At 46.9% G+C, this 71,791-nt stretch overlaps 1 protein-coding gene, 2 non-coding genes and 2 pseudogenes across 6 annotated transcripts; all 5 read left to right on the forward strand.

The window, feature by feature from the left end:
• Window positions 1-30,015: 30,015 nt before the first annotated feature.
• LOC123146657 (uncharacterized) lies at window positions 30,016-30,134 on the forward strand (annotated as a pseudogene).
• A 301-nt stretch (window positions 30,135-30,435) lies between these two features.
• Window positions 30,436-30,554, forward strand: LOC123146545 (5S ribosomal RNA). The gene has a single exon (XR_006472797.1). It is a non-coding gene; the product is annotated as a 5S ribosomal RNA (ribosomal RNA).
• Window positions 30,555-30,855: 301 nt separating this feature from the next.
• On the forward strand, window positions 30,856-30,974 carry LOC123146450 (5S ribosomal RNA). Its single transcript, XR_006472723.1, has one exon. It is a non-coding gene; the product is annotated as a 5S ribosomal RNA (ribosomal RNA).
• Window positions 30,975-51,745: 20,771 nt separating this feature from the next.
• Window positions 51,746-55,850, forward strand: LOC123143537 (dnaJ homolog subfamily B member 1). Of its 3 annotated transcripts, none has more exons than XM_044562481.1 (5): window positions 51,746-51,904; window positions 52,040-52,215; window positions 52,345-52,514; window positions 53,979-54,394; window positions 55,127-55,850. In XM_044562481.1, the coding sequence occupies exons 3-5, from the start codon at window positions 52,356-52,358 to the stop codon at window positions 55,563-55,565; spliced, it is 1,014 nt and encodes a 337-aa protein (XP_044418416.1). In that variant the 5' UTR covers window positions 51,746-51,904; window positions 52,040-52,215; window positions 52,345-52,355; the 3' UTR covers window positions 55,566-55,850. The 3 variants fall into 3 exon arrangements, with proteins under 3 accessions (XP_044418416.1, XP_044418418.1, XP_044418417.1); XM_044562483.1 differs by having other exon boundaries at window positions 51,758-51,904; window positions 52,044-52,215; XM_044562482.1 differs by having other exon boundaries at window positions 51,767-51,936.
• Window positions 55,851-60,393: 4,543 nt separating this feature from the next.
• LOC123143539 (polyubiquitin 11-like) lies at window positions 60,394-61,310 on the forward strand (annotated as a pseudogene). The gene has a single exon (XR_006470938.1). The product of XR_006470938.1 is annotated as a polyubiquitin 11-like (transcript).
• Window positions 61,311-71,791: the final 10,481 nt, after the last annotated feature.

A 71,791-nucleotide genomic window follows, 5' to 3' on the forward strand; every position in this document is an offset into this window, starting at 1 on the left:
TTAGTGGGTACTGGAATTATTCTAAGACCCACAGAAATATTTTCGGATTTAATGGATGCGAAAAATTGTCTTCATGAATAGTGAAAACGCATTCTTGTTTGCTTTTCGCAGATGAAAATCACGAAACCGGAATTGTTTCGAAACGCGTTGAAAATTATTTTAGTGGGTACTGGAAATGTTCTGAGCCCACATAAATATTTTCAGTTCGACCGGACGCTGAAAAATGTCGTCATGAATAGTGAAAGTGCTTTTTTGCTTGGCTTCTTGGAGAAGCCACCTTGAGGGCCTTTTGGTATTATCCCCTTGGCTTCTTGGAGAAGCCACCCTTGGGCTTGGCCTATAAATAGGGGTTGAGGGGGCTGCCTAAAGACACACTCTTTCTCACATACAAGTGCCATGCATGATCTGGCTTCTCTCTCCCTCCCAGCGAAATAGTTTCGTAGAGCCGAAAGGCTGTGTGGGTTCCGGTGGGAACTAGTTCTGGACGGCGAAGCCCTGCCGGATAGATGACACCGTATGTGTGCAACTCTGTAGAGAGATCGTAGTTTAGTTCTTAGTTCGTGAGTGCCTCCGGAAGGGCTGTCCATGTGACCGTCTGAGTTTCGAAGGTCCTCCCGAAGGGCTGTCCGAATGACAGTTCGAGTTTCGAAGGTCCTCCCGGAGGGCTGTCCGCGACACCGTCCGGGGGCTGTTCGACCGCCTGCCGGAGGGCTGTCTAGGGAGCAGATGAGGGTATACATCCTCGCGGTTGGGAGGTTGTAAATCCTAGCTGCGCGGATCTGCATCGCCGATCGTCATCGACTCTACTTCCCGCTGCGCTACGAGTCGATAACGAAAAAGGTCAAACCATGTAAGCAGTCTCCATAGTGGTCCTGGGCTGGTGCGTAGGTTGGAAAAATTTTGTTTTATGTCGTGTTCCCCTATAGTGGCATCATGAGCCGTGCTATGCATAGATGCAGGTTGCGATCTAGAATACATAGAGATGTATGGGTATTGCATAATATAATTAGGTAGTAGATGAGATCTATTGCTGAAAATTATTTATGCGGGTGACAGATGAAATCTTTTACCCGATGTTCTTGTTGCTTCCCTAGAATTTGCGTTTGCTCAATCTCGAGACAGCATGGTGGAATTTGACAAAGTTCTGGCAATCCGTGAACCTGATTGATCATGGAAGTGCTATTAGTTCTTTGGGTTCTGCCGTAGTCAAAAGAAAGATGAAGTTCGCAGATGAAAGGGCATTGCAGATATGATCTGCATGGGGGTCATGCGTATGACGAAGTTTAGTACGGGGCTCGAGATTTAATTATCTCGTGTTTCATACACCCCGAGATGTTAATCTAGCAACTTGAATAATCATACTTGATGATAAAACGTTGGTAGCTGCGGTTTAAGTCAAAACCTTAGAAGCCACGAAAAATAAAATTTTGCATAAACCGATTAGAGGCGTCTAACTTGGTTTTGCAGGATATGCATGTGATGTGGTATAGCAATGCTCATATTCAATTTGATTATGTATGAGATGACTATATGATGTAATTAACATGACCTGCATGTCATGATTTGGCATGATGGCTGGAGCCATATGATTGTCACTTTAATGACCTATGTGTCAACCTTAAGTAATGCACTTATTTTATTAGCTATAGAGATAGCAATATTATCTGGTGCATCAACAGGGTGGTGGCAATCTTCGTGAAGGTGAACACCGACACGAATGCCGAAGACGAAGAAATGAAATACTTCTCCGTCAGAAAGGGCTATACCATATCATGCTATTATGAATTGCCTGAGATGTTTATCCCTTATGATGCACCCTTCTTGATTGCGCGGTAGTCGCTTTTTATTAGGGTGATCTCTCACTTAAAATATCAAAGTAGTTAGTGTTCACCCAAGTGTGGCACCGTCTAAAATTCGTATCTTTTCGGGGTGCGCCATGTACACATGAGCACGAACGAATCGAGAGGAATGAGGCGGGTGAGGTCAGACCTCGCAGCATGATCACTTGGTTGTCTTTGACGTTCAGGCAGGAGAGTCCTGAGCTCGGAACACGCCCATCGAAAGATGAACAAGAATCACATAGAGATGTGATCGGCAAGTTGGCCTACCGATTGAAATTCGTGTCATCAGTGATGAACCCGTCAATGGCATCGAATAGAAATATGGATCTTGAATCACTCTAAATCAATTATGAGAGATATTGATTTGAGTGGGAGCGCACTGTTGAATTAACATGTTTAATTCTCAGTGCAATTAATTATCAACACTGTCTAAGTGTTTCTTGCAAAATAGTTGTAGAATAGTGGCTCGCGATTCCACTTTCCCTGTTAAAATTGAATAGCTGTTAAATATCTGGTTAAAACTTTACAATTGGTAACGTAATGTGAGGATTGTCCTCAAAAGTGCCGAGAAGGACTTTGTCCTATTGCATGCTTTCTGTATCCTCCCGCTAATGCTATGGATCATGTGACTCTCGTCCTTCGATCCAAAATCTAGAATTCTGTTATGGTCAAGTGGAATATGTTTGCTTCCATGAAACCCAAACTTCGAAAGTTGGGATAGTTATATGATATTCATGGAACTGAAAATTATTTTCAGATACAAACAAAGCAATGTTTGTTTGCAAGTATTAGTAAAAGTGTTTACTATGCATTTGACCGTTGGGAAATGGATCCAGAAGAACGCCTGTCATATAATGAAAGGTGAATAAAACAACAACTTAAAGAGAAAGGAAGTGTCCAAAGGGTGTTAGTATGACTTACACGCCTAGGAAGTCCGGGGCTAACGCCACTCTTAAGTTGGGTACTTCTTTTGCGAGTAGGAGAAATACTAAAAGTTAAACTGTTAGAAGTATAAAGGCGGAAAGAAAGATGACTGGAATATCCAGCTCATGTATGAATGTCATACAAGTTTTTTATGTATAGTAGGCTGGTCAAAGATATAGTTCTTGGGAATTATGGTTAAACATGTTAATCACTAATTCTTGGGTATTGTGAGTTAATCACAAAGATACCCGCTCGATTGCATTCTGTTACGAATCAATGTAAGAGCTACTATGGCCTAAAAAGACTGGCCAGAAATGAGGTTAAGGTATACACAGGGAACATAGTAAATGTTACTATACCTTCCATCGGTGTATTGCCGTCTGTATTTATTTTCATAATTCATTTAGAGTTTTACAAACTCTATCCCATTGCATAAGGTATCTTGCAAGAAGGTTGTTCATAAGAGAACTTTTTATGTTCGATGTTATGAATAACACAAGGGCCATACTTTCATTATGAATGAGATGTATGTTATGAATATTGATAATAATACAATACCTCTGGGTTTACTTTCATAATTCATTTTAGAGTTTCATACACTCTAGCCCATTGCACAATGTTTGCTGCAAAAGAGTTGTTCATAAAAACAACAATTGTTGTTAAGTATTATGAATAAGATGAAGGGCCATGCTTCCATCCAAGATGGGATGTATGTTATGAATATTGATGGTAATATGATACATCAATAACACTGACGCTAAATGTCGCAAGACTAAAAGAATACCACACAAGTGTGGCACTACATTTGGTCACATTGGAGAAACCTGCATGGAAAATTCCATTATGATGGATTTTGAAGTCTTTTTGATTTTGAATCATCTGACACTTGCAACTTTCCTCCAAAAAGTGAAGCGACTAAAATACCGTTCACAGGCCATAAGGAACGAACAACAAACTTCTTAGTGATCATACATTTGATGTGTGTAGTCCGATAAGTGTTGTTAGTGGTGGATTTATTTATCTTCAGAAATGACTCAAGTAGATATATGGATATTTACTTGATGAGACGTAAGTCTGGATCTTTTGAAATCATCCGAAAGGTTTTCAAAAATGAAGTAGAAGTTATTGTAACAAGAAAATTATGTTTCTGCAATTTAATTACACAAAGGAATATTTGAGTTACATGTTTAGCGAATGTCTGATGAGTTGTGAAAGGGGTTTCATAACTTGCACCTCCCGGAACACCATTGCAAGTGGAAAGTCAGTGGAGATGTAATAAAACCATTTATGACATGGTAAGATCAAAGATGACATAAATAAATTTGCCATTATCACTTTTGAAGAGTAATGCTTTAGAGACTGTGGCTTTTACACTGAAAAGAGCTCCATCTGGTCTGTTGAAATGACGGCATGGTATGGTACGCCCAACCATGTTATATCTTTTCTTAACATTTGGAATATGGGGCTTGTGTAAAAGGTTACAAACCTATTCCAAATCAGACAAGTGCTACTTTGTAGGTTATACCAAAATGTTGGGTATTCCTCCCTCACTATACCGAGGCAAATAGTTTTGCCGCGAACGGTGTGCTTTTAAAGAGAATGGTTCTTTCAAAAAGGTGAGTGGGAGAATAGTGCAACGAGATAAACAGTATCTTCGTCATCAGATCAAAGGAAAGAGACCTTGGAAGTAATTCCAGAGTTTCTTACTGTGACTAATACGGAAGTCTCTACAATAAAATGTATGAACTTCGGTCGAACTTGTAGCTGAACCACGTAGGCAAGGCTCGTGCAAACCTCTCAGGTGCGCAAACGAGATATTGTTGTCAGACAACATTATACCTACGATACACAAGGAAGCGTTGATGGGCCCTGACTCCGGAATTGGCTAAATGCCAATACAACCCGAGTTAGTTTCCATATAAGTGATTCAAGATTAAAACCTTGATACACCTTTCGGAAGACTTAGAGTCTAACGAATATTTATGAAACTTAAAACTGATATGGATAAAAATGTTTTATCCATAAAGCTCGACTTGTTGAAATAACAAGTTCAAAGAGTTGACTACGATGAGGTTGTTTTCATCGTAGCAATGCTTAAAGTCGGTTCGGGTTGAATTAGCAATTAATACATATTTCAATCATGAGATATGAAAAATGGATGACAATAGGATTTCCATCTGATGGAAATGAAACCAAGGACTTGCATGTGTTACAGTCCAAGGCATTTTGTCTATCCAGAGGATGCTAGTAAGGGTGCAAACTTCAGAGTTCCAGCGATGGACAGAAGAGAGCAAAATGGAGTTTGAATCTTCGTGCTTTGATGAAATGGTCAAAGGGTTCTGACTTCATCAATGGGTAACGAAGATGCTTGTAATTCAAGAAAGTAAGTGGGAGCATAAGAATATTTCTAAAAACCTTGTGTGCTTGACACATTGTTAATTGGAAATAAATTTCTTGACACGAATTAGGGCTTCATTTGAAAATAGTTTTTTGATGAAGTGCTTAGGCTAAATAGCCTCAATATTAGGCATAATGATCTATGGAGATAGATTTACCTATTAGGGCTAAGCAATGAATACATATTGACAAGGTGCTAAAACCTTTTAGCATTTAAAACCGCCAAGGATGATTCTTGCCGGAGTCACATGGAAGAGTTTTTTTTGCAAGACTCGGTGTCCCAATACACTAATGAGAAAAATACATGATGCAGATTCCACACACTTTTGTGTTTGAATTAATCATGTATTCCATGGTATGTAAAACAACCAGATATGTCTGATACTCCCAAGGTGTTGCGAGTATGGATACTAAAGTGATGAAAGTACTGATCGTGGGACAACAGTGAAAGATTTCATTGAGTACTAGAGTAAGTACTGATGATATGTTTTCTCGCAAGCGGAGATCATGAGGAGTTCGTTGTAAAATGTTACATCGATACAGTCTTCATCTTTTCTCCATGCGATTTTGGATTTAAGTTAAGGGTTTTGTGTAATACACAATATGGTGGCACGGTAGTTGGAAATTGTTCCCAACAGGATACTGTGGCGAATTCTATAACAGAGGCAGAGTATGTTGCCGCTTTAGAAGCGACAAAGACAAAGATGTTGAATCATATAGTTCATTCATGAACTTAGTATGGTTCCAAGAAGGCTTTGGTCAATGGGACACTATTGCAGATAGTTGCTCCATAACTCAGTCTGAGGAATCAGGTTTTGACCAATGATTCACATATATACAAAGCCAAGTCCACACAAAATATGAATTTTGTGAAAGCGTGAAAATGCGAGGATATGCAGAGATACACATGGAGCTGAAGCTGTCAGATCCGATGGACATCAGGCCATACCACATGCGAAGCATTTTTTACACCAGTATGCCATAGGTGTAAAGTGCATTAGCATTAACTAGATTATTGACTCTAGTGCAAGTGGGAGTCTGTAGGAGATATGCCATAGAGGCAATAATAAATGATATTATTTATCTCCGAGTTCATAATTATGTTTATGTTCCATGCTATAACTGCAATGATTCTCGAGTCTGCAATATCCACGATGCTCGGAGGAAGACTCATATGCACGTGTGGAATAATAAACGGTAAGAAGTATTCCTAGTCTGGCCTCTAAGACTAGCTCAAGTGTTGCATGATGGTTCTGTTTTCCTGATCATGGGCATGTCTATGCCAGCAACTTTGAGGGCACAATGTTAAGAGAACATTTGTGTTGAATCGACCCGGATTGATGTTATGCTATGAGATTCATTCGTCACAAGTTAATGGTACATAACACAGAGATGGTTAACGTTTGCATGATTCCTTAGACCATGAGAGTATCGAGTTTCTTCATGCTTTCTTCATGAACTTTGGGGTTTGTTAAACGTCATCCGTAAATGGGTGGCTATTACGGTGGCTTACGGGTTCATGGAAAAGTATGTCAAGTAACTTAATAGCTCAAGATTGGGATTTGCTCCTCCGACAACGGAGAGATATTCTCGGGCCCTCTTGGTGTTATGGTATCCATAATCGTCTGGCCAGACACCTTGTGATTTGATCACTGGGATGCGGGAACACGGAAACGAGAAAAGAGAACAAAACCGGTAACGAGGTAACTTGCATGGTGGACAAATTGTTCGTCCATGGGGATGCAATAAATCTCACCTCGGGTGTTTGTGACATATCGTGAAGCAACAGGAATAGCTCACTGCAACTGGAGGTTCACTCAAATATTTATTCGTGTGGGTATAGGGGTCAATATGGGTGTCCACGGCTCTGATGTTGATCATTGATCGGAAGGGGTTCCGGGTCATGTCTATACTTCACCGAACCTATAGGGTCACACGCTTAAGGGTCATCTATCTGTTGAATACTAGACAGGGAGTCTGAGAGAAATTTGCCGAAAACGTTTCGGAGACAATGGAAGAGTTCCGGAGAGAGAATAGCGAAATAGTTTCGTAACACCGAAAAGTTGTTTCGGGATATACCATTAAGTCAAATTGGTTTCGGGACACGCCTGATAATTCTTGGAGGGTGCCAGAATTATTTTGGAAACTTCTGGAAATTTTTGGGGATAAAAACCGAAAATGTTTCGGAGCTGCCGGTACCGCTTTGGTTGTTTTTCGCAGATGAAATTCACTAATCTGAAATTGTTTCAGAACGAATCCAAAATCATTTTAGTGGGTACAGGAATTATTCTAAGACCCACAGAAATATTTTCGGATTTAATGGACGTGAAAAATTGTCTTCATGAATAGTGAAAACGCATTCTTGTTTGCTTTTCGCAGATGAAAATCACTAAACCGGAATTGTTTCGGAACGCGTTGAAAATTATTTTAGTGGGTACTGGAAATGTTCTGAGCCCACATAAATATTTTCAGTTCGAACGGACGCTGAAAAATGTCGTCATGAATAGTGAAAGTGCTTTTTGCTTGGCTTCTTGGAGAAGCCACCTTGAGGGCCTTTTGGTATTATCCCCTTGGCTTCTTGGAGAAGCCACCCTTGGGCTTGGCCTATAAATAGGGGTGGAGGGGGCTGCCTAAAGACATACTCTTTCTCACAGACAAGTGCCATGCATGATCTGGCTTCTCTCTCCCTCCGAGCGAAATAGTTTCGTAGAGCCGAAAGGCTGTCTGGGTTCCGGTGGGAACTAGTTCTGGACGGCGAAGCCCTGCCGGATAGATGACACCGTATGTGTGCAACTCTGTAGAGAGATCGTAGTTTCGGTCTTAGTTCGTGAGTGCCTCCCGAAGGGCTGTCCGTGTGACCGTCCGAGTTTCGAAGGTCCTCCCGAAGGGCTGTCCGAGTGACAGTTCGAGTTTCGAAGGTCCTCCCGAAGGGCTGTCCGCGACACCGTCCGGGGGCTGTTCGACCGCCTCCCGGAGGGCTGTCTGAGGAGCAGATGAGGGTATACATTCTCGCGGTTGGGAGGTTGTAAATCCTAGCTGCGGGGATCTGCACCGCCGATCGTCATCGACTCTACTTCCCGCTGCGCTACGAGTCGGTAACGAAAAAGGTCAAACCATGTATGCAGTCTCCCTAGTGGTCCTGGGCTGGTGCGTAGGTTGGAAAAAATTTGTTTTCTATCGCGTTCCCCTATACGTATCTACTTTTCCAAACACTTTTGCCCTTGTTTTGGACTCTAACTTGCATGATTTGAATCGAACTAACCCGGTCTGACGCTGTTTTCAGCAGACTTCCATGGTGTTATCTATGTGCAGAAACAAAAGTTCTCGGAATGACGTGAAACTCCACGGAACGAATATTTGGAAATAATAAAAAATCCTTGCAAAAGATGAAGACCAGGGGGCCCACACCCTGTCCACGAGGGTGGGGGCGCCCCCCCTAGGGCGCGCCCCCTACCTCGTGGGCCCCCTGGAGCTCCTCCGACCTCAACTCCAACTCTATATATTTGCTTTCGGGGAGTAAAAAATCAGAGAGAAGAATTCATCGCGTTTTACGATACGGAGCCGCCGCCAAGCCCTAAAACCTCTCGGGAGGGCTGATCTGGAGTCCGTTCGGGGCTCCGGAGAGGGGGATTCGACGCCATCGTCATCATCAACCATCCTCCATCACCAATTTCTCACCGCCGTGCGTGAGTAATTCCATCGTAGGCTTGCTGGACGGTGATGGGTTGGATGAGATCTATCATGTAATCGAGTTAGTTTTGTTAGGGTTTGATCCCTAGTATCCACTACATTCTGAGATTGATGTTGCTATGACTTTGCTGTGCTTAATGCTTGTCACTAGGGCCCGAGTGCCATGATTTCAGATCTGAACCTATTATGTTTTCATGAATATATGTGAGTTCTTGATCCTATCTTGCAAGTCTATAGTCACCTACTATGTGTTATGATCCGGCAACCCCGAAGTGACAATAATCGGGACCACTCCTGGTGATGACCATAGTTTGAGGAGTTCATGTATTCACTATGTGTTAATGCTTTGTTCCGGTTCTCTATTAAAAGGAGGCCTTAATATCCCTTAGTTTCCACTAGGACCCCGCTGCCACGGAAGGGTAGGACAAAAGATGTCATGCAAATTCTTTTCCATAAGCACGTATGACTATATTCAGAATACATGCCTACATTACATTGATGAATTGGAGCTAGTTCTGTGTCACCCTATGTTATGACTGTTACATGATGGACCGCATTCGGCATAATTCTCCATCACCGATCCATTGCCTACGAGCTTTTCACATATTGTTATTTGCTTATTTACTTTTCCGTTGCTACTGTTATAATCACTACAAAACACCAAAAATATTACTTTTGCTACCGTTACTTTTGTTACCGTTACCACTACTATCATATTACTTTGCTACTAAATACTTTGCTGCAGATCTAAGTTATCCAGGTGTGGTTGAATTGACAACTCAACTACTAATACTTGAGAATATTCTTTGGCTCCCCTTGTGTCGAATCAATAAATTTGGGTTGAATACTCTACCCTCGAAAACTGTTGCGATCCCCTATACTTGTGGGTTATCAAGACTATTTTCTGGCGCCGTTGCCGGGGAGCATAGCTCTATTCTTTGAGTCACTTGGGATTTATATCTGCTGGTCACTATGAAAGACGCTAAGACAACAATTTATCCCTCAACTACGAGGGGAGGTAAGGAACTGCCATCTAGCTCTGCACTTGATTCACCTTCTGTTTTGAGTAAGCTTGCGACACCTAAACCTGCTTCTGCTATTCGTTCTGATATGTCGCATGTTATTGATGATGCCACTTCTGCTATGCATGATACTTAGGATGAAACTACTTCTATGCTTGATACTACTGTGCCCCTTGATGAACAAATTGCTAGGGCTAGAGAGAAAGAAATTATTGAAACTGATTATATTGATGAAAGTGATGATGAAGACTTGCCTGTTATTCCTGAGGGTTATGTTTTTGATAAAGAAGCTTCTTTAGTTATTTTAGCTTGCAAAGATAGATATGAGCTCAAGAGGTTATTAGCTAAATGGAATCAGCAATATCTTAATGCTAGAATGAAACCTGACCCTGCTTTTGCTACTTCACCTATCTGTGTTACCGATAAGGATTATGAATTCTCTGTTGATCCTGATATAATTACTTTGGTTGAATCTGATCCTTTTCATGGCTATGAATCTGAAACTGTTGTGGCACATCTTACTAAATTAAATGATATAGCCACCCTGTTCACTAATGATGAGAAATCTCGCTACCTTTATATCCTTAAAATATTTCCGTTCTCATTAAAGGGTGATGCTAAGATATGGTTTAATTCTCTTGATCCTGGTTGTGTGCGTAGTCCCCAGGATATGATCTATTACTTCTCTGCTAAATATTTCCCTGCTCATAAGAAACAAACTACTTTAAGGGAAATATACAACTTTGTGCAAATTGAAGAAGAGAGTCTCCCACAAGCTTGGGGGAGGCTTCTCAAGTTACTTAATGCTTTGCCTGATCACCCTCTCAAGAAAAATGAAATACTTGATATCTTTTATAATGGACTAACCGATGCTTCCAGAGATTACCTGGATAGTTGTGCTGGTTCTGTTTTCAGGGAAAGAACACCGGATGAAGCTGAAATTCTATTGAATAATATGTTGAAAAATGAAAATAATTGGACACTTCCGGATCCAGCTACTGAGCCAACTCCTGACCCTATTCCTAAACCAACTCCGAAGAAGAGGGATGTTCTATTTCTCAGTCCTGAAGATATGCAAGAGGCAAAGAAATCTATGAAAGAAAAACGTATTAAAGCTGAAGACGTTAAGAATTTACCCCCTATTGAAGAAATACATGGTCTTAATTTACCGCCTGTTGAAGAAGCATATGATCTTAATCCTTTACCTATTGAAGAAACTCATGGTCTTGATAACCCAACACAGGTAGTAAAGGTAAATTCTCTCTATAGATATGATAAAGCTGAAATCCCTCCTACTAAAATTGCTAGCCAATGCTTGGATGAGTTTGATAACTTTATGGTTAAGCAAGAAGATTTCAATGCTTATTTTGGTAGACAATTAAAACAAAATGCTTATATGATTGAACACTTGGGTGATTACATGGCTAATGTTAAAGGTGAACTTAAACTCACTGGTAAACATGCTTCTATGGTTACCACTCAAGTAGAACAAGTACTTAAGGCTCAAAATGATCTGCTAAATGAAATGAATAGTAAGAAGAATGATTATGCTGTTAGAGTGGCTACTAGAACTGGTAAAATGACTCAGGAACCTTTGTATCCTGAAGGCCACCCTAAGAGAATTGAGCAAGATTCTCAGAGAAATAATATTGATGCACCTAGTCCTTCTAAAAAGAAGAAAAAGAAAAATGATAGGACTTTGCATGCTTCTAGTGAACCTATTGCTGAACCGCCTGAGAATCCGAATGATATTTCTATTTCTGATGCTGAAACACAATCTGGTAATGAGCATGAACCTAATGAAAATGTTAATGATGATGTTCATGATGATGCTCAACCTAGTAATGACAATGATGTAGAAATTGAACTTGCTGTTGATCTCGATAACCCACAATCAAAGAATCAACGGTATGATAAGAGAGACTTTGTTGCTAGGAAACATGGTAAAGAAAGAGAACCTTGGGTTCAAAAACCCATGCCTTTTCCTCCCAAACCATCCAAGAAAAAGGATGATGAGGATTTTGAGCGCTTTGCTGAAATGATTAGACCTATCTTTTTGCGTATGCGATTAACTGATATGCTCAAAATGAATCCTTATGCTAAGTATATGAAGGATATTGTTACAAATAAGAGAAAGATACCGGAAGCTGAGATTTCCACCATGCTTGCTAATTATACTTTTAAGGGTGGAATACCAAAGAAACTTGGAGATCCAGGAGTACCCACTATACCATGCTCCATTAAAAGAAACTATGTTAAAACTGCTTTATGTGATCTTCGAGCCGGTGTTAGTGTTATGCCTCTCTCTTTATACCGTAGACTTGATTTGAATAAGTTGACACCTACTGAAATATCTTTGCAAATGGCCGATAAATCAACTGATATACCTGTCGGTATTTGTGAAGATGTGCCTGTTGTGGTTGCAAATATTACTATTTTAACGGACTTTGTTATTCTTGATATTCCCGACGACGATAGTATGTCTATTATTCTTGGAAGACCTTTTTTGAATACTGCAGGGGCTTTTATTGATTGCAACAAAGGCAATGTCACTTTTCATGTTAATGGTAATGAGCATACGGTACACTTTCCGAGGAAACAACCTCAAGTTCATAGTATAAATTCTATTGGAAAAGTTCCATCGATTATATTTGGAGGTTTTGAATTTCCTCTTCCTACTGTCAAGAAGAAATATGATATTCTTATTATTGGGGATGTGCATATCCCCATTGAGGTAACATAGTGTTATTCGAAATTTCTCCGGTTCCATGTTATTCGGAATGAGTTTGTTAACAAGACTTGATCAACCTTGTTAGTGGATTCCTTTTGATGAGCATGAGATGGATGAAACTAGAAGGCACAACCTTCTGTACCCTCCTTCTACTTTCTGTTATTTAGTTGAAATAAAGTAAAAAATAGTATTTTTCTGTGTGTTTTCTAATTTATCTGTGCAATATAAAAATATCCCGAAAATAAAAGTTCTCCAAATGCCCTGAAAATGGAATATGATTTTTTCTAGAATATTTGAGAATATCTGGCACTGAGAACACAGCAGGAGGGGCAAGCACCTGGCCACGAGGGTGGAGGGCGCGCCCTCCTGCCTCGTGGGCCCACGGTGACCCTCCTCCAATTATTCCTGCACCCATACACTTCTTCTTCCTCCCACAAACACCAATATCCAGCTCAAGCACGAGTTCTAGCTCATTTTGCTGCGATTTTCGATCTCCTTGCTCAAAGCACCTCTCACAAAACTGCTTGGGGAGATTGTTCCTTGGTATGTGACTCCTCCATTGGTCCAATTAGTTTTTGTTCTAGTGCTCTATTCATTGCAACTTTGTGCTGCCTAGGTGACCATGTTCTTGAGCTTGCATGTCAAATTTATATGGTTCCAAGTAGTTCTAATGCTTGATATAGGCTCTAGGCACTTGTAGGAGTAGTTGCTATCAATTTTGTTGAGCTTGGTTCACTTTTGTTTGAAGTTACTAAAAATTTCAGAATTTTTTAGAAATAATGAAGAGATTTTTTAGGGGCTCATTGAGCCGAAGCTCGAAGGAAAAGCGAAGTGAGGAAGCACAGAGGCCCAAATATAATTTGCCTCGCACCGCGGAGGTCCAGCCGTGTGAATGGCCTTCCGATGATTTCTTGAGAGAAGCCGGGATTTATGATGATTTATATTCATTGGCTGAGAATGCTGGCCTCACCGACTTCCTCCGCGACCAACGTCATCAGTATCTCTTACTCACCAATACTTTGGTGCAAAACTTCTACTATTTTACTAAAGAAACACCTCCTTCAGTAGAGTTTCATTTATATTATGTTGTTAAGAAGATGCCACTAGATGAATTTTGCAAGGTTTGCAAAATACCCTTCGAGGGTACCTTAGATGAACCACATCGTAAAGATGTGGACGGTTTAATTGACACCATCACTGTGGGGGAAACTAGGAAGGTTTCCGATGCAAGAATCACTAGCATACATTTTCCTGTTTTACGCTACTTTGCCATATTTGCTAGTCGTTGCTTAATTGGTCGCGGAAACTGTGGAAACCTTAGTGTTCCTGATATTATCATTTTGTTCCATGGTTTATTTTTCGATAACACTGTTAGTATGGGCGGTATTATTGCTAAACGGTTAAGTCTGAACCGTACAAAGGGTCCCATCTTTGGAGGTATTTATGCTTCACGCCTTGCTGCACATTATAACATCCCTATTAGGCTCTATGAGAAAGAAGAAAAATTGTTGCCCAATGCTTATTTAGATTATAAGAGTATGTTAGCGCATGATTTTATTGTTAAGAATAAGGAAGGGGAGCTTAAATACAAATTGTTCTTTGATAAACATCACCCTGAGACTATTACCTTGCCTGCTCCTTCCTTGTTTAATTTATCTGAAGGTCCGTATCTCGTTCCGTGGGCGGCCATTCAAGCCTACCGGAACCCTACACCAGCCCCGGAGCCGGAACCACAATTTGAGCCTCCACGACAGTCTGATTACTTTTGGGATCCGAAGATGACTGCCAGCCAGTGGCAGTCAGAGTCCTCTTAGTCTCAGTACGACCCCAGCTACAACTACGGGTATCCGCCAGGCCATCCGTGGCAATGAACCAACTTAGGCCAAAAGCCTAAGCTTGGGGGAGTATGTATTTCCCACCGACATTACATTTATGTTCACACACTCATTGCTAGATGTCGGTGCTCATACTCTTTCACTGTAATATCCATGCTAGTTTATTTTCTTTTTTCTGCTTTCTTCTTGTGTGTTTGTTAAACCTTAATAAAAACAAAAAAACAAAAAAATTAGTGTAACTTTTAGTTAGTTTACTGTTCGCTGTAGTAGTAATAATTAAAAAGAAAACCCAAAAAGATTTCCCGTTCTTCTTTTGCTTGTTGGGAGCTTTCCCGTGTAAATAGCTTTTATTTCTTTTCTTTGGGGGTCGATAGGAGAAGACCATGATTAAATTGTTGAAGTGGCTCTTATATGCATTATTGTTGATTTAACCAAGAGCCCATATTGCCTTGTCTTCTCCTATTTATTGAATGCTCGCAGATTCCAGCTTAGTCCAATGCACGTGCACTCACATTATTATTCACATCGTTCGGTCGTGCAAGTGAAAGGCAATTATGACGATATATGATGGACTGTCTGAGATGAGAAAAGCTGGTATGAACTCGACCTCTCTTGTTTTTGTAAATATGATGAGTTCATCGTTCCTGATTCAGCTTATTATGAATAAACATGTTTGCAATGACAATTAGAGATCATAGTTGCTCGTGCCATGCTTGATTAGCTATGAGTTATAATGGTTTACCTTGCGTGCCAACATGCTATTAAAATGGTTGTGATGTGGTATAGTGGGGTGGTATCCTCCTTTGAATGATTTAAGTGACTCGACTTGGCACATGTTCACACATGTAGTTGAAACAAAATCAACATAGCCTTCACGATATTTATGTTCATGGTGGATTATATCCTACTCATGCTTGCATCCAATGTTTATTAATTTTAATGCATGTTTATGACTGGTGTCGCTCTCTAGTTGGTCGCTTCCCAGTCTTTTGCTAGCCTTCACTTGTACTAAGCGGGACTACTGCTTGTGCATCCAATCCCTTAAATCCCAAAGTTATTCCATATGAGTCCACTATACCTTCCTATATGCAGTATCTACCTGCCGTTCCAAGTAAATTTGTATGTGCCAAACTCTAAACCTTCAAATAAACATTCTGTTTTGTATGCTCGAATAGCTCATGTATCAACTAGGGCTGCCCTTATCTTCCATGTTAGGCAGGTTATTCTCAAGAGGAGTGGACTCCGCTCCTCACTCACGAGAAAATGGCTAGTCACCGGGATGCCCAGTCCCATGCTTTATGCAAACTAAATCAAAATAATTGCAAACAAAACTCCCCCTGGGACTGTTGCTAGTTGGAGACACTCGTTGTTTCGAGCAAGTCATGGATTGATGCTTGTTGGTGGAGGGGGAGTATAAATTTTACCATTCTGTTTGGGAACCGCCTATAATGTGTGTAGCATGGAAGATATCGCCATCTCTTGGTTGTTATGTTGACAATGAAAGTATGCCGCTCAAAATATTATTTATCTCTATTTCAAAACCGAGCTCTGGCACCTCTACAAATCCATGCTTCCCTCTGCGAAGGGCCTATCTATTTACTTTTATGTTGAGTCATCACCTTCTTATTAAAAAGCACTAGCTGGAGAGTGCAGCTGTCATTTGCATTCATTACTATTAATTTATATTGGGTATGACTATGACTGGATCTCTCTTACCATGAATTACAATGTCTAGTCAGTCCTTGATCTTTATGCTTCCCTCTGCGAAGGGCATTTATGTTTTGCGGTCTCAGAAAGGGCTAGCGAGATACCATCTTGTTATATCATATTATGATTGTTTTGAGAAAGTGTTGTCATCCAAGATTTATTATTATTGCTCGCTAGCTGATTATGCCATTGATATGAGTAAACATGAGACCTAAGAGTTATTGTGAATGTGGTTAGTCATAATCTTTGCTGAAAACTTGAATGTTGGCTTTACATATTTACAACAACAAGAGCAAACCGAGTTTGTAAAAGTTTTTCTTTATCACTTTCAGTTTATCAACTGAATTGCTTGAGGACAAGCAAAGATTTAAGCTTGGGGGAGTTGATACGTCTCCGTCGTATCTACTTTTCCAAACACTGTTGCCCTTGTTTTGGACTCTAACTTGCATGATTTGAATGGAACTAACCCAGACTGACGCTGTTTTCAGCAGACTTTCCATGGTGTTATCTATGTGCAGAAACAAAAGTTCTCGGAATGACGTGAAACTCCACGGAACGTCTATTTGGAAATAATAAAAAATCCTTGCAAAAGATGAAGACCAGGGGGCCCACACCCTATCCACGAGGATGGGGGGCGCCCCCCCTAGGGCGCGCCCCTACCTCATGGGCCCCCTGGAGCTCCTCCGACCTCAATTCCAACTCTATATATTTGCTTTCGGGGAGTAAAAAATCAGAGAGAAGAATTCATCGCGTTTTACGATACGGAGCCGCCGCCAAGCCCTAAAACCTCTCGGGAGGGCTGATCTGGAGTCCGTTCGGGGCTCCGGAGAGGGGGATTCGACGCCATCGTCATCATCAACCATCCTCCATCACCAATTTCATGATGCTCACCGCCGTGCGTGAGTAATTCCATCGTAGGCTTGTTGGACGGTGATGGGTTGGATGAGATCTATCATGTAATCGAGTTAGTTTTGTTAGGGTTTGATCCCTAGTATCCACTATGTTCTGAGATTGATGTTGCTATTACTTTGCTATGCTTAATGCTTGTCACTAGGGCCCGAGTGCCATGATTTCAGATCTGAACCTATTATGTTTTCATGAATATATGTGAGTTCTTGATCCTATCTTGCAAGTCTATAGTCACCTACTATGTGTTATGATCCGGCAACCCCGAAGTAACAATAATCGGGACCACTCCCGGTGATGACCATAGTTTGAGGAGTTCATGTATTCACTATGTGTTAATGCTTTGTTCCGGTTCTCTATTAAAAGGAGGCCTTAATATCCCTTAGTTTCCGCTAGGACCATGCTGCCACGGGAGGGTAGGACAAAACATGGCATGCAAGTTCTTTTCCATAAGCACGTATGACTATATTCGGAATGCATGCCTACATTACATTGATGAATTGGAGCTAGTTCTGTGTCACCCTATGTTATTACTGTTACATGACGGACCGCATCCGGCATAATTCTCCATCACCGATCCAATGCCTACGAGCTTTTCACATATTGTTATTTGCTTATTTACTTTTCCGTTGCTACTGTTACAATCACTACAAAACACCAAAAATATTACTTTTGCTACCATTACTTTTGTTACCGTTACCACTACTATCATATTACTTTGCTACTAAATACTTTGCTGTAGATACTAAGTTATCCAGGTGTGGTTGAATTGACAACTCAACTGCTAATACTTGAGAATATTCTTTGGCTCCCCTTGTGTCGAATCAATAAATTTGGGTTGAATACTCTACCCTCGAAAACTGTTGCGATCCCCTATACTTGTGGGTTATCACTTCACAAAGATCTGCATGCCACCACAGAGGTGCCTTCCCGAGCCCTGGCCCCACGTTGATGATGGCGCTGGGGGCCGTGGGCTCAAGGGTGGCTTGCTCTGTTGGTGTGGGGCGAGCTGTCCCGGCAAGGGTCTTGCCGGGGCCGCTGAGGCCGCCCGGCAAGGGTCTTGGCGGGGGAACCTGCTTTGCCCCTCTGCTCTTTGTGGTCTTGGCCTTGGCGTTGCTTTGATTGGCTTGGGCTTCGGTCTTACCTTGGCTCACCTCCCCTGTTCTGCTTGGTGTGGTCGTGGGCGCGGCTCCGACTACCCGTGCACAGGTAAAGGGGTACAAAAGTGTGCCCCTCCTTTTGTACACCGACAGGAGCCCCCGGGCCTAGGCCACACATAAGCGCGACACGTTGTTGGGCCAGGCCCAAAACGGTGCGCGGGCAGGTGGGGCGGTTTTTACCGTGGTAAGACTCTTCGCGCGCTCCGCTTCCCACGACCCGCGCGCGCGGCGTGGCGTGGATCGGCGTGCGTGACGTGGGCGGCATGCATGGGGCGGTTTCTACACGCATGCGTCATATCGCAGTAAAGAGGCGGCTCGCGCCCTCCCCGTAAAAAGAGGGAGGCGTGGAGGCGCGGCTCATTTACTGAGCGGGGGCGGGGTGCGGTCTTCAAGGCGTCCACTCCCCACGATCACGGGGTGGGGAAAGGTCACTTCACCCGTCCCCTCAGTTCTGCACGTCTGCCACGCGTCTTTCATGCGCCTGGGGTGGCAAACGGTGGAGGCGGGAAACCGGGCCGTCGCTGGTTGGGGCAGCCGGTCGGTCCTGATTCCCTACGCCTCCGGTGTCTCGATTGGCCGAGCGGGGCGGCCGAGCCCCAACCCCGTTCCTTTATAAAGAGGGGGAAGGGGGGTGGTATCCCGCATTCTTCCATCTTCTATCTCCTCCTGCTTCTGCTTCTTCCTCTCACCCGCCATGGAGAAGGGGAATCCTGGTCCCTCGACGGTGGCGGCGAGGGTCGCCGCTCGACAGCGCGTCCCTCCTCCTCCTGAGCCCGCGGTGGTGGAACCGGTCGCGAGGAGAAGGGGGAGGGGGCGAGGCCGTCGGCGAGGCCGGGGCAGAGGCTGTAGCGCTCGGGGAAGAGGAGGACGGGGCGGCACGCCGGCCTTGCCCCTGCCAATGATGCCCTTCCCGATGGAGGGCCACATTAAAGACCAGCCTTGCGCGTTCTTCATCAGGCTGCGCCGGCCTCCGCGTCGTCGTCTTCGTCTTCCCGCCCTGTTTTCTCGGGTGATGGAGCGTGACCCGCCCCAGACCCTCAGATTGTACATGAGGGGCTGTGGGAACGGGGGCACGCGGGTTGACGTCGACTTCCCGGCTCCTCGGGTTATGTACCTCCGCCGTGGATGGAAGATGTTCGCCCGCATCCACAGCCTGACGGCGGGGCTCGTCCTCTATTTCAAATTAATGGAGGACGGCCTGCTCTCCGTCAAGGTCTTCGGAGAGTTTGGAACTCGCCTGAAATGCTGCGTGGAGAGCTCCTCTGATGGAGATTCCGATGATGGAAGCTCTTCCTCGAGCGAAAGTGACGAGGAGGACAGTGGGGACGAGTCCGACTAGGCGTCGGACGCCCCGCGCCTGGGCGGGTGCGGCAGCAGCAGCATCTGCACCTGGCCGCTCCTCCGACAGGGTTTTGCCGGGGGCGGGGCCAGCTCCTTGAACTTCTCAGGGTCGTCTCCTTGGGTGGCTGGCGTCGGGAGGTTGCGGAAGAGGAAGAGGGCGGGCGGTAAGGCCGTCAACTCGGAGTACGCGGGCACCGACGCCTTCATCGCGTATTGCCGGTCCTGCCACCTCGTCTTCCAGCTCCTTCCCGGCACCGTCATCACCGGCCCACCCGTGGGCGGCCACCGAGGTGTTCTCTTGGTGCTTTCTGCTGCTCGTAGCTCGCCTAGGCGCCCTTTTTGCCCTCTCGCCTCCTTGACCTGCCTCCTGAGGAGAGGGACAAGAAAGGGATCATGGGCACCTTATCTCTTTTTTTTAATCTGTAAGCCTGCGGGCCTTGTTAAATTTAAAGCTTGTAATCCCCTTTGTCCATGTTTTTCATTTCATACGAACTGTACCTGTATGGGATGTTTTTAATGAAAAAGTGATGCTTGGCGGGCTTTTCGTTCGTGGGTAAATCCCGCGACAAGGAGCGAATCCTCGTTATTGTTTAGGATAAACGTTTTTCGCCCGGCAATAGGCCTTGCCGTTCCCCCCACTCCATTCGACCGTTCTCGCGCTCTTGGCGGGGACAGGGATGAAGTGGGCTTCAGGCTCCTCGTCCCACCTCCTTGCCGCCGCGGCTACAACCAAATCCGGACCCAGGAAATAATCCTTAGGTATGGGAAAAAGGGGAGCACGGCATCCTAGAGATAGAAACGAGGCTTCACATGCCCTAGTCCTATTTCGAAATGTATGACAGGGAATAAAAAGACTTATCTGGATCTGCAGCCCCCGGCAGTCTTATCTTGCCGCGGTTGGATCCTCGTGCTTGTAGCCCCCGGCAACTCTAGTTTGCCGGGGTCAGGACGCCGGTCCGTTTCCTTTCTTCCAAGTAGCTCGGCAGAAGTGCTCATGTGCCCTGCGAACCAAAAGAGGACAGAAGAGGAACAGATAGACGTGCACTCGACCTCTAAGCTAGGGGTTAGTCGCTGCTGAGCACTATCAACCCTAACCGAGGAAGAGACTCGACCTAGCATGCATGCTATGACTTAGGGCGCCAGCGCTTCATTTATTTATGCTCAGGGTCTGCGCCTGGCTTTGTACAAAGGGTCACATGCCTTGCCGGCAAAGCTTGTACAAAAGGTGGCTTGCCGGGAGGCCCGGCAAGCCACGCCTTACGGGTAAAACTTGCGAAGATGCTCGATGTTCCAGGAGTTGCTCACTGGGACGGCATCCTCGGTCTCCAGGCGGACTGCGCCAGGCCTGGTGACTCGCATTACCCGATAAGGGCCTTCCCACTTCGGCGTCATCTTGTTGGAATTCTTGGCCGACTGAACGCGCCGAAGAACAAGGTCGCCTTCCTCAAAGCTTCAGGCATGAACCTTGTGGCTATGGTAGCGGCGCAAGGCTTGCTGGTAGCGTGCCACTCTCACAGCCGCCCGAAGACGATCTTCCTCAAGGAGCGTCGCGTCATCTTGGCACAACGGCTCTTGCTCAAGCTCATCATAAGCGAGCACTCGAGGTGACCCGTATATGAGTTCCGTGGGGAGAACTGCTTCTGCCCCGTATACCAGGGCAAAAGGTGTCTGGCCGGTGGCTTGATTTGGCGTCGTCTTGATCGACCAAAGAACCGCCGGCAACTCATCAATCCAGCGCCTTCCACTCTTGTGCAGCTTGTCAAAGGTCTTCGTTCTCAAGCCTCGCAATACTTCAGCATTTGCCCTCTCCGCTTGGCCGTTGCTCCGTGGATGTGCCACGGAAGCAAAACAGACCTTGCTGCTGAGGTCTTGGATGTACTGCATGAAGGTGTGGCTTGTGAACTGCGTGCCGTTGTCGGTGATGACTCTGTTTTGCACACCAAAACGGCAGACCAGTCCTTTGAAGAACTTGACGGCTGACTGAGCAGTCACCTTCCTCACTGCTTCCACCTCCGGCCACTTTGTGAACTTGTCGATTGCAACGTCCAAGTACTCAAAGCCCCCGACAGCGCGGGGGAAAGGGCCCAGTATATCGAGCCCCCGGACCGAGAATGGCCAGGAGAGAGGGATTGTTTGAAGGGCTTGGGCTGGTTGATGAAGCTTCTTTGAATGGAACTGGCACGCTTCACACTTGGTTACTAGTGTCGTCGCATCCTGGAGGGCAGTGGGCCAGAAGAAACCTTGCCGGAACGCCTTCCCGGCAAGGGCCCTCGACCCTATGTGGGAGCCACATATGCCTCCATGTATCTCCGCCAACAGCTCCAGTCCTTCCTCCCGGGGGATGCACTTGAGTTTCACACCGTTCGGCCTTCTCCGGTACAGGACGTCATCGACGAACTGGTATAGGGCGGACCGACGAGCTACTTTCTCTGCTTCTTCCTGCTCCTTAGGAAGCTCCCCTGTTTGGAGGAATTGGACGGTATGCTGCGCCCATGCCGGAGCCTGGGGCTCAACGGCAAGGACCAAAGGCATCTCTTCCGCCATGGGAGCGGCTGTCTCTACGGCCAGGGCTTGACGCCCTGCCAGAGCCAGTTGCTCTTGGGCAGGCTCAGCGTCCGCGGCAGCACCCTTGCCGGCAGCCCCAGGGGGCTCGGTAGGAAAGTACTTGCCGGGACCTGATTTCCTCCGCTTGTTCTACCCCGCTGATGGTTCGACGGATGGTTGAGTTAACCGGAGCAAAAAGGTACCTGGTTCCACAGGTAGCTTGAATGCGGCACGCTTTGACAGGTAATCGGCGATGTCATTCTCCGCTCGGGGCACGTGCTCCGCCTGGATACCGTCAAAGCGTTCCTCCAGCTTCCTCACCTAATCTACGTAAGCTTCCATCAATGGGCTCTGATAATCCTTGTTGACCTGCCTGACAATGAGCTGCGAGTCACCCCTGACGATGAGCTTCTTAACCCCGACGTCTGCCGCGATCCTGAGACCGGCAAGCAATCCCTCGTACTCAGCAGTGTTGTTGGTGGACATCTCCCTGGGGAAGTGCATCTGGATCACGTACTTGAGGTGTTCTCCGGTGGGTGCGACGAGCAGCACACCGGCACCGGCGCCTTGCAGCGAGAAAGCCCCATCAAAGTACATGATCCAGTCGCGGTCTGCTTCCTCGCCGGGGAGAGTGGTCTCCTGGATTTCTTCGTCAGGCGTCGAGGTCCATTCTGCGATGAACTCCGCCAAGACTCTGCTCTGAATTGTCGAGGTACTTTCAAACTTTAAACCGAAGCTTGACAGCTCCAAGGCCCATTCCACAATCCTTCCGGTTGCGTCTAGGTTGTGCAGTATCCGTTGCAATGGGAGGCGGGTGACAACAGTGATCTCGTGGGCTTGGAAGTAGTGATGCAGCTTCCTCGAGGCCATAAGGAGGCCGAAGAGCAATTTTTGCACGCCGGAATACCTCGACCTAGCCCCCTGCAAGAGGGAGCTGACAAAGTAAACCGGGTGCTGCATCATCTTCTTCTTCGGCACCACCTCACTCGACTGCGCGGGCACTGCCTTGGTGGCACCAGACTCTGCCGGGGGTTGCGCCTTGTCGGCACCAAGCCCTGCCGAGGGAATCTTTGGCTTGCTATCCGCTGGTTCTGCCGCCATTGCTGCCTCTTCGTTGACCCCCCTCTGTGCCACCAGTGCGGCGCTGACCACTTGATTCGTCGCCGCCAGATACAGCAGCAACGGCTCTTGTGGTTTAGGCGCAACCAGTATTGGCGTGGAGGAGAGGTATTTCTTCAGATCCTGCAGTGATGCCTCGGCTTCTGGGGTCCACTCTATTGGGCCTGCCTTCTTCAAGATTTTGAAGAAGGTAAGGGCGCGCTCGGCGGACTTGGAGATGAATCGGCTCATGGCGGCAACGCAGCCGGTTAGCCGATGCACATCCTTGATCCGCTTGGGCGCCTCGATCTGCTCAATAGCCTTGATCATGTCTGGGTTTACCTCGATCCCGCGCTGTGACACAAAGAACCCGAGAAGCTTGCCGGACGGAACGCCGAAGACACACTTCTCAGGGTTTAGCTTGAGGTTGATCTTGCGCAGGTTAGCAAATGTCTCTTCCATATCTTGCACAAGAGTTGGCCCGTCCTTGGTTTTGACCACTATGTCATCCATGTAGGCCTCCATATTTCTATGGAGCTGAGGTTCAAAACCAATTTGGACTGCTCTTGTGAATGTTGAGCCAGCACTCTTCAACCCGAAAGGCATCCGTAAAAAGCAATACGTACCACATGGGGTGATGAATGCTGTCTTCTCTTCATCCTCTTTTGTCATGAAGATCTGGTGGTAGCCTGGGTAGGCGTCGAGGAATGATAGCACATCGCACCCGGCCGTGGAGTCAACAATCTGGTCGATGCGTGGCAACGGGAAGGGGTCCTTAGGGCAAGCCTTGTTGATATCTGTGTAATCAATACACAGTCTGCACTTCCCATTCGCTTTGCGCACCACTACCGGATTGGCCAACAACGTCGGGTGGAGCACTCCTCTCACCAAACCCGCCGCTTCCAACTTCCTGATCTCCTCTGTGATGAACTCATGCCTCTCCAGAGCCTGCTTTCTGACCTTCTGCTTGACGGGCCGCGCGCGGGGGCAGACAGCTAGGTGGTGCTCAATCACCTCCCTGGGAACACCGGGGATGTCGGATACTTGCCATGCAAACACGTCGACATTCGCCCGCAGGAAGGTGATGAGCGCGCCTTCCTATTTGCTGTCGAGGGTGGAGCCTATGGTGAAGGCCCCTCCCGTGCCATCCTCCTTGACGGGCACCTTCTTGGTCTGCGGTGGCTCGGCCCTGGGTCTCTTGCTCTTGTTGGTAGAGCTCTCTGGCACATCCTCGACGGTAGCACAACACTCCGAGGAGGTGCGCTTGCCGGAGTGGGTGCGAGAGGTCTTACCGGGCTTCTTCTTCCCTCCCGGGGCTTCAGCGGCAGGAACAGGTGCCTTGGTGGCAGCCGCTACAACTGCTTCCCGATAGAGCTAGTCGGCGCAGATCAGCGCGTCCTTCTTGTCGGAGGGGACGGAGATGATGGTCAACGACCCGGGGATCTTTAGCATGTTGTAGGCGTAGTGTGACGCCGCCATGAACTTGGCTAGTGCCGGGCAGCCGAGGATCCCGTTGTAGGGCAAGGGGATCTCGGCTACGTCAAAGATGATCCTCTCCGTCCTATAGTTCAACTCTCCTCTGAACGTCACGGGCAGTGTGACCTTTCCCTTCGGCGGGCTCCTCCCCGGATTGACCCCTTGAAACGTGCCCATTTCCTCGAGGTCTCCATCAGGGATTTGCAACTTTTTGATCACAACAGGCGAGATCAGGTTCAGGCCGGCCCCGCCGTCAACCAACATCTTGTTCACTCTGAGGTTGCGTATCGTTGGTGAGACCAACAATGGCAAACACCCGACCGCGGTAGTGCGGTCAGGGTGGTCCTCGGCGTCAAAGATGAGGGGCGTGCTGGACCACTTCAGCGGCTTCTGAGCGTCGAAGGACGGCTCTGCTGCCGTAATCTCACGCCCACTGCTTGAGCCGGCGATGAGAGGTATGCAGCGAGGCGCCGCCATCGATGCACATGGCCTCCGTAGCCTTCTGGAACCCTTGCTCACCAGACTCGTCGTCCTCGTCGTGATCATCGTCTTCCTGTTTCTTGTCGCGGCCCCGGGCGGGCCTCTCTTGCTGGTTGTCCTTGCCGGGGCGGCCTCCTTGGCCGCCACGCTTCTTGCCGAACCCCTCCGCACCGCCCTGGTCCTTCTCCTTGTCCCGTCTCTCGTACTCAGCCTTTTGCTTCTCAGCAAGCAGCTCGACTTGCCGGCAGTTCTGGAGGTCATGGCCCTTGGTGCGGTGGATCTTGCAGTATTGCTTGCCGGAGCTTCCTGGCTTGTCGGTAGCCGCCAAGGCTCGGCAGGCGGCGCACCCGGCAATCTCCTTGTCGGGGGCGTCTGCTTTGACCTTCTTGCCGGCACCGGTGTCGTCAGATCCCTCAACGGCAAGCACGGTCTTGCCTTTGCATTTCCTGTTGCGACGCCGGCCCTTCCTCCTCGGGGTAGCGGCGTCTTCATCGGTAGACTCGGTTTCCGCGCCGGCGTCTTCGCCGGGGTACTTCCTTCCCTCTTCAGCCCGGGCGCACCTATCGGCCAGGACGTAGAGCTCGGCCACGTCCTTAACTTTGGTCATCGCCACCTCTTCGCGCATCTTGCGATTGCGCACGTTCTGGTGGAACGCGCTAATCACAGCGGTGGGATGAACGTCGGGGATGTTGTACTGCACCCGGCTGAATCTCTGGATGTACTTGCGCAGGGTCTCCCCTTCCTTCTGGGGAATGATGTGCAGATCACTGGCCTGGACATGAGCTTGGTGGCCTCCTGTGAAGGTGCCAACGAACTCATGGCATAGATTCGACCAAGAAGAAATGGAATCCACCGGCAAGTGCATCAACCAAGACATCACATTGGGCTTGAGCGCCAGCGGGAAATAGTTGGCAAGCACCTTGTCGTCGCGAGCCCCAGCAGCCTGCATCGCGATGGTGTAGATGCTGAGGAACTCGGACGGTTGGGTTTTGCCAGTGTACTTCTCGCCGACGTCGGGCTTGAACATGCGGTGGGACGGCCACTGGAACTGCCGCAGCTCACGTGTAAAGGCCGGGTAGCCCACCTCGTAAGGTAGGCCGCCGAGCCCCCGGTGCCGGGTGGTCCATAGCGGGTCCTGCCCGCTTGTCCGACTGGCGGCGCGTTTCGTGCCGATGCTCGACGGTGGTTCGAGCGTCTTCGTGAGCTCGTTCCCGAAGGAACTGGCGCTGGTCGCGGAGGGTCCGCGGGTCGGACGACGCTATGGAGATGTTATCACAAGCGTCGTCACGAGGGGCCGACGCCCGCGGCGGCTGGCGAGGAGGAGGGAGTGCACCGTGGCCGCAGCTTCCTCGGTCCTCCCAGCGCCAGCATGTGGTGGCTTGGTGGGGCGCCGACCCGAGGGCCCCGCTGGTCACGAATCATCTTTGTTGGCGACGGCGACGAGGCTCCGGATGGTGGCCCTCCACTCGTCGAGCTTCTCAGCAGCAGGAGGGAAATCGAGGAGCAGCTGCGCGCGCGCCAAAGCTTCCGCTGGTGTGGCGGCGGCGACAGCTGCGTGGATCACGGCGCGCTTCGACTTCTAACTATGTTAGAAGGAGCTCCGTCACGACCCAGCGGCTGCGTGCCATTTTCACCAGCGCTTCGGCGAGCGTGCTGAACCCCTTCATCTTGCCGATGACGCACAGGGCTCTTCCCACGGCGGTGCCCAGGGTCACCAACGTGGTGACGCTGCTCGGCGCGCACACCATGGGAAGAACGCGCGGTGGTCGCCGGTGTAGGCGTCCTGGAGGTCGCCGCGCCGCCCGGAGTCGGCACAACGACGCCCCTGGAGGGCCCCGCACCGCCTGCAGGGGGCCCAGCTCCATCTTTGGATCCGGCGATGTGTAGCCGGTCGTCTGGCGCGCGAACGATGCCGCTCGCCAAGCTCCGATTGCCTGGCGATGCTGGTGCTCGCGGGCCGCGGCCCGGGTCCTGTCTGCGACCGGTCCGCTGCTTGTCCGCACCAGCACGGGCCGTTCGGCTCCCAACAAGCCGACCGCCGTGGCCGTCTTCTTCTTAGGGGCCATGGCGGCGAAGAACTGCTAGGCTAACTACCAGACCAGATTCTCACAATTGCGCCCCCTACCTGGCGCGCCAAAGATGTCGGTGTGGAACGACACCTATGGGATCACAAGAATCCCTACTACGGTTGCCGGGGCACAGGGTTGCGAGGAGAGTAGAGCTAGTAGAGAGCACAGGGATCGTTTACCCAGGTTCGGGCCGCGAGGATGCGTAAAACCCTAGTCCTGCTTTGGTGGGTGTATTTCTGAGAGTTCTTGAGCTCTCGAACTAGCTGTGGTTAGTGCGTGGTTCGAAAGAGCCGAATCCTTCTCCAGTATGCCATGGGCCTCCTTTTATAGTTGAAAGGGGCTGCCACAGTGACACACAGGAGGTGGAAAGGCGTACAGTGCCCTGAGCTTATTGCTCGTATTACAGGACAAGACGCATTTAATGCATAGCTTAGGTGTCCCCTTGCTTTATTGGGGACGGGGGTGAGGCCCGTCCCGTCCGTCGCCGCTGCTCCTCGCCTTGACACGCGCCCTGGCCAGTGAGGTGCATGGTGCCATGTAGGCAGTCAGGCAGCTGAGGTGGCGCGGTGGCGGAGCCTTCACGAAGATCTGCATGCCGCCACGCAGGCGCTCGATGAGTTGGCCTGGGAGCTGCATGTTGCCACGCAGGTGCCTGCCTAGCTGGTTGGGCTGGCAGCTGCATGTGAACGGTGGTGCAAGCTTGTTCGGCACGGGTTTGGCGGTGGCCCCGCTGGCGTCCTTGGCGAGGGTCTTGCCGGGTGGCCCGGCAAGGGTCTTGTTGTGGCGTGCTGTCGTCCCCCGGCAAGGACCTTGCCGGGGGTCTGGTGGCCTTCCTCGGCAGGGATCTTGCCGAGAATTGTCGTCTTCTGATCCTCATCTGATCTTGAATATGTCTTCACAAAGATCTGCATGCCACCATAGAGGTGCCTTCCCGAGCCCTGGCCCCACGTTGATGATGGCGCTGGGGGCCGTGGGCTCAAGGGTGGCTCGCTCTGTTGGTGTGGGGCGAGCTGTCCCGGCAAGGGTCTTGCCGGGGCTGTTGGAAATATGCCCTAGAGGCAATAATAAATAGGTTATTATTATATTTCCTTGTTCATGATAATCGTTTATTATCCATGCTAGAATTGTATTGATAGGAAACTCAGATACATGTGTGGATACATAGACAACACCATGTCCCTAGTAAGCCTCTAGTTGACTAGCTCGTTGATCAATAGATGGTTACGGTTTCCTGACCATGGACATTGGATGTCGTTGATAACGGGATCACATCATTAGGAGAATGATGTGATGGACAAGACCCAATCCTAAGCCTAGCACAAGATCGTGTAGTTCGTTTGCTCAGAGCTTTTCTAATGTCAAGTATCACTTCCTTAGACCATGAGATTGTGCAACTCCCGGATACCGTAGGAATGCTTTGGGTGTGCCAAACGTCACAACGTAACTGGGTGGCTATAAAGGTGCACTACGGGTATCTCCGAAAGTGTCTGTTGGGTTGGCACGAATCGAGACTGGGATTTGTCACTCCGTGTAAACGGAGAGGTATCTCTGGGCCCACTCAGTAGGACATCATCATTATGTGCACAATGTGACCAAGGAGTTGATCACGGGATGATGTGAGTTACGGAACGAGTAAAGAGACTTGCCGGTAACGAGATTGAACAAGGTATAGGGATACCGACGATCGAATCTCGGGCAAGTAACATACCGTTAGACAAAGGGAATTGAATACGGGATTGATTGAATCCCCGACATCGTGGTTCATCCGATGAGATCATCGTGGAACATGTGGGAGCCAACATGGGTATCCAGATCCCGCTGTTGGTTATTGACCGGAGAACGTCTCGGTCATGTCTGCATGGTTCCCGAACCCGTAGGGTCTACACGCTTAAGGTTCGATGACGCTAGGGTTATAGGGAAAGCATGTACGTGGTTACCAAATGTTGTTCGGAGTCCCGGATGAGATCCCGGACGTCACGAGGAGTTCCGGAATGGTCCGGAGGTAAAGATTTATATATGGGAAGTCCTGTTTTGGTCACCGGAAAAGTTTCGGGTGAAATCGGTAATGTACCGGGACCACCGGGAGGGTCCCGGGGGTCCACCAAGTGGGGCCACCAGCCCCAGAAGGCTGCGTGGGCCAAGTGTGGGAGGGGACCAGCCCCAGGTGGGCTGGTGCGCCCCCCCACCAAGGCCCAGGCGCATGGGAGAGTGGGAGGGGGCAAACCCTAGGTCCAGATGGGCCTTAGGGCCCATCTAGTGGGGCGCCTCCCACTCTCCTCCCCTTGGCCGCCCCCCTTGATGGGATCTAGGGCTGGCCGCCTCCTCTTGGGGGTGGAAACCCTAAAGGGGGCGCAGCCCCCTTCCCCCCTATATATACTTGAGGTTTGGGCTGCCATACGGACATGAGAACGTCTCCTTTTGGTGCAGCCCTACCCCTCTCCCTCCTCCTCCTCTCCCGCGGTGCTTGGCGAAGCCCTGCGGGATTGCCACGCTCATCCACCACCACCATGCCGTCGTGTTGCTGCTGGATGGAGTCTTCCCAACCTCTCCCTCTCTCCTTGCTGGATCAAGGCGTGGGAGACGTCACCGGGCTGCACGTGTGTTGAACGCGGAGGCACCGTACTTTCGGTGCTTAGATCGGAATCAACCGCGATCTGAATCGCTACGAGTACGACTCCCTCATCCGCGTTCTTGCAACGCTTCCGCATCGCGATCTACAAGGGTATGTAGATGCACTCCCCTTCCCTTCGTTGCTAGTAAACTCCATAGATTGATCTTGGTGATGCGTAGAAAATTTTGAATTTCTGCTACGTTCTCCAACACGGATCCCATCAGAACTCCGAAGTTAAGCGTGCTTGGGCGAGAGTAGTACTAGGATGGGTGACCTCCTGGGAAGTCCTCGTGTTGCATTCCCTTTTTAATTTTTTTGCACCGCGTGCAAAACAAAACGCACGAGCGCGACGTATGTTTAGCACGTTTTATTATTTTGCACGTTTACGGTAAGTTTTAGCTTGCTGCTCATTATTCACGCGTCTAGCGGCGGCAAGCGTGTTCTGAAAGGGGTCGAAACCATGGTAAATAGGCACTGGTGCAGTTGAACCGTGGTAAAACTCGTCTCCGTAGTTGAGCGGGAGCGGCCAAAGGAATGTGCAATCGTGTGTGTAGTGGAGCTGGGAGGGGCAAGCATAAGGGACGAAGACGGGGGTAACATGTCGGATGCGATCATACCAGCACTAAAGCACCGGATCCCATCAGAACTCCGAAGTTAAGCGTGCTTGGGCGATAGTAGTAGTAGGATGGGTGACCTCCTGGGAAGTCCTCGTGTTGTATTCCCTTTTTAATTTTTTTGCACCGCGTGCAAAACAAAACGCACGAGCGCGACGTATGTTTAGCACGTTTTATTATTTTGCACGTTTACGGTAAGTTTTAGCTCGCTGCTCATTATTCACGCGTCTAGCGGCGGCAAGCGTGTTCTGAAAGGGGTCGAAACCATGGTAAATAGGCACTGGTGCAGTTGAACCGTGGTAAAACTCGTCTCCGTAGTTGAGCGGGAGCGGCCAAAGGAATGTGCAATCGTGTGTGTAGTGGAGCTGGGAGGGGCAAGCATAAGGGACGAAGACGGGGGTAACATGTCGGATGCGATCATACCAGCACTAAAGCACCGGATCCCATCAGAACTCCGAAGTTAAGCGTGCTTGGGCGAGAGTAGTACTAGGAAGGGTGACCTCCTGGGAAGTCCTCGTGTTGCATTCCCTTTTTAATTTTTTTGTACCGCGTGCAAAACAAAACGCACGAGCGCGACGTATGTTTAGCACGTTTTATTATTTTGCACGTTTACGGTAAGTTTTAGCTCGCTGCTCATTATTCACGCGTCTAGCGGCGGCAAGCGTGTTCTGAAAGGGGTCGAAACCATGGTAAATAGGCACTGGTGCAGTTGAACCGTGGTAAAACTCGTCTCCGTAGTTGAGCGGGAGCGGCCAAAGGAATGTGCAATCGTGTGTGTAGTGGAGCTGGGAGGGGCAAGCATAAGGGACGAAGACGGGGGTAACATGTCGGATGCGATCATACCAGCACTAAAGCACCGGATTGTTGGAAATATGCCCTAGAGGCAATAATAAATAGGTTATTATTATATTTCCTTGTTCATGATAATCGTTTATTATCCATGCTAGAATTGTATTGATAGGAAACTCAGATACATGTGTGGATACATAGACAACACCATGTCCCTAGTAAGCCTCTAGTTGACTAGCTCGTTGATCAATAGATGGTTACGGTTTCCTGACCATGGACATTGGATGTCGTTGATAACGGGATCACATCATTAGGAGAATGATGTGATGGACAAGACCCAATCCTAAGCCTAGCACAAGATCGTGTAGTTCGTTTGCTCAGAGCTTTTCTAATGTCAAGTATCACTTCCTTAGACCATGAGATTGTGCAACTCCCGGATACCGTAGGAATGCTTTGGGTGTGCCAAACGTCACAACGTAACTGGGTGGCTATAAAGGTGCACTACGGGTATCTCCGAAAGTGTCTGTTGGGTTGGCACGAATCGAGACTGGGATTTGTCACTCCGTGTAAACGGAGAGGTATCTCTGGGCCCACTCGGTAGGACATCATCATAATGTGCACAGTGTGATCAAGGAGTTGATCACGGGATGATGTGAGTTACGGAACGAGTAAAGAGACTTGCCGGTAACGAGATTGAACAAGGTATAGGGATACCGACGATCGAATCTCGGGCAAGTAACATACCGATGGACAAAGGGAATTGCATACGGGATTGATTGAATCCCCGACATCGTGGTTCATCCGATGAGATCATCGTGGAACATGTGGGAGCCAACATGGGTATCCAGATCCCGCTGTTGGTTATTGACCGGAGAACGTCTCGGTCATGTCTGCATGGTTCCCGAACCCGTAGGGTCTACACACTTAAGGTTCGATGACGCTAGGGTTATAGGGAAAGCATGTACGTGGTTACCGAATGTTGTTCGGAGTCCCGGATGAGATCCCGGACGTCACGAGGAGTTCCGGAATGGTCCGGAGGTAAAGATTTATATATGGGAAGTCCTGTTTTGGTCACCGGAAAAGTTTCGGGTGAAATCGGTAATGTACCGGGACCACCGGGAGGGTCCCGGGGGTCCACCAAGTGGGGCCACCAGCCCCAGAAGGCTGCGTGGGCCAAGTGTGGGAGGGGACCAGCCCCAGGTGGGCTGGTGCGCCCCCCCACCAAGGCCCAAGGCGCATGGGAGAGTGGGAGGGGGCAAACCCTAGGTCCAGATGGGCCTTAGGGCCCATCTAGTGGGGCGCCTCCCCCTCTCCTCCCCTTGGCCGCCCCCTTGATGGGATCTAGGGCTGGCTGCCTCCTCTTGGGGGTGGAAACCCTAAGGGGGGCGCAGCCCCCTTCCCCCCTATATATACTTGAGGTTTGGGCTGCCATACACACACGAGAAAGTCTCCTTTTGGTGCTGCCCTACCCCTCTCCCTCCTCCTCCTCTCCCACGGTGCTTGGCGAAGCCCTGCGGGATTGCCACGCTCCTCCACCACCACCATGCCGTCGTGTTGCTGCTGGATGGAGTCTTCCCCAACCTCTCCCTCTCTCCTTGCTGGATCAAGGCGTGGGAGACGTCACCGGGCTGCACGTGTGTTGAACGCGGAGGCACCGTTCTTTCGGTGCTTAGATCGGAATCAACCGCGATCTGAATCGCTACGAGTACGACTCCCTCATCCGCGTTCTTGCAACGCTTCCGCATCGCGATCTACAAGGGTATGTAGATTCACTCCCCTTCCCCTCGTTGCTAGATTACTCCATAGATTGATCTTGGTGATGCGTAGAAAATTTTGAATTTCTGCTACGTTCCCCAACAGTGGCATCATGAGCTAGGTCTATGCGTAGTTTCTATGCACGAGTAGAACACAAAGTAGTTGTGGGCGTCGATGTTGTCAATTCTTCTTGCCGCTACTAGTCTTATCTTGTTTCGGCGGCATTGTGGGATGAAGCGGCCCGGACCGACCTTACACGTACGCTTACGTGAGACAGGTTCCACCGACTGACATGCACTAGATGCATAAGGTGGCTAGCGGGTGTCTGTCTCTCCTACTTTAGTCGGAACGGATTCGATGAAAAGGGTCCTTATGAAGGGTAAATAGAAATTGGCAAATCACGTTGTGGTCATACGTAGGTAAGAAACGTTCTTGCTAGAAACCTACAAACCACGTAAAAACTTGCAACAACAATTAGAGGACGTCTAACTTGTTTTTGCAGCAAGTGCTATGTGATGTGATATGGCCAGAAGATGTGATGAATGATATATGTGATGTATGAGATTGATCATATTCTTGTAATAGGAATCACGACTTGCATGTCGATGAGTATGACAACCGGCAGGAGCCATAGGAGTTGTCTTTATTATTTTGTATGACCTGCGTGTCATTGAATAACGCCATGTAAGTTACTTTACTTTATTGCTAAGCGCGTTAGCCATAGAAGTAGAAGTAACCGTTGGCGTGACAACTTCATGAAGACACAATGATGGAGATCATGATGATGGAGATCATGGTGTCATGCCGGTGACAAAGATGATCATGGTGCCCCGAAGATGGAGATCAAAGGAGCATAATGATATTGGCCATATCATGTCACTATTTGATTGCATGTGATGTTTATCATGTTTTTGCATCTTATTTGCTTAGAACGACGGTAGCAAGTAGGATGATCCCTTATAATAATTTCAAGAAAGTGTTCACCCTAACTGTGCACCGTTGCGAAGGTTCGTCGTTTCGAAGCACCACGTGATGATCGGGTGTGATAGATTCTTACGTTCGAATACAACGGGTGTTGACGAGCCTAGCATGTACAGACATGGCCTCGGCACACACGCAATACACTTAGGTTGACTTGACGAGCCTAGCATGTACAGACATGGCCTCGGAACACAAGAGACCGAAAGGTCGAACATGAGTCGTATAGCAGATACGATCAACATGGAGATGTTCACCGATGATGACTAGTCCGTCTCACGTGATGATCGGACACGGCCTAGTTTGACTCGGATCATGTATCACTTAGATGACTAGAGGGATGTCTATCTGAGTGGGAGTTCATTAATCAGACGAACTTCATTATCATGAACATAGTCAAAAGGTCTTTGCGAATTATGTCTTGCGCTTTAAGTTCTACTGGTTTAGATATGTTCCTAGAGAAAATTTAGTTGAAAGTTGGTAGTAGCAATTATGCGGACTGGGTCCGTAAACTGAGGATTGTCCTCATTACTACACAGAAGGCTTATGTCCTTAATGCACCGCTCGGTGTGCTGAACCTCAGCGTCGTCTGTAGATGTTACGAAACATCTGACATACACGTTTTGATAACTACGTGATAGTTCAGTGCGTGCTACGGTTTAGAATTGTGGCACCAAAGACGTTTTTGAAACGTCGCAGAACATGTGAGATGTTCCGAAGACTGAAATTGGGATTTCAGACTAGTGCCCACGTCAAGAGGTATGAGACCTCTGACAAGTTTCCTAAGCCTGCAAACTAAGGGAGAAAAGCTCAATCGTTGAGCGTGTGCTCAGATTGTCTGAGTGCCACAATCGCTTGAATCGAGTGGGAGTTATCTCCCAGATGAGATAGTGATAGTTCTCCATAGTCACTGCCACCAAGCTAGTAGAGCTTCGTGATGAACTATAACATATCAAGGATAGTTATGATGATCCTTGAGCTATTCGCGATGTTTGACACCGCGAGAGTAGAAATCAAGAAGGAGCATCAATTGTTGATGGTTAGTAAAACCACTAGTTTAAGAAGGGCAAGGGCAAAAGGGATACTTCATGAAACAACAAGTCGTTTGCTGCTCTAGTGAAGAATCCCAAGGTTGAACCCAAACCCGAGACTAAGTGCTTCTGTAATAAGAGGAACGGTCACTGAAGCAGTACTACCCTAGATACTTGGTAGATGAGAAGGCAGGCAAGGTCGACAGAAGTATATTGGATATACGTTATATGAATGTGTACTTTACTAGTACTCCTAGCAGCACCAGGGTATTAGATACTGGTTCGGTTGCTAAGTGTTAGTAACTCGAAATAAAAGCTGTGGAATAAATGGAGACTAGCTAAAGGTGAGATGACGATATGTGTTGGAAGTGTTTCCAAGGTTGATGTGATCAAGCATCGCATGCTCCCTCTACCATCGAGATTTGGTGGTTGCGTTGAGCATGATTGGATTATGTTTATCGCAATACGGTTATTCATTTAAGGAGAATAATGGTTACTCTGTTTATTTGAATAATACCTTCAATGGTCTTGCACCTAAAATGAATCTCGATCGTAGTGATACACATGTTCATGCCAAAAAGGATATATGATAGTAATGATAGTACCACATACTTGTGGCACTGCCACTTGAGTCATATTGGTATAGAACGCATGAGGAAGCTCCATGTGGATGGATCTTTGGACTCACTCATTTTTGAAAAGATTGAGACATGCGAACCATGTCTATTGGTATATATGCATGAAGAAACTCCATGCAGATGGATCATTTAGACTCACTTGATTATGAATCACTTGAGACATGCAAATCATACCACATGGGCAAGATGACTGAAAGTCCTCGTTTTCAGTAAGATGGAACAAGAGAGCAACTTATTGGAAGTAATACATTTTGATGTATGCAGTCCAATGAGTGCTGAGGCATGCAGTGGATATCATTATGTTCTTACTTCACAGATGATTTGAGTAGATGCTGAGAATATTTACTTGATGAAACACAAGTCTGAATTATTGAAAGGTTCAAGTAATTTCAGAGTGAAGTTGAAGATCGTCGTGACAAGAGGATAAAATGTCTGTGATATGATCATAGAGATGAGTATCTGAGTTACGAGTTTGGCACACAACTAAGACATTGTGGAAAGTGTTTCACAATTAATACCGCCTGGAACACCATAGTGTGATGATGTGTCCGGACATCATAGCTGCACCCTATTGGATATGGTGCATACCATGATGTCTCTTATCGAATTACCACTATCGTTTATGGGTTAGGCATTAGAGACAACCGCATTCACTTTAAAAGGGGCACCACGCAATTCCGTTGAGACGACACCGTTTAGAGAAACCTAAGTTGTCGTTTCTTAAAAGTTTGGGGCTGCGATGCTTATGTGAAAAAGTTTCAGGCTGATAAGCTCGAACCCAAAGCGGATAAATGCATCTTCATAGAATACCCAAGAATAGTTGGGTATACCTCCTATTTCAGATCTGGAAGCAAAGGTAATTGCTTCTAGAAACAGTTCCTTTCTCGAGGAAAAGTTTCTCTCGAAAGAATTGAGTGGGAGGATGGTGGAGACTTGATAAGGTTATTGAACCGTCACTTCAACTAGTGTGTAGCTGGGCACAGGAAGTTGTTCCTGTGGCACCTACACTAATTGAAGTGGAAGCTTATGATAGTGATCATGAAACTTCGGATCAAGTCACTACCAAACCTCGTAGGATGACGAGGATGCGTAATACTTCAGAGTAGTGCGTGATCCTGTCTTGGAAGTCATGTTGTTGGACAACGATGAACCTATGAGCTATGGAGAAGCGATGGTGGGCCCATATTCCGACAAATGGTTAGAAGCCATGAAATCCGAGATAAATGGAACTTTGAGAAGAAGACGGACTTGGACGGTAATGTTACCGTCTATGAAGCTCGACTTGTGGCAAAGAGTATTTCCACAAGTTCAAGGAGTTGACTACGATGAGATTTTCTCATCCGTAGCGATGCTTAAGTCTGTCGGAATCATGTTAGCATTAGCTACATTTATGAAATCTGGCAGATAGATGTCAAAACAAGTTTCCTTACCAGTTTTTCGTAAGGAAAGGTTGTATGTGATACAATCAGAAAGGTTTTGTCGATCCTAAGGATGCTAAAAGGTATGCTAGCTCCAGCGATCCTTCCAAGGACTGGAGTAAGCATCTCGGAGTTGGAATGTACACTTTGATGAGATGATCAAAGATTTTGGATTTATACAAAGTTTATTAGAAACTTGTATTTACAATAAAGTGAGTGGGAGCGCTACAACATTTCTGATAAGTATATGTGAATGACATATTGTTGATCCGAAATGATGTAAAATTTCTGGAAAGCATAAAGGGTTGTTTGAAAGGAGTTTTTCAAAGGAAGACCTGGATAAAGCTGCTTACACATTGGGCATCAAGATCTATAGAGATAGATCAAGACGCTTGATGATACTTTCAAAGAACGCACACCTTGACATGATTTTGAAAGAGTTCAAATAGATCAGCAAAGAAGGAGTTCTTGGCTGTGTTACAAGGTGTGAGTATTGAGTAAGACTCAAGACCTGACCACAGCAGAAGAAAGAGAAAGGACGAAGGTCGTCCCCTATGCTTCAGACGTAGGCTCTACAGTATGCTATGCTGTGTACCGCACATGAAGTGTGCCTTGCCATGAGTTGGTCAAGGGGTACAATAGTGATCCGGGAATGGATCACATGACAGCGGTCGAACTTATCCTTAGTATCTACTGGACTAAGGAATTTTCTCGATTATGGAGGTGAAAGGGAGTTCGTCGTAAAGGGTTACGTCGATGCGAACTTTGACACTAATCCGGATGGCTCTGAGTAGTAAACCGGATTCGTATAGTAGAACAATTATTTGAAATGGCTCCAAATAGCGCGTGGTAGCATCCACAAGATGATATAGATATTCATAAAGCACACACGGATCTGAAAGGTTCAGACCCGTTGACTAATAACCTCTCTCACAAGCATAACATGATCAAACCAGAACTCATTGAGTGTTAATCACATAGAGATGTGAACTAGATTGTTGACTCTAGTAAACTCTTGGGTGTTTGGTCACATGGTGATGTGACCTGTCAGTGTTAATCACATGGTGATGTGAACTAGATTATTGACTCTAGTGCAAGTGGGAGACTGTTGGAAATATGCCCTAGAGGCAATAATAAATAGGTTATTATTATATTTCCTTGTTCATGATAATCGTTTATTATCCATGCTAGAATTGTATTGATAGGAAACTCAGATACATGTGTGGATACATAGACAACACCATGTCCCTAGTAAGCCTCTAGTTGACTAGCTCGTTGATCAATAGATGGTTACGGTTTCCTGACCATGGACATTGGATGTCGTTGATAACGGGATCACATCATTAGGAGAATGATGTGATGGACAAGACCCAATCCTAATCCTAGCACAAGATCGTGTAGTTCGTTTGCTCAGAGCTTTTCTAATGTCAAGTATCACTTCCTTAGACCATGAGATTGTGCAACTCCCGGATACCGTAGGAATGCTTTGGGTGTGCCAAACGTCACAACGTAACTGGGTGGCTATAAAGGTGCACTACGGGTATCTCCGAAAGTGTCTGTTGGGTTGGCACGAATCGAGACTGGGATTTGTCACTCCGTGTAAACGGAGAGGTATCTCTGGGCCCACTCGGTAGGACATCATCATTATGTGCACAATGTGACCAAGGAGTTGATCACGGGATGATGTGAGTTACGGAACGAGTAAAGAGACTTGCCGGTAACGAGATTGAACAAGGTATAGGGATACCGACGATCGAATCTCGGGCAAGTAACATACCGTTAGACAAAGGGAATTGAATACGGGATTGATTGAATCCCCGACATCGTGGTTCATCCGATGAGATCATCGTGGAACATGTGGGAGCCAACATGGGTATCCAGATCCCGCTGTTGGTTATTGACCGGAGAACGTCTCGGTCATGTCTGCATGGTTCCCGAACCCGTAGGGTCTACACACTTAAGGTTCGATGACGCTAGGGTTATAGGGAAAGCATGTACGTGGTTACCGAATGTTGTTCGGAGTCCCGGATGAGATCCCGGACGTCACGAGGACTTCCGGAATGGTCCGGAGGTAAAGATTTATATATGGGAAGTCCTGTTTTGGTCACCGGAAAAGTTTCGGGTGAAATCGGTAATGTACCGGGACCACCGGGAGGGTCCCGGGGGTCCACCAAGTGGGGCCACCAGCCCCAGAAGGCTGCGTGGGCCAAGTGTGGGAGGGGACCAGCCCCAGGTGGGCTGGTGCGCCCCCCCACCAAGGCCCAAGGCGCATGGGAGAGTGGGAGGGGGCAAACCCTAGGTCCAGATGGGCCTTAGGGCCCATCTAGTGGGGCGCCTCCCCCTCTCCTCCCCTTGGCCGCCCCCTTGATGGGATCTAGGGCTGGCTGCCTCCTCTTGGGGGTGGAAACCCTAAGGGGGGCGCAGCCCCCTTCCCCCCTATATATACTTGAGGTTTGGGCTGCCATACACACACGAGAAAGTCTCCTTTTGGTGCTGCCCTACCCCTCTCCCTCCTCCTCCTCTCCCACGGTGCTTGGCGAAGCCCTGCGGGATTGCCACGCTCCTCCACCACCACCATGCCGTCGTGTTGCTGCTGGATGGAGTCTTCCCCAACCTCTCCCTCTCTCCTTGCTGGATCAAGGCGTGGGAGACGTCACCGGGCTGCACGTGTGTTGAACGCGGAGGCACCGTTCTTTCGGTGCTTAGATCGGAATCAACCGCGATCTGAATCGCTACGAGTACGACTCCCTCATCCGCGTTCTTGCAACGCTTCCACATCGCGATCTACAAGGGTATGTAGATTCACTCCCCTTCCCCTCGTTGCTAGATTACTCCATAGATTGATCTTGGTGATGCGTAGAAAATTTTGAATTTCTGCTACGTTCCCCAACAGGGGCCGCTGAGGCCGCCCGGCAAGGGTCTTGCCGGGGGAACCTGCTTCGCCCCTCTGCTCTTTATGGTCTTGGCCTTGGCGTTGCTTTGATTGTCTTGGGCTTCGGTCTTACCTTGGCTCACCTCCCTTGTTCTGCTTGGTGTGGTCGTGGGCGCGGCTCCGACTGCCCGTGCACAGGTAAAGGGGTACAAAAGTGTGCCCCTCTTTTTGTACACCGACACTTGCAGTATTGCTTGTCGGAGCCCCCTGGCTTGTCGGGAGCCGCCAAGGCCTGGCAAGCGGCACACCCGGCAATCTCCTTGCCAGGGTCATCTTCCTTGGCCTTCTTGGCGGCGCTGGTGCCCTCGGATCCCTCGACGGCAAGCACGGTCTTATCCTTGCGTTTCCTGTTGCGACGCCGGCCCTTCTTTGTCAGGGCGGCGGTGTCTTCGTCCGTAGAGTCGGTTTCCGCGCCGGCATCCTCGCCGGGGTACTTCCTCCCCTCTTCCGCCCGAGCGCATCTATCGGCCAGGACGTAAAGTTCGGCCACATCCTTGACCTTGTTCATCGCCAGCTCTTCGCGCATCTTGCGGTTACGCACATTCTGAACCTTCCTTCTGGGGAATGATATGCAAATCACTCGCCTGGCCATGAGCTTGGTGACCTCCAGTGAAGGCACCAACAAACTCATGACACAGGTCCGACTAGGGCTGGAATTCGAGCCGAGTCGAGCCAGCTCGGCTCGACTCGCTAGAGCTCGTTTCGTTAACGAGCTAGCTCGACTCGACTCGTTATTATAATGAGCTCAAATCCAAGATTGGCTCAACTCGTATAACTCGCGAGCTAGCTCGTTTAGCTTGTTAAGCTCATTAAAGATATGAACATAAAACTCTCAAATATTATAAAAATGATTATGTATATATAAAACATATATATCACTAAATAATAGTAACTTCCTTGTAACGCATGAGTCTCCTAGGCGATGGGCCTTCAACGGCTAGGCCTTGCGTTGTGCGCCTGGGACATAGGGTGCTGAGTGGCTGATCTTTTTTTGTATTGGGAGTGGCTGATCTTTTGTACCGAGCCTAACGAGTTACACGAGTACTCGTGAGATTGGCTCGTTTAACTTGATCTACAAACGATCTTAAACTAAAGCTCGCCTCGACTCGTTATTCTTCGAGTCCGAGTCGATTCGAGCCGAGTCACGAGCTACTTGTTTAGCTCACGAGCTTCGAGCTTTTTTTCCAGCCCTGGGTCCGACCAAGAGGAAATGGAATCCGCCGGCAAGTGCATCAACCAAGACATGACATTGGGCTTCAAGGCCAACGGGAAGTAGTTGGCGAGCACCTTGTCGTCACGAGCTCCAGCGGCCTGCATTGCGATGGTGTAGATGCCGAGGAACTCTGACGGATGGGTCTTGCCATTGTACTTCTCACCGACGTCGGGCTTGAACGTGCGGTGGGACGGCCACTGGAACTGCCGCAGCTCATGGGTAAAGGCTGGGCAACCCACCTCGTAAGGTAGGTCGCCGGAGCCTCCCGGGGCCGGGTGGTCCATAGCGGGCCCCGCCCGCCTATCTGACTGGTGGCGTGTATCGCGCCGGCGCTCGATGGTGGTTCGAGCGTCTTCATGGGCTCGCTCCCGAAGAACTTGGCACTGGTCGCGGTGGGTCCGTGGGTCGAACGATGCTATGGAAATGTTATCACAAGCGTCATCACGACGGATCGACAACCGCGGTGGCTGGCATGGAGGAGGAGAGTGCATCGTGGCCGCAGCACCTCCGGCCCCTCCACTGCTGGCACGCGGTGGTTCGACGGAGCGCCGGTCTGAGGGCCCCGCTGGCCGTGGCTCGTCTTGGTTGGCGACGCCGACAACGCTCCGGATGGTGGCCCTCCACTCATCGAGCTTTTCCGCAGCAGGAGGGAAGTCGAGGAGTAGCTGCGCGCGCCAAAGCTTCCGTTGGCGTGGGTGGCGGCGAGAGCTGCGTGGACCGTGGCGTGCTTCGTCTTCTAACCCCGTTAGAAGGAGCTCTACCACGGCCCAGCGGCTGTGTGCCATTTTCACCAGCACTTCAGTAGGCATGCTGGTCTCCTTCGTCCCGCAGATGATGCACAGGACTCTTCCCACGGCAGCGGCCGGGGTCTCCAGCGTGGTGGCGCTGCTCATCGCGCGCACCCTGGGAAGAACACGCCGTGGGCGCCGGCGTAGGCGTCCTGGAGGTTGCTGCGCCGCCCGTAGGTGGCACAGCGACACCCCTGGAGGGCCCCGCGCCGCCTGCGGGGGGGCCAGCCCCGTCTTTGGATTTGGCGATGCGCGGCCCGTCGTCTGGCGCACGAACAATGCCGCTCGCCAGGCTCTGACTGCCAGGGCGATGCTGGTGCTCACGGGCCGTGGCTCGGGTTCTGTCCGCGACCGGCCCGCTGCTTGTCCGCTCTGGCACGGGCCATTCGGCTCCCGACGAGCCGATCGCCGTGATCGTCTTCTTCTTGGGAGCCATGGCGATGAAGAACTGCTAGGCTAACTGCTAGATCAGATTCTCACGACTACGCCCTGTACCTGGCGCGCCAAAGATGTCGGGGAAAAACGACACATATGGGATCACTGGAATCCCTTCTACGGTTGGCGGGCGCGGGGTTGTGAGAAGAGCAGGTCTGACAGGAAGCACGCGGATCGTTTACCCAGGTTCGGGCCGCGAAGATGCGTAATACCCTAGTCCTGCTTTGGTGGATGTATTGAGTGTTCTTGTGTTCTTGAGCTAGCTACGGGGTGTAACTTTCCCAAAAGAGCCGAATCCTTCTCCTGGTCGCCTCGGGCCTCCTTTTATAGGCAAAAGGGGTTGCCACAGTGGCACACAGGAGGTGGAAAGGTCTACAGTGCGCGAGCTTATCGCCCGGCATTACAGGACAAAGCGCATTAAATGCGCGACTTAGGTGTCCATTAGCTTTATCGGGGACGGGAACGGGGCCCGTCCCGTCTGTTGCCGCTTCGCCTCGCTTCGACACACGCCCAGGCCAGCGATGCATGCGGTGCCATGTAGGCAGGCAGGCTGCTGAGGTGGCGCGGTGGTGGAGCCTTCACGAAGATCTGCATGCCACCACATAGGTGCTTGCTGAGTCGGTGTAGAGGCCGCCCGTCGCCACGCAGGTGCCTGCCCAGTTGGTTGAGCTAGCAGCTGCTTGGGAACGGCGGTGGAGTCTTGGCTGGTGCGGGCCTGGCTGTGGCCCTGCCGATGCCCTCGGCAAGGGTCTTGCCGGGGGCTCGGCAAGGGTCTTGCCGTGGCGCTGCGGTCGTCCCCGGCAAGGCTCTTGCCGGGGGTCTCGTGGGTTTCCTCGGCTAGAATCCCGCCGAGGATCGTTGTCTTCTGGTCCTCATCTGATCTCATGTATCTATGATCTTGACAAAGATCTGCATGCCACCACAGAGGTGCCTCCCGAGCCCTGGGTCCAATGTAGTTGTTGGTGACGTTTGGAACCCTTGGGCTCAAGGGTGGCTCGCTCTGCTGGTGTTGGGCAAGTTGCCCCGGCAAGGCTCTTGCCGGGGCCGCGGAGGCCGCCCCGGAAAGGGTCTTGCCGGGGGAGTCCACCTCGCCCCTTGCTCTTTGTGCTTCTGGCCTTGGCGTTGTCTCGGGCTTCGGCTTCTCTCCGGCTTCCCTCCTCTGCCTTGTTAAGTGTGGCTGTGGCACGTGGCTCTAACTGCATGTGCACAAGTAAAGGGGTCAAAAGGAGAGCCCCTACTTTTGTACACCGACAAAGGATATAATGAAAACTTTCATGAAGATCATTGGACAAAATAAACTTGATTCCTTGTAATAGTTTTGAGATATGATGATATGATATGTGAGTCATGTTGATGAGTAATTGTGCTTTAGTAAGAATATTGGTGTTAAGGTTTGTGATTCCCTATGCAAGCACGAAAGTCAATAGTTATGCAATGAAATTACATCCTACTTGTGGTGCATTATTCGGTGTTAATTATGCTTAATGCTCGCTTATGAGATTACTCGTTTCTTGGTTGGTCGCTTCTCAACCTTTTGCTAGCCTTCATTTTGCACTAAGTATGATCACTACTTGTGCATCCAAAATCCTTTAAACCAGTTTTGCCACATGAGTCCACTATATCTACCTATATGCGGTATTCTTTTGCCGTTCTAAGCAAATTTGTATGTGCCATCTCTAATTTTCAAAATAAATTTCTCTTTTGTGTGCTCGTACCGCTCGTGAGGCGGTGAGGGGTGGCCGATATTTTCCATGCTAGATGTGTTATTCTCACGATGAGTGTTTATTCACTTGTCATTGCACGAGAGTAAGGCAAAGGTATTAGGGATGACCAGTCCCGAAATGAAAAATGAATTTACTTTATGTTGTCAAATAATAAATTCCTTGGAAAGTGTTGGTATGGAGGGCACCCGTGGATACGGTTAGCCATGGAAAGTGAAAGTATGGTGGAAAAAGGAATAAACTTTATTTTCTGTTTGGGAACCGCCTATGATATATCTAGCATGGAAAGTGTGGGGAACTCTAAGTCGTTTTCGTTGGTGGGAAAAGTATGCCTCCCAAAATGTTTTTATCTCTATATTTTTTGCTTTGAGCTCTGGCACCTCTACAAATCCCTACTTCCCTCCGCGAAGGGCCTTTCTTTTACTTTATGAAATTTTTATTTTTAATTTGAGTCTCCATCTTCTCTTATAAAGCACCAACTAGGAGGCACTATGATCGTACTTGAGCATTGGGTGTAGCTAATATGCGACTGTGTTTCATGAATGGATCAATGACTGGGCATGATGGGCTAGGGATAACTTATTTTAGCGTTGATATTTTGAAAGACATGGTTGCTTGTTGATATGTTTGAGTATTTAAGTCTCATGTCAAAACTAGACTATTGCTTTGAACCATATAAAAGTCCAAATGTCCATGCTATAAAGAAAAGAATATGAGACGACATGTTAGGCAGCATTCCACATCAAAAATTCTGTTTTTATCATTTACCTACTCGAGGACGAGCAGGAATTAAGCTTGGGGATGTTGATACGTCTCCAACGTATCTATAATTTTTTATTGTTCCATGCTGTTATATTATCATTCTTGGATGTTTTACAATCATTTATAGTCATTTTATATCATTTTTTGGTACTAACCTATTGACATAGTGCCAAGTGCCCGTTGTTGTTTTCTGCATGTTTTTTACATCGCAGGAAATCAATACCAAACGGAGTCCAAACGCAGTGAAACTTTTTGTGGATATTTTTGGACCAGAAGATATCCAGTGGGCTGGAGAAGCGCCCTGGTGGGTTGTGCCCACCTCGGGTGCCCCCCGAACCGCCTCTTTGCTCTATAAATACCCCAATATTCCAGAAACCCTAGGGGAGTCGACAAAAATCAATTCCAGCCGCCGCAAGTTCCAGAAACACCAGATCCAATCTAGACACCATCACAGAGGGGTTCATCATGTCCATTGGTGCCTCTTTGATGATGTGTGAGTAGTTCTTTGATGATCCGTAGTTAGTAGCTAGATGGCTTCCTCTCTCTCGTTTGATTCTCAATACAATGGTCTCTTGGAGATCCATATGATGTAACTCTTTTTGCGGTGTGTTTGTTGGCATCCGATGAACTTTCAGTTTATGATCAGATCTATCTTTTTATCCATGAAAGTTATTTGAGTCTTCTTTGATCTATTATATGCATGATTACTTATAGCCTCGTATTTCTTCTCCGATATTTGGGTTTTGTTTGGCCAACTTGATCTATTTATCTTGCAATGGGAAGAGGTGCTTTGTAATGGGTTCGATCTTACGGTGCTTGATCCCAGTGACAGAAAGGGAAACGACACGTATGTATCATTGCTATTAAGGATAACAAGATGGGGTCCATTTCTACATAAATAGATCTTGTCTACATCATGTCATCATTCTTATTGCATTATTCTATTTCTCCATGAACTTACTGCACTAGATGCATGCTGGATAGCGGTCGATGTGTGGAGTAATAGTAGTAGATGCAGGCAGGAGTCGGTCTACTAATCTTGGACGTGATGCCTATATAATGATCATTGCCTGGATATCGTCATGATTATTTGAAGTTCTATTAATTGCCCAACAGTAATTTGTTCACCCACCGTTTGCTATTTTTCTCGAGAGAAGACACTAGTGAAATCTACGCCCCCGGGTCTCTTCTTTATTATATTTGCCTTTGCGATCTATTTTCATTTGCTTTTATTTTCAGATCTATTAAACCAAAAATACAAAAATACTTTGTTGCACTTTATTTTATTTGTGATCTATTTATTCAATCTATTACAACTTTCTCCCGTCTATTTGCCAATTTCTGGCGTCGTTGCCCGAAAGGGATTGACAACCCCTTTAATATGTTGGGTTGCGAGTATTTGTTATTTGTGTGCAGGTGTTGTTCATGAAGTGTTGCGTGGTTCTCCTACTGGTTCGATAACCTTGGTCTCATCACTGAGGGAAATACCTACCGTTGCTGTGTTGCATCATCCCTTCCTCTTTGGGGAAATACCGACGTAGTTCAAGCAAACATCAGTGAGAATCATGAAATTGGTGATGGAGGATGGTTGATGATGATGATGGCGACGATTTTCCCTCTCTAGAGCCCCGAGTGGACTCCAGATCTGCCCTCCCGATGAAGAATAGGAGGCGGCGGTGGCTCCGTATCGCAAAACGCGATGAATCCTTCTCTCTGATTTTTTTCTCCCCAAACATGAATATATGGAGTTGGAGTTGAGGTCGGTGGAGCTTCGTGGGACCCACAAGACCAGAGGGCGCGCCCTCCACCCTTGTGGACAGGATGTGGGTCCCCTCTGGTTAATTATTTCGCCAATATTTTTTATTTATTCCAAAAATAATCTCCGTGAAGTTTCAGGTCATTCCGAGAACTTTTATTTCTGCACAAAAATAACACCATGCAATTCTGCTGAAAATAGCGTCAGTCCGGGTTAGTTCCATTCAAATCATGCAAGTTAGAGTCCAAAACAAGGGCAAAAGAGTTTGGAAAAGTAGATACGATGGAGACGTATCAACTCCCCCAAGCTTAACCCATTGCTTGTCCTCGAGCAATTCAGTTGACAAACTGAAAGTGATAAAGAAAAACTTTTACAAACTCTGTTTGATCTTTTTGTTGCAAATATGTAAAGCTGGCATTCAAGTTTTCAGCAAAGATTATGAACTAACCATATTCACAATAACATTTAGGTGTCACGTTTACTCATATCAATGGCATAATCAACTAGCGAGCAATAATAATAAATCTCGGATGACAACACTTTCTCAAAACAATCATGATATGATATAATAAGATGGTATCTCGCTAGCCCTTTCTGAGGCCGCAAAACATAAATGCAGAGCACCCCTGAAGATCAAGGACTAACTATACATTGTAATTCATGGTAAAAGAGATCCAGTCATAGTCAATAACAATTAATAACAATGCATACAAATGACAGTGGTGCTCTCTAACTGGTGCTTTTTATAAGAGGATGATGACACAACAATAAAAGTAAATAGATAGGCCCTTCGCAGAGGGAAGCAGGGATTTGCAGAGGTGCCAGAGCTCGAGTTTTTAAAATAGAGATAAATAATATTTTGAGCGGTATGCTTTCATTGTCAACATAACAACCAAGAGATCTCGGTATCTTCCATACTAGATACATTATAGGCGTTTCCCAAACAAAATGGTAAAGTTTATACTCCCCCACCACCAACGAGCACACTCCACGGCTGGTCCGAAACAACGGGTACCGTCCAACTAACAAAAATCCTGGGGGAGTTTTGTTTGCAATTATTTTTTTGATTTGATTTGAGCATGGGACTGGGCATCCCGGTTACCAGCCATTTTCTCGTGAATGATGAGCGGGGTCCACTCATCGTGAGAATAACCCACCTAGCATGGAAGATATAGACATCCCTAGTTGCTACATGAGTGATTCGAGCATACAAAACAAATTATCATTTGAAGGTTTAGAGTTTGGCACATGCAAATTTACTTGAAACGACAGGTAAATACCGCATATAGGTAGGTATGGTGGACTCATATGGAACAACTTTGGGTTTATGGAAGTGGATGCACAAGCAGTATTCCCGCTTAGTACAAGTGAAGGCTAGAAAAAGACTGGGAAGCGACCAACTAGATAGCGACAACAGTCATAAACATGCGTTGAGATTAACCAACATTGAATGCAAGCATGAGTAGGATATAAATCACCATGAACATAAATATCGTGGAGGCTGTGTTGATTTTGTTTCAACTACATGCGTGAACATGTGCCGAGTCAAGCCACTCGAATCATTCAAAGGAGGATACCATCCTATCATACTACATCACAACCATTTTAAAAGCATGTTGGCACGCAAGGTAAACCATTATAAACTCCTAGCTAATTAAGCATGACATGAGTAACTATAATCTCTAATTGTCATTGCAAACATGTTTCATTCATAATAGGCTGAATCAGGAACGATGAACTAATCATATTTACAAAAACAAGATAGGTCGAGTTCATATCAGCTTTTCCTCATCTCAATCAGTTCATCATATATCGTCATTATTGCCTTTCACTTGCACGACCGAACGGTGTGGATAATATTAATAGTGCACGTGCATTGAACTAAGCTGGAATCTGCAAACATTTATTCAAAGGATAAGACAAGGTAATATGGGCTCTTTGTTAGATCAACAATAATGCATATGAGAGCCACTCATCTCATTTTCATCGTGGTCTTCTCCTCTCGACCCCCAAAGAAAAGAAAAAGAATTTCAAAGAAACACACTAAAATGTTTTTGGAGTTTTTGTTTTTCTGAAGGAAGTAAAACAAGAACGAGAAAAAAACTATTTACACGGGAAAGCTCCCAACAAGCAAAAGAAGAACGAGGAATCTTTTTGGGTTTTCATTTAATAGTACTTCTACTAAGTAAGCAAGGAAAGTAAACTAAAAGGAAGCTACAACTAATTTTTTTGGTTTTTCTTAAGATTTTTCAAACACACAGGAAGAAAAGCGAGAGAAAGAAATAAACTAACATGGTTAATACAATGAAAAAGTATGAACACCGATAACTGGAATGAGTGTGTGAACATGAATGTAATGTTGGTGAGAAATACGTACTTCCCCAAGCTTAGGCTTTTGGCCTAAGTTGGTCTAGGGCCACCACTGGCCTGGATGATATCCGAAATCATAGTTGGGGTTGTACTGCGCTGCTGTAGCTACTGCTTGGCGAGCTGCTTCTTGGAGGCGAACGGGCTCCGCTGCTCTCTCATACTCGTTTGCCTCCTCTCTGGTTATAAATATCTTCCATTTACCTGAAAGTTAAAGAAGGCAGGAGCAGGAAGGGTAATATGGACAGCACGTCGTCTATCAAAGATTAGTCGGTACTGGAGGGACTACACGTTCCTCCCAAGAAACTGGTAGCGTACCATAGCATTATAATCTAGAATAACGGGTGGCAACTCAATGTCATTCCCTCTTATGGATACACCAAGATAATTAGCAAAAGGAGTTGTATAAATCCCACAAAATAAATCTCCCTCTTTCGCATTAAGATGTAACCTCCTCGCAATAATAGCCCCCAAGTTATATCGCTTATCACCTAACACCGCACACTTGAGGACACTAAGATCCGGAACGCAAAGGTGGCAATGATCATGTTTACCGTTAATGCACCTACCTATAAAGAGAGCAAAGTAATGTATGGCAGAAAAGTGAATGATCCCTATGGTAGCTTATGTGATATTTCTAGTTTCTCCCACGGTGATGCTAGCAAGGAAATCGTTTTATTCAGATTTCTGAGGCTCACTATGAATGCCCCACTGTGGGATTTTGCAGGCAGTATTAAAATCTTCAAGGTCCATGGTATATGATTCATCATAAAGATCAAATAAAATAGTATGGGTATTGCGCTTAGATGAAAATTCAAACCTCCGCACAAAGAAATCGGTGAGGTAATAGTATTGTTGCCACTTATCTGATACAAAGTCCTCAAGATCAGCATTACGTACATATGCATCAAATTCATCCTTTTCTTCTATGTATGCATATACTATACTAGTTTGCTGCAATATACTATACTTGTTTGTGTGGAATCTGTAGTTCCATAAGAGAAATTGTATACTAGTTTGTATGGATGCATTGTTCTTTGCTGCAATGTGCTCGTCGCTGCAATATGCTATACTTGTTTATATGGATGTTTTGTTCCATAAGAGAAATTGTCTTCCGGTTTTGTATGGATGTATTGTTCGTCGTTGCAATGTGCTCATTGCTGCAATATGCTATACTAGTTTGTATGGATGTATTATTGTTCGATGTATTATTCCATAAGAGAAACCGCCTTCCGGTTTTTACAAATTACCGAAGAAATGTTACGAAAAATGGCATGTTGCTTGTAGAATCTGTAGCCCAAACAAGCGTACAATCCGGTTGTTGTAATGTGCAAATGGTATGTTTCTTGTAGAATGGCCCATCCACCACCATGTGAAATATGCAAGTCAAATTGCGCCCTTTGCTTTGCAACTGGCGATCTTTTCGGCATCTACTTCCAACAGTGCTATGTTCCTTCGACGGTAACAACAAACCTTCTTTATATGACATGATATGTTTCTGTTTTTTTTCTATAACCATTTTTTTTCTTGTTTCTATTTTTTGATATATAGATCATTCCAACGTGAGGTTAAAATTCAATAAGCTGACCAAAGACAGTGTGATCTTCGAGGCCCCTGGGGCCCCTACACTTTGGAGGTCGAAAAAGAACCAACGATGACCCAACCGGGAGGAGATGAATGGGATCGTTTCCTCGCCCACAACCATCTCAATAGGGGGGGATTGATCACCTTCTCCTCAAAAGGACAAAGACACAGGATGACCGTTGTCTACGATGTCGTCTTTGACCAAATAATGCAGTTGAACGACGATGAGACCAACAACCTATTGGACAAACTTCCGATCATACCCCTCATGCCTTGCGTAAGGGCCTATCCTCGCTTATTATGCTCACTGTTTGGTGCCTCTGGAATGATCGAAATGGATGGATCTTCGACAGGTTGACGTCCTCCAGCGCACACTTTGTCTGCATTGTCGAGTATGAGGCTAGGCTTTGAGATAGGGGTGGAAACCAAGGGGCTCAACCTGATTTTGCCCCATATGAAAGGCCTTTAGGGGCCGTTTGGATGGCGCCCAGGCCAGCCACGCCAAATCGCGGGCGAGCCAAAAAGTTGGCGATGAAATTCGCCGCCACGAACCTGCCCTATTGTTGGCATAGAAAACGAACTAGCGATCAAAGTATTGGTGTAGGCTAGAAATTTGGCTGCCAACCAAACAGACACCCACGCTGGTGGTCAACGTCATATTTTGGTAAGACGATCATCGGCTCTCATCCAAACTGCCCCTTAGTCTTAGGGATGAGCATCCCTTTTTTTGTTGTGCTCCTGTGCTTGCAATCACGACAGGCTTGTACATGCAGGGCTACGAGTCGCACATTGTAGTTGTTTCACCCTCTACCTTTCAATAAAATGATACACAATCTTGCGTATTCATGAAAAGAGAACGAGTGAAGATATCGGTCTAATTTAACCGAACCGTCGCCGAGAAATGTCAAGGTTGGGAAGGGGTTGCGACAAAAGTTGGGCAAAAGAAAAAAGGAAAAATCATTTGATGGTATGTTTTACACAGATGTGCAATTTCCCCCTTCCAATCACCCATTGAATAGCCGCCGCACCCATTTCAAAATCAGGCCATACCAAAAAGCCATACGGAGTATCCCACTCCTCCCCTTCCTCAAAAGCCCCGAAAACTAATATAAATAAATCCATATCCTCCCTATAGGTAAAAGATAAAAGGAAAAAATAGCAAGAGGGATAGAAAAAAAAAGGTCAGTTGCAAAAATTATTTCGCGAGATCAGGGCGGCTCCGCCCCCTTGCCGCAGATTCGCGGCGAGAGGGGAAGGCGGAGGTTTCCGAGCCGGCGGAGCCCATTCTCCGGTGAGTTTTCCGGCGGCGTTTCGAAGCCGCAGGTGGCGGTTTTGTTCCTTATCTTCCTCTCCCCCCCTCTGGCTCATCTGTATCTCAGTATCCGTCGCATTTCTGGCGTGTTGATTCGGCGCTGTTTGGTTGTAGGTAGACGCAAGGCACGATCTTGCGGCTGCCCCCCGTCGAATTCTTGCCGGGCTATATCTGAGGATTGAAGGTCGCGCGAGGCTAGGCATTTCCACCGCGTTTCTTGTGCAGATTTCGTCGATTTCTTGGCGCTGCTGCCGAGAATCCGGTGTTGAACAGGTTGCGGTGGACGAAAGGTAGGATCTGGACCACCCAAAGTTTGTCTGAATTTGGTGGGGTTCTTGCGGATTTGGGGGTCTGGAAGCATGGTGATCTAGGGTTAGGGTTTTGATTGCTCATCTGTGGTTTGCTTGTGTTTGTGAAAGGCAAAGAGGCGATGGACTACTACAACATCCTCAAGGTGAACCGGAATGCCTCATTGGAGGACCTCAAGAAGTCGTACCGGCGGCTCGCTAGGACGTGGCACCCCGACAAGAACCCGACTGGTGGCGCCGAGGCTGAGGCCAGGTTCAAGCAGATAACTGAGGCCTACGAGGCAAGTGAATTATGCGCATTTATTTTCCATGCAATGTCGGTTGCGGGGTACGTGTGTTTGATTCGGTGCCGGTTCGAAATAGAATGATAGCTATTCCTGTGGGGAGCTTCTAGTGTTAATGTTACGATTTATCTTTTCTTGTTTTACGCATATAAAAAAGGTTGCTCGGTTAGTGTGTTCAGTTGTATATCATGGTTATGAAGATTGACCATTTAGCTGTGGTACAACATACCACCAGCATCTCCATTTCGAGCTAGTCATGCTAAAGAAGCTTTTTAGCTTAAATTTGTAGTTTTACCTGGATCTCCAAGTTGTGCTAGGTGCCCCATTTGGAAATTAGAATGTTCAATCTACTTGAATTTACAAGCAGCAACATATGGTTCATGTTTTTCTTCTTTGCAGTTTAGTACTTGTTGGGCATGTACTGCTTCTGTGTAGCATTTCGTTGTGCAAAATGAGATTGTTGTTTCATTTATCCTTTCTAGCAGTTTAAAATTGGATGAAAAAAAGTCAATTTGACAATGTGAACCCCTGGTCAGGTTATATTGAGATCTGCAATTTTGTATCCTGTTCCATAAGTAGCTATACTCTTCTCCATCTCAGAAGTCAAAAGTCATGACTGTTAACTAGTAGTTTTACTTAAATTTAACCGTTAACTGGTTAAATCTCTGAAAATACATTTGCAGTATGTTGAAAAATATTTTTGCTTAGGCTACCTGCAACTTCCACATTTAGTATGGTGATGCCCAACTGCCCATATAGTAATACACTATTTTTTTTCTTGAGAAAACACAAAGCTTCCGTATTGGTGCATTGATAGAAAGAGTAAGTTACAACTGTACAAACATAAGACTAGGCCGAAACATCCACACACTCAAGACAAGACTACGACCAACAATTGCTAGACAAATTTACAACGGACACCACCAAACAAACCCCGGCCTAGATGCCATCCACACAAACACACATGACGCAGTCCAGCCACAAGAAGCGAGACTCCCAACTCTGAGAAGGGGGCAAAGTTGGGCCGCTCTGCCAGTCTCCCACCGCCACTGGTGCCGAGGCCTCGGAACCGCCAGACACTACACATGTCCTGAACGTTGCGCCAGCACTTCAGTTTTCATTGTTTAAATGCAATTGCAAACAAAAGCTACTAAACTGGGGCTGCCTTCCTTCTCTGGTAACCATCACTTGCATATGACTTCATTGCCTCACAAGACTTTCAGAGTTGTACTGCACTGCACTTGCTTAGTTTTAGTCTGGCACTCCACAACATACATGGTTGCAGGGCTTGCAGTATGTGATGTACTGTACTTTCTTCTAGGAAAGCATCAGTTATACAATGCACATTCTTCCAGAAAAGCATCAGTTATGTGATTTGTTTCCTCGTGACTTAAATATGTAGTTCAGGAGTTGTTTTACTTATTTGCTCTTCTCTCAGCAATTTTGTCTGAATTTTGCCAGGTACTAAGTGATCCAGAAAAGCGTGCAATTTATGACCAATACGGTGAAGAAGGTTTAAAGGGTATGCCTCCACCTGGTTCGCAAAGCCGGACCGCCACAGCTTCTGGCTCAAGTGGTCCAAGTAATTTCCGTTACAATCCTAGTGATCCAGATGATATCTTTAATGAGTTCATGGCGAGCAACAAGCCATACACCTTTGGTCAAGACCGAAGGCGCTTTCAACCAGCACACCGGACCTCTGCAGTGAATGGTCGAAGTGAAGCTTCTTCCAGTTCACAGAAGGAGCCTGGTACCAGTACAAGCCATCTGGAAAAGCCACCGCCTGTGAAGAAGACATTACTTTGCACTCTTGAAGAGCTGTATAATGGAACAAAAAGGAAGATGAAGATCACTAGGAATGTCGCAAAATCAGATGGGTATGTGTCTACTTTTCTCATATATACATGCATGTTTGGTCGGGCTTCTGTTTAACGTGGGAACATTAAGCTTGAATATGAGCCTCTACTGACATGATGTTTGCAATTAAAGTTTCAAAATGTTGGTCTGTATTCTCTACTGCGTTATCATTGCGTATTGCCAAGTCCATTTTTTGCAAGTTATTTTTATACTGTGGATCATCAAAAGCTTAACCTGAATTCATGTGTGTTATCTGATTGTAATATCGTTGCTCAACATCTTCTTTTGCCTATTTTAGCATGTTTTACCGGGAGTTATGAATATAGAGCACCTTTTCATATTTTACTCTTTCTTGTTGCATTTTTTTCTGAATTTATCAACCCTTACAATTTACAATCCTTTTATATCCAGTTAAATCCCCCGATAAATCCAAAGTGGAATTGTTGGAAGTTAAATAAAGGATTTTGGTAGCAAGGGCATGGCTACTGTTTGCCTGAATTCTGAATGTTGTTTACATTGATAAGCCAGGTGGTTGATAAAGGCACACGTGCTTTGCATAACTGATGTTAAAATCATTTTTGAATATGAGCACAGGTGGCTGATAACCAGTCTGTTACCTTTTATTTATCTACCCTTTTAGTCCAATTGAGTGAAATTCTTCCTCTTAGTTTTGTTGGCTTGAGATGTTCCGTTCAGTATCTTGCGTATCTGATTGTCCCTCTTCATGTCCCTCTTCATGTCATCTTCTGCAGAAAGGTAGAACTTGAGACAGAGATCTTGCAGGTTGAGGTGTTGCCAGGCTGGAAAAAGGGAACAAAGATGACATTTCCCAACAAAGGCGACACGCTACCTGGCTATTTACCGCAGGACCTGACCTTCGTCATCGACATGAAGCCCCATGACACCTACACTCTGGAAGGGAACAACCTCCTGGTAAGCCAAGAGATCCCCCTGGTGGACGCTCTTGCCGGGACGACCATTAACCTCAGGACCCTCGATGGGAGGAGCCTTCCTGTCAGGGTGGAGGAAGTGGTGCGCCCTGGGCAGGAGATTGTGATCGAGAACGAAGGGTGGCCGATCCGGAAGGAACCAGGGAAGAAAGGGAGCTTGAGGATCAGGTTCGACGTGGCCTTCCCGGCGAGGTTATCCTCGTTGCAGCGAGCTGCCATCAGGCGGATCATGGGGAGCTAACCAGGGAAAAGAAGGGCGCGGCAGTGGATCGATTCATACAGAAACAAGAAGAGAAAGAAAAAAAAACTAGCTAGCCTGAGGACAGTTGGGATTGGTTTGGGTTAGTTCATGTTCATCTGTTGTTCATAGATCAGTAGCGGTGCAGCACTAATTCCGTGTGTTTAGCCCTGTTCTTCGCAAGTGACGTTGTTTTTTTGGCGACTTTTGTTGGCCATTAGCAGTTGGATGCTTTTAGTTCTGATCATATCAAACGGATGTTTATCCCCCTTGACTTTTCAACGGTTATAACCTGCTGCCTAATGGTCACTGTTCAACGGTTATTGTTCGTCTTTGTTTTGCCAGAGAGGAATAGATGCATACAGTTTATTCACTCCGTTCAGATGCTGTATATGCAGTGCCTTAGGCTAACACTCAACGGTACTAGTGCTTCTCACCTATTATCTACAAACATAAACTCAGAAATCTGATCCTCCTTCACATGGAACAGCTAGAGACTACTTATACTAGAAGCACATACTAGTTAGGTGTGAAAACAACTCAAAATGAAAGGTAAATTAGTGAGCTTCAGTCCTTCACATGGAACAGCTGGGAAGTACTTATACTAGAAGCACCTACTAGTTGGGTGTGAAAACAACTTAAAATGAAGGGTAAATTAGTGAGCTCCAAGCTGTAGCATGAGCAAGCCTCGCACTGTAATTAATTTCAGGACAACTTGCATGAGAACTTGCACAATTTTTGATTCAAGACCTCAAATGATGCATCTTTTTTTTGAATGAAAGATGACTTCAAACACCATCTTATCCTGCCATTAAAACATGCTAGACCCTTCTAGGATTAATTAGGTTTAGGTGTGAAGTCGTAGCTAGAAATCAAATGGGTTATTTCTCCTAAAATAGGCACTGAAAGCTTCCCAACTAAGATAATGATTTTGCCCATGTCTTTCTTTGGCTGCTCTAATGGTTTAACATTTGTGCTAGCATGAACCTCACTCTTTGATGTATTGGTCATGATTTGGCCCACATCAACGAGTGTGGATGAGGAGGGAAAGAAAGGCTGTTGTACCACCGACGGGCGGACCAGCGGGAGGACAAGGGCGAGTGTGGCGCATGTTCGCGTCGAGTAAACCCGACCCAATTTTGGTCCAGAAATGGGTCACGGCGTACAGAAAAACGGACACCCACCAGTTTTGCGTCGGCATGCTGGGCCGTGTTTTTTTTGTCCGCTTCTACCCAAACAGACGCAGTCGGACGAAATGGGTCGCCATGTTGGAGTTGGCGTTAGAGCATGTTCAACGGGTCCCTTAGAAACCTCCCTCAAAAATTGTTATACGAGATGTATATATACTTTTAGATGGTTATATGGAGATGTTGATGTAATTTATGGAGATTTGTATGTGAGCATCTTCAACAAGTCCTGTCGTGGAATTGTCACGGCAGATGTCCTTGAGCTAGGACTTAGTCGTGGAGCCATCGCAACTAGGAAGCTTGAAAGGGTTATGCGGGACAAGGAACATGAGGGTTTATACTGGTTCGGCCCCTTACGGTGAAGGTAAAAGCCTACGTCCAGTTTGAGGTGATATTGATTAGGGTTACGATCGCCAGGGAGCTAAACAGCTATCCCGGCTCTCGATGAGGTTGTTCTCGCCTCTAAACCGCTGCCGGGTCGTCCCTTTATATAGGGAGGCTGACGCCCAGCAGCCCTTAGAGTCCCGGCCGGCTCATAAGAGCGTCCGGCTCGGACTCTAAACAATACTTGCCTTACACTACAAGTCTACTATAACAATGATTGTAACTACGGGCCTTACCCATATCCGGGTCTCAGCCCATCTCTGGCCCATCATCTTGAAACTTAGCTCCGGGCTTCTGGCAATGACCATTAGAGTAACCCGGCCCTCCTGGCGGGTGACTCTAAGGTCTATATCCTCAACAAGTCCTCTTAAAAACTCCCCATATAATAGTTTATTGTTGAGGAGCGGCGAAACGATAAGTACGATAGTGGCGTGCTGATGTGACATTTTTAGAGAAGGTTTACGGGAAGAGCTATCTTCCCCTAGATGGAGAGGAAGTTAGGCTGATTATATAGGGTCCCCAAAAAATCGCCTTTACAGAACTTGTTGGACAATTTTTTTATCCAACTCCATCTAAATCAGTTTTTTTATACGGAAAGTGGTTTTGTTGAAGATGGTCTTAAATGATTCAAGAAATAGCGTGTACAATCTTTAGATAAAAGCATCTCTAGCGGTCTACCCATTTTAGCCTGAAGAGCTTCTAGAACAGATTTGGTATATTTGGTATTCCCTCCTTTCCAATATATTAGGTGTATTAGGAATTGCATGCAATTCCATAATATAAAGCGCACAGTTACGACCTCTGCTGACGACCGCTAGTTTTCAGGAAATAAAAAAAATACGACGACGACCCTCTCGTGCGGTTAGCTACCATGAGCACCCACTCGTCTCTCTATCCTTCAACATTTTCTGTCCACGAAGCCACCTCACTTGCCTTTCCCGTCCATTTTTCTCCTATGTGAAGAACGCCCAGCACACCATTTCTCCTTCCGATCTTTCTCAGCTCGTACCGACATCAATCCATGGCCAGCCCCCTCCACGTTGTTGGTGTTAGCGACGAGGGTCCCAACGGCGACGGAGTTGCTGCCCATCTTGCCGCCGACGATGGCATTGCCGCGCAACTTGCCGCCTGCAAGGCCGGTCTCGTGCGCGGTCGTTCCGGTACGATGGGAACCGGCAACAATTAGAAAGAAGAAGTTCAGAATATATATTTTGCCTCTTCTCCATTTGATTACCTAAATCTCGTTACCTATAAAATCAGCCTGACTTCCTTCCAATTTTAGACAGAGGGAGTAGCTGCCGATCCGACATTGTGCAGGAAGAATAGAGAGCAAGTAAATACTCCTCCCATTCTAAATTACTTGCCGTAGAAATGGATGTACGAAGAGAGTAAAATGTTTGCTTGAGGATAAAAAAAAAGGGCGTTTTGGGGAAAGAAGGAACAAAAATCTAAGAAAAAGATCTCATCGGTCTCCCCACGCTACACGTCGTTGTCACCGGTTAGGGATGGCACCCGCAGGGTTTGGGTACGGGTGGAGCTACCCCATACCCTTACCCGTCCGCCCTGAGTTTACCCATTACCCATACCCATACCCGTCAAGGTTACAATTTTTTCCCACACCCGTCACCCGACAAGGTATATAGGTACCCGCGGGTAAAAACACCCGCATTTAAAACACATCAATTAAGTAAAAAATAGTTGTAAAAAGCAACATATAATCATAAATTATTAATAGCAACACATTTTAAACAACAATGTACAACAACATATTCTCATAAACAAAAATACTTGCCTATAAAGTGACATATAAAAATGTTAAACAAGAACACATAATCATAAATAACAACACATATGCATACACTTTAAGTTCACGAAATCATGATAAATTACAGAGATAATTTGAATACACATTAGAGTTTTTACCTAGTGTGATTAGGAGAGAAAATGAATACATTGGGATATTAACGGAAACCCACCTATCAACATTTTAGATGGGTACGCGGGCATGAGTTATACGGTCCCATACCCATACCCTCTTTACCCAATGGGTATGATATTTTCCATTTAAGTACCCACGAATAATTTTTTATCCCATATCCTTACCCTAATAGGGTTTTTACCCACAAGGTATGCGGGTAATGGGTACCCATTGCCATCCCTATCACCGGTGCCGTAGCCTCACGGGACTCTTCTTCCTCCCTTCCCGTCTGACCCGGCCTCCCCGACTATAAAATCCGCGCTCTCCTCTCCTCTCCGCAAATCCAACCCAGCCCCCTCCGATCCCCACCGAAGAATCTCCGACCGATCGAAGCCAAGGCTCTCTCGTCCTCCCCCCCCCCCAAGGTACGCGAGTTTCCGATCGATCCGCCTCTCGATTACTCTTCTGTTAACCCGTCGTTTGGAGTAGATCTGCGCGCTGAGGCGCTATTGCTTGTTAATAGCTTGCTGTCGATTCGATTATCGAGTAGATCCGCCGATTGGTGTCGATTCGGTCCAGCCGATTAGGCAGGCTTGTGTGGCTGGTTGATTTCGCTCGTTTGGTTGCGTGTCCTAGTCCTATGCGCCGATTTTGTTGGCTCGCTTCATCTAGGTGTGCGTAGCTGGTTGATTCCGTTAGGTTCCATATTCTGAATTTATTTATGCCTAACTTTTTCATGGTTCACCCTTGTAGTAGTTGCCTGTCGGTCTAGTCTGAAATTCGTGTTATTATTGTTGATTCATATACCGTACACTTCTTCAGATGATTGTTGAACATAGATCTGCTAGGAGTTACACTATATTGCCTTCTCAACATGCCAAAGATTGTGCTGATAGATTTGTTAACTTTTGGTAGGTTTTGCTACTACTTTAATCTGTTATGTTTTTTTCTAGTTTTTGCTAGATAGGTTGGTTCTGTACGATTGTTGCCAAGTTTATATGCTGGGTTCTTTTAGGTTCTTGATTCTGGATTTGTTTACTACTAGCTTTCTCATGGTGCAGCCTCATCGTTTGCATTTGTTCTACTCTGAAATTTATGTTATTACTGTTGCACCTGTCCAGATTGCTGTGTCCCAATTTGAGCATGTATTTGCTAGGATTTAGACTATATAGCCTTCTCATCAGGCTTAAGATTGTGCTGATAGATTGGGATTTTTACTAGATTCATATTGAGATGTTCGTTTATCTGTAACTAGGATTTCATCTCTCTGTACCTGTATTGTTTATGTCCTGCATGTTCCCTTTCAACTGCTTCTTACTCTGGGTTTACTTTGTATTTACAGATGCAGATATTTGTGAAGACCCTCACCGGCAAGACCATCACCCTTGAGGTTGAGTCATCGGACACCATCGACAACGTCAAGGCGAAGATTTAGGACAAGGAGGGTATCCCCCCGGACCAGCAGCGCCTCATCTTTGCTGGCAAGCAGCTCGAGGATGGTCGTACCCTTGCTGACTACAACATCCAGAAGGAGTCCACTCTCCACCTGGTGCTCCGCCTTCGTGGTGGTATGCAGATCTTCGTCAACACCCTGACGGGCAAGACCATCACTCTGGAGGTGGAGTCTTCGGACACCATCGACAACGTGAAGGCAAAGATCCAGGACAAGGAGGGCATCCCCCCGGACCAGCAGCGCCTCATCTTCGCCGGCAAGCAGCTCGAGGATGGCCGCACTCTTGCTGACTACAACATCCAGAAGGAGTCCACCCTCCACCTGGTGCTCCGCCTTCGTGGTGGTATGCAGATCTTCGTCAAGACCCTGACGGGCAAGACCATCACTCTGGAGGTGGAGTCCTCGGACACCATCGACAACGTGAAGGCGAAGATCCAGGACAAGGAGGGCATCCCCCCGGACCAGCAGCGTCTCATCTTTGCTGGTAAGCAGCTTGAGGATGGCCGCACTCTGGCAGACTACAACATCCAGAAGGAGTCTACCCTTCACTTGGTGCTTCGCCTGCGTGGTGGCCAGTAAGTGCCTGGTCACGGTGTGGCTTCTGTTGGGTTCACAGGTCTTGTGTCGTCGGTGTCCTCCAATAGGTGCGCTTGTCTGGTCGTGTCGTTGTTTCCATCACTGATCTGTTCGGTTGTGTCGATTACTGATCTGTTCGGTTGTGTCGATTACTTGCCGTGGCTTTGGATGGTGAACTATGATTAATAAGGGAGCTCTTAATATCGTGCGTAATTTGTGTCAGTTCTTCATACCTGTGCTGCTGCTGTTTGTCTGCGCCTGTATGGCAGAATTGGATAATTTGCAAGTTTTGTTGCCTTATCATCACATGGGGGGTTTTGTTTAAAATTAGAAGAGATGGCCTTTTGGGGGCTGTTGTTTAAAAAGTTGTCACATGGCAGTAGTCATCCGTGCAAGTCCAAACTGATGCAGCACCAATAGACAGCGGGTCACAAATTTGGCAAACTTACCCCAGATATGACTTAGACACCCCTCTAATAGTTTTTATAACCTGTGCTGTATATTACTCTTTAGAAAATGTTGAGCAACTTTGAAGAACGTATTTTGGTTGAACTACACCGACGCAATAGCACAGGGATGTGAAAGGCGAGCCCACAGGGATTTCCGAGCAAGGTGTTCAAATTCAGGATCACACACTGTGACAAAGGAATTATTAAGCTTAGTTTACTTATCATGCAGATATTAACTTTTGAACCAAGTGTAATTGTAACATTGAAGATCGATGAACCAATTTAGAATCACCCCCAGCGATATGCGGAATTTATCTCATTAATAATTCCAGTTTATAATTGCCAACGTGATCGACAATGGCGACATGAGGATTTTTTTTAAACGGAGGCAAAAGATTTGGCTCATTGATTAATTATTAAGAAGAGAAATTGGCTATTTCTACATAGGGAAAGTTGTGTGCAATGAAAAATGCAAGCCCAGTTAATGGAATGAGTGAATTCCGGTTTTTACTCCTTATTCTGGCATTTTTGACACTAATTATCTCATTTAACGAGATTTCATCCATTTTATCTCATTTAGCAGAAGTGTTATCACAATTTACCCTGTTTTAACTTTTTTGTGCGTTCTGACTGGCTGGCGTGCAACATCAATAGTTTTTCCCTGTCTATTTTTCTCCCCTACTGATCTCGTTTCCAGTTTGACGTATTTTGATGGAACGGCTATACTTGATCAGCATGGCATATTACCACTGAATAAATTATAGGAGAAATTGTTACTGACATAAGAGTGTTAATACATGTACAAGTGATAGCATCTGTTGCTACTTGCTAGCTGTAAAGGAATTTTGGATCTTTGTATCTTACAATGCATGCTGAAACATGTTTGTTTACCTTATTAGAGTAGATTATGATTTATTATTATTGCAGCCACTAATTCATTTTTATTTTTCTTGCACAAAGTGGATGGCAACCAAGATGTGGAGTGTTAGGCATATTTTTACATGTCCGTGGATACAAAAATCCAAAGTCAGAGATGATTGAGAGGGATTTCATTAGTTATTTTGATATAAAGGAGAGGATCAAGGAATTGGGTTCCAACCCTTGGGACAATGTTTATTATCACAAGAAGGTGGCCAATGGGAACTCCATGGTTGAGTTAACAGATGATGCAATCATAATGAACAAGCTAGAGGAATTTGATGCTTATACGAAAATCAGTTTGCATGTTTGATTGGGGGCGAGCAGCCACGGGAGGCGAGCGTGGCGAGCGGTCGACTTGGGCATTGTGCGTTGGACATGACGCGAGCGAACTCCATTGGGCGAGCCGGTCAAGAGAAGCTACGCGGCACGGTTCAGCAGTGAGAAAAATAGCCAGAAAAAACCACTGACGTGGCATGGCAGCTAGACGTAACAATTGTGACTGACCGATCAGAATGCTCATAAAATTTTAAACATGTTAAATTGTGGCAACATTTTTTTAAATGGGGTAAAACGGATGAAATCTCGCTAAATGGTGTAATTAGTGTCAAAAATGTCAAAATAGGGGGTAAAAACCGGAATTCACTCTAATGAAAAACCAACCATGAAATCTGCATAGAGGCTACCTAAGTGCTTACAACAGCACATGGCGCCATACATCACCTTCTCTAATCTCCGTCCCATAATATAAGAGGACGGTGGGAGTACAAATAGTGTTAGATTGAGTGTTAGAATTCGTGAGCTAGCTCACCTGATGTAAGTTTGTATCAGACACACAAGCTACTAAACAGTTTAGCTGCACGTCAGTCGCTTTGATGGGGCGCAGAGGTGCTTGTCTATCTTAGTGGTGGGGGTGGTGCAGGTTCGCGATAGTACGGCGGTGGAGAGAGGTTGAGGGGAGGGCAGGGTGGAAGAACACCACGACTGCAATCTGTTTTTCCAGGAGAAGACTGAAAGTGCTAGTTATCGACTAGAGGGGGGTGAATAGGCGATTTTTATGAAAGTCTTCAAAACTCGAGGTCTTTGAAGACAAACAGTAGAAATGAACCTATTGATATGCAGCGGAAGATAGACTACACTAGACATGCCATAGTCAAGTAAGCAATGTAGTGAAAGCACGAAGACTATCAGCAGCTAAGTAGTATGAATCAGAATGGAAGACAGTATGAAGCTAAACAGGAAATAGTCTTCAGTCAGTGAAGTCAAACAGATCAGACAAGTAAGCAATGACTTCACGAAGACAAATTGTAAAGTAAAGGGAAGTGGGGGGATAGAACCAGTTGCTTGGTGAAGACAAGGGTTTGGTAGACCAGTTCCAGTTGCTGTGACAACTATACGTCTAGTTAGGGAGGCTGAGATTTAACTCAGAAGACCGCGCCGTCAGCTTATTCCCTTTGAGATAAGGACACCCCGTCCTTGCCCAATCACTTTGGTAAGTCTTCAAGGTAGACTTCCAAACCTTCACAGACTTTGTTCACCGGCAATCCACAATGACTCTTGGATGCTCAGAACGCGACGCCTAACCGGCTGGAGAATACACAGTCCTCAAGTGTAACAAGTCTTCAGGTCACGCGGACAGAAAGACTTCAGTGATGCCTAACACTCTTTGGCTCTGGGTGTTTTGGGCTTTGTCCTCGCAAGGATCTCTCTCTCAAAGGCTTCGGAGGTGGGTTACTCTCAAACGACAAAAGCCGTATACTAACTCTGAGCAGCCACCAATTTATGGTGTAGGGGGTGGGCTATTTATAGCCAGGAGGCAACCCGACCTGATATGTCCGAAATGACCCTGGGTCACTAAGGAACCGACACGTGTCCAACGGTCGGATTTCAAACACACGCGACAGCTTTACTTGGGCTACAAGCAAAGCTGACTCATCCAGCTCTGGATAAGATTTGCTCTCATTGTCTTCGCTCGAAGACATAGGATTTAGGTTGAGCATCACATCAGTCACTCTGACTTTGTTCACTTGGACCCCACTTAATAGTACGGTGGTTCCTATGACTCAACAAGGAAGAAAAGGAAACTACGAAACAACTATGTCTTCGCACTCCATAGTCTTCAAGTGAATGTCTTCACATGTCATAATCTTCATCGTGAATGTCTTCACAAACCACCATTGTCTTCAATGTCTTCACACATTTTTAGGGGTCATCTCTGGTAGGTAAACCGAATCAATAAGGGACTACTACCTGTGTTATCCTGCAATTCTCACAAACACATTAGTCCCTCAACCAAGTTTGTCGTCAATACTCCAAAACCAACTAGGGGTGGCACTAGATGCACTTACAATCTCCCCCTTTTTGGTGATTGATGACAAACTGTTGAAGTTTTCAACGGGGATAAAAGTATGTGAAAGTTAAAGATTAAAGTAACTGTCTTCATAAGTTGCAAAAGGCTTCCCCTGAAGATGCGCATATTAGTAGTTTGCTTTTGAATGCAAATGCACATGGCAGGTTTTACTTTGTGGAGATCCTCTTCGACTTACGAAGACAATTCATCATGCATATATAAGAATAACGAAGATAATGACATGCATAATGAGAAATGGGCGTCTGCAGAATGACTTCATGTGGAACTTATCATCGCAACACAAAGTAGCAGCAAAAGCAGCAGACGACCATCAAGTTTAAGTGTTACAACTCAAAAGCAAATAGTTTCAAAATGAGAGTTGTAAGAACTTAGCAAAAATAATGCAACCACCCCATATGGACCCGCTTGAAGACTATCAACCTCATATGCTTCTCCCCCTTTTGTCAGTAATGACCAAAAAGGTTTGAAGACATAGAGGATCTACTCGTTCCCAGTTGGAGTAGAAGATGGAGCAGGGTGGACGTTGGAGTTTGGTGGTGCAGAAGGGCCTGAGGCAGAATCGTGGTGCAGAGCTGCCAGAGTTGGTGAAGTGGCGTCATCTTCTTCATCGATGACTCTCGCAACAACAGTTGCAGCCAAAGACGAATGTTCAGAATCTTCAATGGAGGGTGTGTGACGCCAGCTTGCATTTTGTGGAGACCTGGAGTCAAACTTGAAGCTCTCTGTGAAGCCATCTTTGCGAAGATCATCTTCAGAGCAGAGCAATGTGAGGCTCTTTCAGGACCGCCGACAGGCTTCATGTGCAACGAAAGAGTTATTGGTGGCCAAGTTGCGAATATGATTAACATCCACCAAGAGACTCTGCATCTGACGCTTCAGCCAGTCATGATGCCTATCCCGCTTTTGATGCAAAGACACCAGAAGCTCACGGTCGTTGAGGACACGAGGACGCTTCTGAGGCCTTTGAGCAATGGTGCTGGCAATGGCTTCAGTATTAGCATGGTCCGACAGACGCAAGTTGCCAGCCAGAGGATAAGCAGGAGTTGCTGCATTTGGCACATGAATCCCTTCAATAGGCTGCTTGAAGCTTTGGATCCTGCATTCTGAAGGTGGAGTGGCTTCTTTGCTGGCTCGGGGTAGATGGCTTCAATGGACATATCAACATTGGGCAGAAATACAATATGGTTGCGCGCTGAAGGTTGATAGTCGATGGTTGAATGAAGCTTGATCAAGCATCACCCATGGAGCATAAAATTTCAGGCCAAAAAGATCAATCCCAGAAGCAGCAAGTTGTCGGATGAATAAATCCCGAGTGTTGAATCTGATGCCATTGATGATATAGAAAACCAATGTCTTCATGGCGCCTCCGAGTTTAGCTTCAGAAGAGTTTCCTTTGATTGGCCAGAGAGTACGCCTTAGAATGTGATAGACTGTGCGTGGCAAGTACTCAAGGTCTTTAACAAAGAACTCCTTGGGGTATTCGGCGTCTTGGGGCAGTGGCTTCATCATGCTCAGCATTTGGCTCATGTTGGGCTCTGGCTTCTGGAATATGCTTTGCAGTTCGTTCTGATGAAGCTGACAACCAGGTTCATACAAGTCACCTGGAGTGGGCAGGGAGGTAAGCTCAATGATGTCCTGAGCTTTGGCTTCGTGATGAGTATCTCCTGTCGTCCACTCAAGGACCCAAGTCTTCAGATCCCTGTTGTAGCCTCGAATGTGCAACGTTGCATAGAACTGGAGCAGAAGTTCTTCATTCCAGTGCTCCTTGTCAGTCACAAATGGTAGCAGCCCAACATCCCGAAAGCAATCAAGGGCCTCTTCGAGGCATGGCAGCCCAACCAGAGCATCACAATCCAGACGCTTATGCGAAAAGATCCGGTCCTGGTTGTATAGGATACAAGAGTAGTAGCTGCGCTGCTGATGGCTCCAAAACCTGTCAGAGGATATCTTTGGCTTCGTGTACGGGTTCTTGGCGCTGACAAAGAAAGTGTTGTGCTCTTTGAAGCTGAGCACACTGAACGAGCCCTGAGTTGTTGCAGCACTTGGAAGCCTTGGCAATCTTGGCTTTGGCTTCTGAACGTGAGGCATCTGCTCCACATGATAATCATATTGCGGCCCGTGAGCAGTGGGTGGAACCAAGATAGGCCATCTGACAGTCACCAACTCACCACGATTAAACGCGCGTTCCATAGTATGAGGCCTTGGTGGAGGAACGGCGTCATCAGAGATGATTGGCGTCACAATGGTGTCAGTAGTCGCATTGGCTTTGGGCTCCACATTGTCTTCAGCCATGATAGTGTCGTTGGCTTCAGTATTGTTGGTTGTAGCAGCCTCATTGTTTTCAACCTCCATCGGTTCAACAACTGGAGGGTCGGGCACGATCACCTTCTCTTCTTGAATGACTGGATCACTAGCAGGGGGTGTGGCTTCTCTTTCATCTTCTTTCTCTTCTTCATCGGCTGATGCAGCCGGAATGTCTTTAGCAGCTTTGGCTTCAGACTCAGAGGAAGACGCATAAGGGGTGGCTTCATGAAACACTTGATGTGCTACTGAGTTGGTGTGCTGCACATCCTCTTCTGGAATGCTTGTCATGGAGACCTGTGGCCCGAGGCCTTTGCGAAGCCTGCGAAATGCTGGCGACGCCTTTGGAGAGGGAGTGGTCTGTTCCATGTAATCGTCATCATCAAGCACCGGAGTGGTGACTTGAGTTGGTGGAGTATGTGGGATCTCATCTTGCATAGGGGTGTCTTGGTGTTGTTGCTCAACCCATGAGTCATCTTGAGCAACTGGCGTCAAGGGACGACCAATGCTAATAAGTTCACTGCTTGTGAGAGCAGGCGATGATACCGACTTGGGTTCAAGCTGAGGAAGGACTTCATCATCATTCACATTGTCTTCATGACCAATATGTCTTCAGCTGCGTTGGGGTCAACAGCTGGAATCTCTTCACTATCTGGAGCCTCTGTGGAAGCAGGCTCATGAATCACAAGGCGGCGCTCGCGGTTGTTAGAGGCAGGGAGAGCAATAGAGATTGGTTCAACATTGAGGGGCTCTGGGGCAGAGGCATTCTCTTTCTTTGAAGACTTTGAAGCCTTTGTCTTCAGTTTCTTCTTGGAGGGAGCACCATCAAAGGTGTCTTTGAGCTTCCTCTTTCTGGCTTCGGCTTGCCTTGTCTTCTTCTGCTCGGAAGCTGCTGAGGGGACCTTTGGCTTCAAGCCAGTCATGCTGGCAGGGAAGACTATGCTTGGTCGTTCCTGCCGTTGAGCTTCGGGTATGGCTTCAGCAGACTTCTTCATTTTCTTGCCAACCATCTTGGGGTCGATGCCAGGACACCCAAGAGCCTCTCTCTTCCCAGCTTCATTGTGTTCTTGCACGCATTTCTATGCATAGAACTTCATGCGCCCGCGTGAGCCTTTGGCTTCTTCACGCTTCTTGTTGAATTCGGCCTTGAGGTCATTCATCTTCTTCTTGAAGATTTGCACATCAGCCACACTGAGCTTGGCCATGTGCTTCTTGAAGTGTGCCTTCTCATAATCAATCTTGTCCTTGAGCTCAACGATTTTCTGAGCCAGAGCAAGTTCATTTGCAATGGCTCCATGAAATGTGACGTTGATGTCCACAGGCAGCTGCAGATCATCAATGTTGATGCTTTGGTCCTCAAGTCATTCATCAATGAAGTTGTTCAGTATATCAGCATCGAAGAGAGGAAGATCATGGAAGATCTTTGCCTCTTGCTTGCTCTTGATCAACATCTCCAGAGCTTCATCATCAAGATCTTCATCACTGGACAGATCAATGGTGTTCGCCTCATTGCGCAGAACGGCAGCAGGAGTCAGGTCATGCCCTGAAATCTTCTTGGGCTTCTTGGTCTTCTTGGAGACACGAGATAAGTCTTTAGACTGCACACTTGGTGCAAGAGGTGCATCCTTCAATGGCTTCACAGTCGAAGCTTTTGGTGCTGCAGAGGGTTTTGAAGCTTTTGCCTTCTTCTTCTGCTTCGGTGGTGCAGGTGCATCTTCAGAGTCTGCATCCTCAGTAGATTGTTCCATTGTGGCCCTTTGAGCAGCAATATGAGAGAGAATCCCATCGAAGCTATGAAGGGACCGATGGCATTAGGATTGGCGTCACGTGTGCCATCATGCCTTGGAGCAGACAGACCAGGATTGAAGTCAAGTCCGAATGTCTTTTTGTTCTTGGTAGCCGAATCCTTTGCGAACTGAAAGTTGCGCTTGAAGATATTGTCGTCATGACACCACAGAAGAGATGATGGGTCTGCATCCTCTGGCTGAGGTCCACGGACCATGCATGGATAGAAGCCCAGCAATAGCTTCACGCTTCGTCTTGGGTGGCAAATTCTTGTAAAGAATATCGCCCCATGGGCGCTTGATGGCATTCTTCTCAGCATACTCAGGAGTGACGAAGTTATACTTGAACCACTGTTCAGCCCAATATCTTCGTATCCACTGTATTCTGGTCTTGCGCCGATTGTAGCTCTCCTCAGGATCAGACTTATAAAGTTCATAGAGATCCGGAGGCAGATCCAGAGCAGTATTTCCACGGCGCTGCCTGCCACCTTTCCTTGCTGATTTTTCAGAAGCCATAATATTCAGACAGAGAGGCTTCAAAATAGTGAAAGGGTTCCGACGACTTGTCAAACAAGAACTGGCTTCAGGAGATTCAATGTGACGTTGTAAGAATTCTGCAAATGAATGCAGACTATGAGAACCAAGGGATTCTCCCACGGACATGTACCTGTGACAGCATTAGAGATGCGAGGGAAGGGGAAGAGGTCATATGCATTCTCAGAAGATTTTGAAGATAAATCAGTTTGAAGACATTGACCTCATAGTGCGAAGACATTCACTTATTTGAAGTGAGTTGGTTCCAGATTTGTATGAATCCATGAATAAGTAAAAGTGAGGAATCTAACTAGTTATGAAGGATAAGTGAACATACTTTGCAGGATATGAGATTCAGAAAGAGAAAGACTCAGATTTGGAAGTGTAGAAACCACTTTTGGTTGAAGTGAATGGATTTGACAGATCAAAAAAGCTGTAAAAAGTGAGATTTATTTACCAGAAGAACAGCTAGACGAGGCAGAACGGATGCCGAGCAGTCCAATCTCCCGCGCCCTAACTTGGTGGCAGAGAAGACGAGGTCCATGGCCGGCGTGAGGACGACGTCGAAGAGGTCGCGGCAGCTAAGCGCTTCGTCTCCGGCGTCGACGCGAGCTAGCGGTGGCGCTAGGGTTTGAGCGAGATGGTGAGGTGGAAGAGGAGATAATGACCTCACGGGTGAGTATTTATAAGGTGAAGGGCTGCGCAACACAATTACGCAGGTGCCCCTGGCGGTTCACATCTGATGGACACGTGGCATGCATGCAACTTATTGAGAGTTGTTCCATGTTCCCACACGCGCCTCGTTTGTCAGGTGGTCGTTCCGGCTTCTCCCGTATTCAGGCAAAAGATATATAGCATTAAAAGCAGGTTTAAATGTGTGTCTCTGTATCTTCAGCTGACAAGGACGCAGTGAAGACATTTGACACGTTTCAATAGAATGCATATGACTGGATAGACATAATTTGAGGAAGAAGCACAGAAGGGGTAAGGGTCCGATCACATTCACTTAGTAAAGAAAATGGCAAGTTTGAAGACATAGCTATAAGTGAATGCTATAGAGGACAGAACACACACACACACACACACACACACACACACACACACACACACACACACACATATATATATATATATATCAGAAAAGACCAAATCAACATTGCAAAGATAAACCTTGAGGACAAATGAATGTTGAAGACAAACCAAATATGAAGATAATGCAATCATGAGGCCAAATGAAAATCTTCGAGAAAGTTTGGTGGTGGCGTTACCCACCGTATAGGAAGTATTAGACCCAGACATGGCGCACAATTATCATGGCGCTCCGAAGTCATTTTCCGTATTAATGTATTCACACTCAGAGGGTAAGTCTTCATTGATTGAAGATATACGTTACTTCGTGTGTTGCACATCTAAGTCATCAACATGCATAAGCGTTAGGATGTGTGTCCATTCACAGGACATTCGAGGATTCTAAGATATTTAGCTCACATCGCAGCTTGCAAAACCTTTTCTCATCCAAGGGATTTATGAAGGTATTTGCCAATTGTTCTTCAGTGTTGACATGAATGATATCAATATCTTCCTTCATGACATGATCTCTGAGAAAGTGATGACGGATCTGAATGTGCTTTGCCTTCGAGTGCTGAACTGGGTTGTTGGCAATCTTGATGGTGCATTCATTGTCGCAATAGAGTGGCACATGCTTCAGGTGGATGCCGTAGTCCTTGAGAGTTTGCTTCATCCATAGAAGCTGAGCGCGGCAAGATCTAGCAGCAATGTATTCGGATTCAGCAGTGGAGAGTGATACACAGTTCTACTTCTTTGAAGACCAACAGACAAGAGATCGTCCAAGAAAATGACATGTGCCTGATGTGGACTTGCGATCAACCTTGTCACCAGCTCGCCAAGATGCATCTATGGAGTATACTAGCAACGAGGAGAAAGGAGTGCATCTACATACCCTTGTAGATCGCGAGCGGAAGCGTTCCAATGAACGTGGATGACGGAGTCGTACTCGTCGTGATTCAAATCACCGATGACCGAGTGCTGAACGGACGGCACCTCCGCGTTCAACACACGTACGGTGCAGCGACGTCTCCTCCTTCTTGATCCAGCAAGGGGGAAGGAGAGGTTGATGGAGATCCAGCAGCACGATGGCGTGGTGGTGGATGTAGCGGGTCTCGGCAGGGCTTCGCCGAGCTTCTGCGAGAGGGAGAGGTGTAGCAGGGGAGGAGGGAGGCGCCCAAGGCTGTTGTCTTGCTGCCCTCCCTCCCCCCTTTATATAGGCCCCCTGGGAGGGGGGGCGCCGGCCAGAACCCATTTGGTGGGGGGGGGCGGCCAGGGGGGTGCCTTGC

The sequence above is a fragment of the Triticum aestivum genome, chromosome 6D, assembly GCF_018294505.1.
Source record: "Triticum aestivum cultivar Chinese Spring chromosome 6D, IWGSC CS RefSeq v2.1, whole genome shotgun sequence".
NCBI classification, from domain to species: domain Eukaryota; kingdom Viridiplantae; phylum Streptophyta; class Magnoliopsida; order Poales; family Poaceae; genus Triticum; species Triticum aestivum.

What these genes read in the sequence shown, in the direction of transcription:
- LOC123143537 (XM_044562481.1), top strand. Translation starts at nt 52,356, where the DNA reads ATGGACTACTACAACATCCTCAAGGTGAACCGGAATGCCTCATTGGAG. An exon ending in AGATAACTGAGGCCTACGAG is followed by an intron (nt 52,515 to 53,978) that starts GCAAGTGAATTA and finishes GAATTTTGCCAG; the next exon opens with GTACTAAGTGATCCAGAAAA. An exon ending in AATGTCGCAAAATCAGATGG is followed by an intron (nt 54,395 to 55,126) that starts GTATGTGTCTAC and finishes CATCTTCTGCAG; the next exon opens with AAAGGTAGAACTTGAGACAG.